The sequence below is a fragment of the Pseudopipra pipra genome, chromosome Z (genome assembly GCF_036250125.1).
Source record: "Pseudopipra pipra isolate bDixPip1 chromosome Z, bDixPip1.hap1, whole genome shotgun sequence".
Taxonomy (NCBI): Eukaryota; Metazoa; Chordata; class Aves; order Passeriformes; family Pipridae; genus Pseudopipra; species Pseudopipra pipra.
In genome coordinates this window covers 49,712,410-49,778,640 of record NC_087581.1, presented here as the reverse complement: position 1 = coordinate 49,778,640, position 66,231 = coordinate 49,712,410, and the positions used below count along the sequence as shown (strand labels likewise).

The following is a 66,231-nucleotide window of genomic DNA, read 5'->3' as shown; positions in this document are numbered from 1 at the left end:
AGAGAAAAGACAGAATGGGCTGGGTTATCAAAGACATGAGGACCCTCCCTGCAGAGTTGGTGGGGTTGGGTGTGTAGGAGGGAATGGAAAACTTTGTGCCAATGACTGCCTTAAATCCCGGGTACACCACCCTACCTCTCAGCTAGTCACAAAAAAAATTCAGACCTGTACAAGACAAGAGGGAAAAAGAGATGCTAGAAGATATAACTGGTTTGGGAACGTTACTATCTTCAGCATTTATAATTCCACCTTTATTCTGGGTATCAACCGCAGTTTGAAAGCACAGCCATGATCCTTACACATTCACACCACTATCTTGCTGTTCCAGGAGATAGTTTTATTATCTTGAATCGATCCTATTTGAACACTAAAATACCTTAGCTGAAGTTTATATAAAACCTGGAAAATTATCATATAATAACTGTAACATTATCATAATTTTAAAAATGCCAACTCTGACCATTAAGGCAATACACAGGATAGTCTGTGGTAAACAAAAATTATCAATTCTTGCTATGAAGGAGCAACGTGTCAAATCAGAGCCAACAAAACAATTTCATTTTCCATTATTTTCTGATTTTTTGCTCTTCACTGCACAGACAACTTGCTAGTATTTAAAGGAACATGGGAGGGTGGAGCTGGTTGTAGCATATTTACTCATGTAAGTACTTGAGTGTAGTAATGTGTTTGTTTTAAAATATTAATATTATAAAAATGTTAGTTGAAGTTGACAGTAAATATTGAATAGACATATCAAAAGGACAGCATGTCATCTTCACTTCTGTATTATGTAACATTCAGGCAGCTGCTTGCTCTGATTGTATCCATTTTTTTACAGAAAATTAATTTTTAAAAGTTACACCACAATGATGATTGAGTATGACAGATAAAGAAAGAAGGAGGGAATTTAAAGAGTTTAAAGGAGGGAGTTTAAAGATTGAGCCACTTACAAGAGATTATGACCAAATTCCCAGGACTACTGTTTGATTTGTATTAATAATTAGTATTTAGTTATTAGGTCTCTCAGTACATTAGAGTGAAAGACACATGGAAGAGCAGGGTCTAAAGTTATGGTAATTTGTCAACACAAGGGAAGCATTAGGAAAGTGCTGTTATTAAAAACAAACAAACAAACAAACAAACAAAACCCAAAAAAACTTCTATCAGTTTTTTTCCTAAGTGATGCACAACAAATAAGTCTTTCATATGCATTCATGCAGACATAGCAAAGATCAAAAATGCTCCTGCGACAGGGACAGAAAGAGGAAAATAGGACTAAAAGGGGTGTGAGAGAATTACTCAGCTATATGTTTCCCACAGTGTCTAAAGGTGATACACTCCAATTCCCTCCTGACTTTTACAATACGATTTCTAAATATGGCATTAGTTGCCATACTTACCAATACTGTTTAACTCCTTTTTAAGCTAAAAGAATTCTCCCACAGCCAACAGATCTCAGTGTAAATGTCTCCCCAACACTTATGCTATGTATAGGAGTCAGAAATGAAGGATGGGTGTACTGGACTCAAAATACAGCTTATGATGTGAACAGACACTTGAGAAGGGAAGAGATAGTGCCATCTAATTTTCTCCTAATTTAATATTGGCATAATTCTGTCTGCTACTAGAGGGCTACTGGGGATGGAGTTCACATTCCTCATATCCTCATACAATCCCTCAGAATTTATATGTGTGGATTGCATTGAGCATGTGTAAATGCAAGTATATATATGATTACCTCTGTTTACTTTCCTGACTAAGATATTTCTTATTTATCTTTTGGGTTTTTACACACTTGTACATAACAGTTGTTACTATTTGCAAAGCAGTTCTGAACTAATATCCCATTATGAATGCTTCCTTGTTCTGTAGACTGGCTGAATTCAACCATTTTTGTAGAAAACTTCATTTTTGTGTTTTTTTTTTTTTCCTTTTTTGCCTTCCATAGGCAAGCAAACCAAAATGCTTTGAAATATTTATAAAACACTCACTATGGGGGAAAAAGTATCATATGGTTTGCAGTGAATAGAGAAGTATTTCAAAAACCAAGGGGCTATTTAAGCATTGTCTTACCTCTTCTTTTTCCCCTCATAGTCTGCAAAGTCTTTCTGCAGAAAAACTCTATCAGAATCCGTCACTACTAAAATGCCATGAACAGTTTTGTTTAGAGAACTGCTATTAACCTATTGCTTTCTAACAGTCTTACACCAACAGTGGATGTAGAGGCATAAACATGCCAGGAAATCAAGACATGTGAACCAAAATTTATTTGTCTTGGGAGGCTTTTGTCAGCAGCAATTTCATGACTTTCAAGTGTCAGATTTAACCTATTTCTCATTTCATACAGAAGGTTGTATTCTTTGGGCTATAACTGAGAAAACACGCATTCTTCTGTAAATGTTATTGTGCCAGAAGCAGGCTGGACTTTTCTCTCCCACCTTACATAAAGGTCCACTTCTCTGCTTACCTGGAACAAAGGTGGGGGAAGGGGTGGGGGAAGGGGAAGGGGAAGGGGAAGGGGAAGGGGAAGGGGAAGGGGAAGGGGAAGGGAAAGGGGAAGGGGAAGGGGAAGGGGAAGGGGAAGGGGAAGGGGAAGGGGAAGGGGAAGGGGAAGGGGAAGGGAGGGAGGGGAAGGGAGGGGAGCGAGCAGTAGCCTGAGGCAGTCCCTCTGTCTGAAGATGAATATTTGCACAAGAGGTACATAAAATCATTTTCATAAATCCATTTTTTGAATTTTTGGTCACCTAAGTGGCTAAATTTTCAAAGATTCAACTCAGCAGTATTCACTGGAGCCTAAATGTAAAGTCCTCAGCTGAGGATGATTCTCAGAATGTTGACTAAGAATGTGACAACAGCATTCTGTCTAGTTTTCTGTAAAGCTTTCCATATATACACGCCTATATACACAAACACACACAAACACACACACACAAACATATATATACATTGTCTCTCTCTGTACTTCAGAGTATCTACAAGGGCAGGTGCAGACATGCCTCTAACATTTGTGAAGAACACTTTACAGATTATGGCCCAAAAGACAGTGCATATATTCTCAAAAAGACTTTGAAACAGTCAACTTTCTTATTCAGGGTGCTGTTAAACAACAGACTCAAACTTGACTGAATACAAATCTCACATCAGCAGCAGAGCTAATGAAGCCTAATCTCCTTTGTGCTTGCGTCTTGTTTTCCTAATGTTGGAATAAAATATGAAGGCCAGCTGATGCTTTACCTGCATATAGTGTGCTATTCCATGGAGATTTTAATAAGGGGTGAGTTCACACTGTAGTGCTGCCTGTACTGGGAGCAATAATGAGGGTCTTCCTTGACATTGGCGTCACACTTTCATCAGACTTGTAAGAACTTTCAGGCTGGTTTGGTAGGAATTGGACAAGAAGCTCTGCAGTATCAAGGTGAAACGTCTCATTGATGCACATGCTCATGCAAACATAGAGCAATTACAGTTGAATTCCTTAGGAAAACAGACTGAAATGTTTAAGGATGTAAAAACATGTTTACTTCTGGTATGTTTGAGATTTCCTGTTGTCCACAGTATTGCAGGTTGTTAGAGAACCACTTCAGAGCACTATAGCAGAGAGTTTGCCAGCAGAACTATTTTTATTATTTGTAAATATTTTTCAATTTTTAATTATTCCCTTTTAATCTCAGAGAAATAAAAGGGCATGATTGAAAACATTCAGCTTTTTCAAACATGTCCCAAAACTCAAGGATCCTGGCATTCAGAACTATGTACCCTCTGCTCCCACTGAAACACTGATTGTTTCAGCATCATTTACCTGAAGCCAGTTTATAAAATTCATTGATCTCTCCTCTGCCTACCAGAGAACTAATACTAACTTTGCCGCTGTGAAACTCCACGTTACAGAAGAAGGGCAGAGGTTCTCACATTTTTACCTCCAGGTTACATTGGAATCACAATAAGGCACACAAGGGCACAGTTAAAAACACCCAACAGATGTGTTGTTCTGTTCTACTTTTAAATTTGAGCCTTACATCTTGACTACATCTATTTTAGACATTTTTGACCCAGATTCATCCCTAGTGTGACTGGGATAAAATAAATGGATTTGCATCGGAAATTAATTTGGTCCACTATGCTAAAATCCCTATGTCTTCATAATAAGCCCGTGTCGAGATGTTTTTAAGATTTCCTTTACTTTAAACTGAGTGAAGAATTGCTCTTATAAATAACACTCTGATAGGGAGGACATTTAAGAGAGAAAAAAAATGCAGAGATAAATAAGTACAGGCAACAAAACTCAACAGTTTTATGTTGTGATCACAGAGCACCACTTCCAGATAACGCCACTGAAGCAATGTAAGACTTTATTATTGGATATAAACAACATATAATGAGCATCCATGGGATGCTGGATAACTCTCATTAGTGAGGGAAGATCTTCATAACTCACGTATGGGTTTACCACTTCATTTTATTAACTCTCACTCATTAGAGAGCAGCAGTGCATTTCAATATGACAACAGCCAACTTCTTCATGGCCCACTGCATGACAGGTTTCCTGGCGCTGGTCTTTTGGGGATTTTTCTGAAGAAAGGATTGCACATATGATTTGTTTGTGTGTTGTTGGGAACGTAGACAGGGACAAAAAATAAAAATGAGGGGCTGCTTGGTTTTTCATGCATGAAGCCCTCTGTACATACTTGACTGAGTCAGACCTGTCCCCTTTCCAGACAGCACAGCAAAGTAAAAAATTCATCACTGACTTTGATGAATAGCAGAGGAACCGAGATGGGGAAAACCTGTCCCCTGATCATTATCTCCCCTTTGACAGCATGGGACTAGAACAAGTCATTACCTGATCCCCACTCACTCACGGTCAGTCTTCTTGGGGCCCCTTTCATGGTTTAAAGTTATACAAATCACCATTCTTGCGAGGAATGCAGAGGCATCAACAGGGGCTGAGGGATTCCTAGTCCTGAGCCTTACAAACACTGCTTCTGATTTGTAGAAGAATAAGAATATTCTTGGAGTGTCAAGGTTTAGTTTGCTTCCCTCACCCTCATCCTTCCCCCACCCCCAAACACTTGTAATACTTACAAGTGCTTGGGACACATTTCTGGATGCCCAAGGAACTGTGACACTGAGTAGAGAGGCCTGTGGCACTGTCGCTGAGCACAGAGGAATGCTTCTGTCAGGTTGTTAGCTTGTTCCCAAACCTCCAAACACATCAGAGTTACTTTGCTCATTATACTGCTCCCCTGTGAAGCAGAGGATTCATTTTAAAATTCTCTTTCTGATCTGCAAGACCTTCAGTGGTCCAGCTCCTGCCAACTGGCTCAAGCTCTTTTCTGCACTTGCACTGCAGATTCCAGCCCACTGATCATCATCTACTGTTTGCCTTAATGCCAAAATGTCAAAATACCAGAGACCTTCACCTTTTTTTTTTTTTTTTTTGCATCACACATCTGGAATGCTTTGCCAGTTTGCAGCCCGCTCACTCGTGACAAGAATTTTTTGCACATGAATGCCATTGTGGGATACTGCGGCATGTACTGGCCCATTGCTGATATACCCACATTTTGATGATGCCGTTATGGCTTCATTTTTCAAGTACTTCAGTGTATATTCAAATAATGTAGATGAAGCCTTAAGGTACAGTAGAGAGAAAAAACCATCAAAACCACTGAGTGCTTTTTAAAAGGAAATACTACTGTCTGAGCCATCTATTTTTAAATTCTTTTAACACATAGTGCTTAAATAAAGTCACAACACACCACAGGCCTTTCTAGCACTACTGAACTGCTCAGCAAGAAGGCACTTGCTGCTCAGTAGCTTGATATTTTAGGGGAAAAAAGTGTGCTCACTACCAGAAAGCACATTTCCAATTGGGTTACTTGTGTTAATTGAACAGAAGAGTAATCACTTCAGAAGTGACACACAGTTGATAAAATGAGGAGTACCTAGTTTTGGCAGTGGTAAATTTGGTTTGATTACTCTGATGTATGTTGTGTACCATTTTAAAGAACACATTTTAGACAACATGAGTTTTCTACACATACAGACATATATATGTGTGGGAACGTGTGTATGCATGGCACAGTTGTGTGAACCAATATATAGTAAATAAATACTTTTGTACATAGTTAAAATAGTTTGGTCATAATATTAAAATACAATAGAGAGGCTGGGTGTGGGGATTAAGATCTAGAAAACCCAGGCCAGACCCGGATTTCACGAGGCAACTTATTAAGCACAGACACATACCCATGCACATAAAAATGAACCCACTGCCTTCGTAGTCATAATACTCTAGAAATGTATTTTTTAGGAGCTTTTGCCTGTTTTCTGAAGAATGAGGCACATGTGCCTAGCTTAAACCAGCCTTGCATCCAGGTGTCCCAGGCAGCAAAGCCATGTCTGATCTAAGGAGTTTCTTAAAACTTGCCCACTATGTGAGACAACAGGGCTCAGGGGAATGACTTCACAGGTGAGATGGTGTTTGTGACAGTAACACATGGGACAATCTTCTTTAGCTTGCTGCTTGAAAGGCTCCACTCAACTCCTACAAATCCATTCAAAAAAATCCATTTTTGTATAGTGGTTACAGGAGCTTTGGCCTTGTTTTGTGTGCATATTGTTTTTGTTAAGCACCCATTTAAACAAGACCGCAATTAAAATACTAGGTCTCTAAACTCATGATTGCTGGAGTTCAAGCTGACCAATTGGTAATTCTTGTTTAGGTTAATGAAATAGCTCTGCTCATTAGCAATTTTGATTGTTTATTTTTCACAAAATGCCACCAAATCCACATCAGTGATGAAATCTTATGCAAAGAATTCCACAGGTAAGAATTTCCTTTAGAAGACATACTTTTGAGACTCTTACACCCAAAAATGTTAAATGTGTCTAAATCTGTTGCTCTCCAAATGCATCTCATCTCTTACCATTTCTACATCAAGATGGATGCTTTTCAGTTTTAACATTGCTTTTTTAAGAACCTCCTAATTTTCTTTAATATTCTATCTGCCAGGAACACATGGTGTAAACCAAATGCCTTTAGAATTTGTTTTTTTCTTGACAGTGCTCTTCTCTACCATGCTACATTTGCCACAAATGCCACCAAATTAGCATTCATAAATAGGGAAGCCAAAGACTTGTTGACTAAAATTAAAGGGTTTGAATAAGTCAAAATCATCTTCTCTTTGTCTTTGGTACTATAATCTCTGGTGTCTGAGAGGATTTTCTTTGAAGTCTGTTTGCTCTACTGTTTTATAACTGTGATGTTGCATGGGTTTTGTTGAGTTTTTCTTTCAGCTGCCACATATTTCAAAGTAACAATTAAAAATGTCAGAACGACAGAGTTTATAGGTCTTCATGACAGTTGTTACGATGTGACTAAATTATCTTTTCCTAGTGGTTTGTGTGCAGAGTGAGATTTGGATTCACTCTGAGCAGCCCTGCAGGGAAGGTGGACGGAAAACTGAACAGGAGCCTACAATGTGCATTTGGAAGCCAGAAAGCCACGTGTGTCCTGGGTTTATAAAAGAGTTTAGATTAGATGTTAGGAAGAAATGCTTTACTGTGAGGGTGGTGACACACAGCCACAGGTTGCCCAGAGCAGCTGTGGATGCCCCACCCCTAGAAGTGTTCAGGGCCAGGTTGGACGGGGCTCTGAGCATGGTCTAGTGGAAAGTGTCCCTGTCCATGGCAGGGGAGTTGGAACAAAACGATCCTCAAAATTGTGGACCAAAATCATGCTTTGATTCTATAAATCGCTCTCCTGGGTTTCTCAAAAGGTAGCAAAGCTTGTCAAAACACCACCAGATGTAGGTATTTTCTACAGAAATACCATTTATCCATTCAACCAGAATGCTTCAGTTTCCAGATCACAGCTGACAGACCGCAGTGGCGCATTTAAAGTGGTACGATTTACGAGAAAGCCATTTTATTATTCCACTTGAGAGACGCGGCTGTTTCCCAGCACTCCTCTGGGACCGGCTATCCAGTCGCGTCCCTCAGGGCAGACCTAGGCGGCCAGCGGAGCTGGGACCAAAGGCCGAGCACCGTTCTACCCCCGTTGTGCCACTCCAGGGCGGATACGCGAGGCACTTCCCCGAGGCCCCGCCCCGCTCCCTCAGCACCGCCTGCGACGCCCGCGAACCCTCCGCCATGTCGAGGCCGAACGGGGCTGGCGTCGCTTCCGCCCTCACAGCGCACCGCCGCGCATGCGCGGCGGCACCGCCGGCACAGGGAGCGCTCAGTGACCTCTGCGCATGCACAACAGAGCCGCCGCTCTCCTGCCCTTTCCCTTCCCCCGGCCCGTTCCTTTAGCGCTGCCGCCCCCCCCACATCACCCCTCCCTCCCTCCCTTCCCAGTGGCACCGGCGGTGCCCGGGACGTAGCGGGGGAGTCCACGCTCCGGGCGACCACCTGCGTCACGTGGCTGAGGTCGCGCCGGCGCCCTACCCGAGGCCGTCTGCCCACGCCTGTGCCTGACAGGGCTGGCGCCGAGCGGCCCGCGGAGGGTGCTCCCTGGTGGGCGCCTTCGCTCTCCCTGGTTCTCCCCATCCCTTAGGCACGGAGCGGAGGGGGCAGCGGTGTCGCCGAGACGCGGTGTCAGCGCGGTGCGGCCCCGCCCGCGCAGGCAGCTCTTCGGGCAGCCCAGGCGGGCCTGGCAGCGGAGGGGCCGCGGCGTGACCTCGGCGCGGTGCGGGCGGGAGCGGCGGGCGGGGGATTTATGTGCCGGGAGCGGGGCCGGGCGGGGCCGGCGCGGGCTCGGGCACCGGCACCGGCACCATGGTGAGCGCGGGGAGCGGGGCCAAGGGGCAGTGGGGAGAGGCTCTGCTCGCGGCCTGGGGTGCGGGGCCACGCTTCCGCAGGGCCCGGCCCCGGCTGTGGGAGGGCCGAGGCCGCCGAGTGGGTCTCTTCATTAGCTCTCATTGAGGGAATGATCGTGTTGGCTGTACTTCGCCGCGACCTCACGCCGGCACCTTTGCACTGCTCGGGGGTTCGGTCCCTCTGTGCCGCTTTTCCGCGGGGAAGGAGAGTGAGGCACCGTGCTCTGGGTTCTGTGACAGGGTTGGGATGTCTGACCATAAATACCCGGAGCCCTCATCACCCTCCTCAGCTCCCCGGACGGAGGCTGTGGTGAGGTGGGAGCCGGTCTCTCCTGCCTGCAGTGAGGGGACCGGAGGGAATGGCCTCCAGCTGAGACAAGGGAGGTTCAGATAAGATATTAAATTTTCACTGTCAGGGTGGTCGGATATTCGAATAGGCTGCCCCGGGAGGTGGTGGAGTCAGCATCCCGGGAGGTGTGTAGGAGGTGTCTGAATCTGGCGCTGGGTGATGTGGTTCGGTGGCTTAGTGATTGCACTGGCAGCACTGGGCTGACGTTAGACTTGATGATCTCAAAGGTCTCTTCCAACCACGATTCCTTGATTCTGACTGTTTACTCACATCTTCTGTAAACTCCCTATAAATAGGGTGTGTAAGTGGTCTTGGATATATGTAGAAACCTTTGTTGTTCATTAATGCCAGTTCATTTTCAGTGCTCTGGGCCATGTCACAGTGTGTGCTGTGGCAGCATGGCAGTGTCACACAATCTTAGAGTGGTTTGAGTTGGAAGGGACCTAAAGAAAAAAGAATCCCGCTTTAAATTGCTTTTCACAACAGGTATTTCAGCACAGCCAGAATTTATTGCTCTGAACATAATGCACAATGAATGACCTTGTAATGTTGTAGGGGAAGAACAAAGTTTGACTGATGTAATTGTTAATGGTATAAACTTGTTGGATATACGTCGCTTAAATAGAGGAGGCTAAGTAATGAATATCAAATAAATAAAGATGTTGAATTTTGTATTTAGGTCTTAGTTACCATTGAAAACACTGGAGTTGATCAGCTCAGCTTTTAATGTACTTATAGATAAAAGGAGCAAGGATATGTGGGTGCAGGTATAAAAACGTATTTTATATGTGCCATTACACATATAATATAGAGTATGTTTTATGTATTTTATATCTATTATATTATATTTTTCTTCCATATGACTATATGACTAAGTTTCAATGTCATTTTAAATATGGCAGAAGTGTCTGTTTGTTGAAGCAGATTGCTAAGAAATGCACTTTACAGTTACATTTTTAATAAAATTGCCTTTTAACTGTTCTCATACTTACAGATTTAATCACATGATTCTACTAAAGCTCTTTTTAATAGTATGTATTATGAAAGGCTTATGAAAGGAGCTGTATTTCTTTTCCTTATGAAGTATTTTTCTTCCTTTTTTTCTTTTTCTAGAGGTTAGAATATTTAATCAAAAGGTCGTGAAATACTCATTTATAGGATTCCATGGGTGCTGTGGCCAATATCCATTTTGGAAGCTACTTTTTGAAAATTGTGAGCTTTTCCTCTCAGTGTAGGTCCTTAATTAAATAAATTGAGTGGTTGCTTGTGCTGCCTGATGAGATTGAAAGATCAAGTCCAGTTTCCTTTGCTGGCAGTGTGGACAAATAATCTTTGTGTGTGGTTCCATGACGTCAGCAAAGTGAAAAGATGGTTGTCTACTTTTACAGTGTTTGGAAGCTGCATTCTCTAGTTCCAAAGCAACAGGAGAATGAAATGTTCATCAGTTTCTTTTGGACCAGGAGGCTTTTAAATCAAGTCTTAAAAATCAAGATCTGCCAAGCTGGGACTGCCAAGACTCATCTATGCTGTTGCAGTGCGAGTTAGGCCATGACTTTACACTCTGCACAAGTGTCTTAATACTGTGCAAGGCCACAGTGTTTTAGACTGTTCAGCAGAGGCATCAAAGACTTTTCACTTTTTATGCTTGGAATTATTCCTTTAATGGCAGAGCCTGCTCTTTAAAAAGCAAGTGTTCTAGAGAGTGGGAGCTTCCATAGTTCCTACTTGTGGTCGTTGGGGAAGTATTGGTAAACTTCCCCAACTACTTTTTTGGTAAAAAAGTATTTGAATAGTAATAGTGGAGTATAACCTTGTTTTTTCCTGTGTAGTAGATCAGTTCTCTGAACTAGTTTTACTTGTAATCTAATAATACATTGCATATCTACTTGTGTTCAGTACAACAAATATTCAGTATTGGCCTCTTCAGTAATAAAAATAAATGTGTCTTTTTATAAATGCCCTTGTTCCAGCCATGGAATTTCTGTAGCAATAACTTGATTTGCCTAATGATCACTAGTTCTGTAATCTTTGTGCTTAGAGAGCCTCAGTAGAAAAAGACAAAAGACTGTTGGGTAAAATGCAAGTTTATTGTCTGTCTGTTTAATCTGTGGAAAGACACTGGTCAGGAGAGGAGTGACCTGTGGGTGGGAAAGACCCGGGAAGGTGAGTGGTTGGGTCTTGAACTTCTTGTATATTCATCATACCACTTCATGCATCTTTTGTTCATCTCTGCTGTCTTGTAAACAGTGGTAAGTGCATGAAAATTCTGATTCAGGGAAAACTTGGTCATGAAAAAAGAAAAAAAAAAAAAAGTAAAAATCTGAACTTTGAAGAGGTCTCTTGGCATAGATGTCTTTCCCAAGATTAACTTTATGAATGTCTGATTTTTACATATAGTAAGATTTGAACTGCCTCAGATTGCTGACTATCATTCTGACTACAGGTCTTTTGTGAAAGTGGTCTTTTTCACAGGAAGCATTCATTTTAAGATGCTGCACAGTAAGCTCAATTTTCTTTGGCCATCCCATATAATATTTTCGACTGTTTAGGAAACAATTCTGAATTGCATTTATGTTTTGGAAGAACACTGTCATGCTTTTGCAAGCTGCAGCTTGAGCATGGGCATATACATGCAGAGAAAAATTTGCATGTGGGGGAAAATTGACCTATGGAAAAGTGTCATTTAATAGCAAAAGCAATAATGTGTCAGCTATTAAAAGGCATTTTGAAAAATTTATACCAATTTAGCTTCCAGGCTCCACAAATACCATTGCACATTTGGAATTGCAGGAGATGAAAATGTTTGTTATATTCTGTTAGGGATCTTGCTTGTCACCACTAATACAATACCTTTTCCATTTCTTACCTGGAAATTCACAGCCTTGTTAGCATGTTTGCATGCTACCATTGAAAGAGATTTATGCCGAGTTAACATCTGCAGAATGCTCCAGTCCAGTTGTGTAAAAATCTTGTTTTTACAAGACTTGCCACTTCAGAAAGAAAGCAGCTTTCTGAAGGTGAAATTGTAGACCAGCTGTTTTTTCAGGCATGCAGTTGTATCCCTGCTGCAGTCCTGGTGCACACAGTAGTTGGCTTCAGCTCAAGATTCTCGTCTTGCAGTGGAGGAGGTGATTATTGTCAGAGAACAGGTAGTTTCAAAGTCCTGTGTAAAGCAAGGTGTTTGAATTATTTGTAATATATACATATGTAGTAAGGAAAAGAAAGATGGAAAAATCTGTTACTACAAGTAAGGAAGAATAACCTTGGGCAAGGTCAAAATGAGGAGACTGGAGTGGTGTCTTTGAATAAAACAGCCTTGGCTGACTTTGTGCTTCATGTTCTGTAAGTCAATTATTGATGAAAAGAAAAATGTCCTTTAGGCAGAAGTACTTTTAATTTTGTTGGGTTTTCTTTTTTTCATTGCTCTGAGATAGCTGTTGGTGTTTTATAAGTACACTTAACTTGTAGATAGGAGTATTGTAACTCTATCTTAGTTGCTTATTCTTAGTTTTTGTTCTCCTCACTATCAGCAACTGTGTCACCAGGTATGTAATATAAGACTGTGAAGGTTTAGGTTGTACTTTATTCAACCTTGTGCTGTTCCCTTTTGGACGTGTCATCTTTTTATTCCCCAATTTTAAGAAATCTGGCCAGCTTTCCTTTAATGTAACTGCTAATACTACTCTTGTGGACCACTTATGTGTTCTCTGTTATGATTTAAAGCTTTCATGTGAAGTGTGCTGTGTTAGGCAAGTAAAGGTCAAACTGCCATACTTACTGAAGGATCTGGAAGAGAGCACAATGCTCCAGACTTCTGAGGCACCTCTAACCAAAGGCCTTCTATGACAGAAACACAGCTAGACTGCAGTTTATTTGACAGTGTTGTCGCTGCGTGGCTGTACTATTTCAGTCTCGGTTTTGGCCAGGAGGTTTCTTTCCAGCTTATGTTTCACAGAGAAACTGACTTACCATGTTACATAGTCCTCTTTCTTTGGTCCCAGTGCTTCCTGGCATTAGAGATTGACAGAAATGTCTCTGACCAATGGAATACTGACCTCTCTCTCTAGAGTCTTGAACTTGGATTTCAAATTCCATGCTGCAAAGCTGAAGCATGATAGGGACATGGATATGTGTGGAATCAGTGCACCGAAGGTCTTATGAAATGGGTTCAGTTAACATGATTTTTCACAAACTGTTCTGTATCTGCAGACATTTTATTTAGTCTGTGCAGCAGTTCCTCATCTCTTAACAGGTGAGTAGTGCTTCTATGAGTTTTGGGTCAGCGTGGTCAGTGATTGTTTGCTTAATTACGTTATCACAGGTCAGGTGATGGGTTCCAGGTTTTGTTCACTGGAGGCCCTCAAAACCCCCATATGATGTGGGCTTTGCCCTTGTGCATTATCTCTCTCAAATATGTCATACGTTATTTTTTATACTCTCGATTTTTAAAATTGTGGATTTATGACTAAAATCTAAACTCTGTCCTCTAATTTAGAGTGTGCAAATAGAGGATGCAAGATATTGATGGGAACCAACACCCAATTTTCATTCATGTTCCTGAAATGAGTGGTTTTAAATTTAAACTGGTATTAGTGGTAAAGTGAAGACTTAGAAATATGTGGGAGGCTGGATGCAGACAGAGCCTGAACTGTATTTCAGGGGGAGGGGAAAGATGTGTTCTAGTGTCATAATATGGGGTAATTTGGGATGTTGCATGTATTTCTGGTATGTGTTTATAAAACACACAAGCGGAGTGTAACCACATCCAGGCAAAAGGGTAGAGTTGGCAAAAAGTTGTGCTGTGCACATAGCGTGTTGAGTGACCACATCACCTCCTGTATTCCTGTTCCATGTGTTCTTGGCAGATTGCAGGAAGATTAATGCAGTGGACTTTTTTAAATTTCATGTCACAGCTTTACGCTATTAACATATTACTTGTGGTTGTTTACTAACCTTCAGGAATCAAGAGAAAATGCCTATATCAAGTGACCTCATATATCCATTTTTTAATTGTAGGAAAGTAAGTGCAGGAAAATATGAGAAAGATATTTCCACCACAAAGTCAGATTTAAAGTTAAGATTAGTGATATCTTTGGGATTTGGTTATTTTTTCCCTGTGGCTTAAAACTTGCTGAGTTGTTTTCATTTGTATGCTGAAATGTTTGTAGGTATTTCTGTTTTTAACGAATGCAGCAAAAACCTCTATGGGAATTAGTGAATTTCTGCTGGAAGGGGGTAGAGAGGATACAGGAGACATTCAGTGGTTAAAGACAAATTGTTCCTAATGGGTTCTGTTAACAACTTGCAGCCTTCACTTGAGTAAGGAAATGAGTTTCTGTTGGTGAACTTTTAAGTAGTCTTTTGATTTGTAAGTGTTTTAGCTCAGGTAGTGGTCCTGCTGCCCTGTAAAAAAATAACTGCCCTGATTTGTATAATTTTCTCTCCTGTCGTCTTGAGTTGAAAAGGCATTTTCTTTCCCTTGCTGATAGGAACCTCTAGGAGTAATTGAAGAGACACGCCGAGAGAGTGAATTCTGAGGATCATGGCTTAGTGGGCAGGCAGCATAAAGGGACAGTGATTTCTCTCTTACATTGGGTGGGAGTGGTCAGGCTTAGTGTGAGGTGGTCAGAATAAACACTTGATTTTTAAAATGCGTGGTTTGTTTTGTATACAAATTATAGAGTATATACTTCCTTAGCAAGTTAGTAATTTAAAAATCAAATATATTATGCAGGCAGCTTGTTTTAGCAACACTTCCTTTCACTGGAAGAGAAATTAGCCAGGGAATTGGTTTGAGTAATCTGTGCGTGGAACTATGCACAATCCTCAATAAAGGTAGAGTAGTAATACATACACCTCTCAGTCCCGATCTTGATCCCTGATCTCAGTGACATAGAACATAAACAAAAGTGAGTTCTTAATTTTTGACATACATCAGGGAATTGATGGCACCAATGTGTAGGAGCAGTAGAAATTCCAAGGAGGGAGGAGGCAAGGAGGGGCTTGAGCACTAAAGGGATTTGAACCTCTCCAAAGGTGTTATTTCAAAGTATAAAAAGGTAACAAGTACTTCTAACTGATGTTTGGCACTTATTAATGAGATGTGTGGTAATATATTGAAAATGTTTACAAATACTGCAAGATAATTTAGGCTATCTTAATCTCCCTCAATCATGTTAGCTTAAGGATGATACTGCACATCATGCAAAAACATTTCATTTACACAGTATTGACACAATTTCTGATTTATTTAAGGGGGGGGGGGGAAGAAACAGCATTGAAGGAAGGTAGGAACTTTCCTTAGTGCAATATTTAAGACCAAAGAAGTTATTGTTGGTAGGGAAGGGGAAAGTTGGCGAGGAGTTGTAGGTTAACAGCTTGTTGCATAGGAGGAACTTGGCTTGTATGACCATGGGACCCCCTCTGAGGTGCAAGGACTGCTGGAGAGGGACAGCAATCCTTCTGGCCAAGTGGGGCAAAAGCATCTTTGCCAACAGTCTGGCCAAACTGGTATGGGCAGCTTTAGACTAGGACTGAGAGAGGAAGGAGGTGATGACTCACAAATCAAGAGGAGAAAGTGGTGGACTGAGCTGGTAAGCAAAGGATGCAAGGTTATGTTGAGAGGAGTCCTTAAAAACAACTAATTAGGGGAGAAAGGAACTCACACATGTAGGTAAATACAAATAGGAAATATCTGTATATACAATGAGGCCAACATTATGAGGGAGAAGCTCTTAGACCTCTTCAGGGAAATGAACATCTTTGACCTGCCAGTACATTGATGCATGCAGCATGGGGAAAAATGGGGAAGTAGGGGGCTGTATGAAGTTGCAGAGCTATGATTTCATTTGGATAACAAAGATGTGATAGGATAGGCAGTACAGTGCCACCATGGATGGATGCAAGCCCTTCAGTGGGGATGGGCTGGGAAACAGAGGAGTGGGACTTACTCTCTACTGAGAGAACAGTAGGGATGCATGGAAGTCTGCCATGGCATTAAAAAAAAATTGTGGAAACAACAACAAACAGTCAGAATTAAAGCTTGCTGAGTGACTGGGAATGAGGTGGCTGCTGACACTACTGAAGTGCCAAATGGTTTTCAAGAGTTGGATGTTGAAGCTATGCTGATTCCTATGTGGTCTTCTTTCCCCACCTCTGCCTGGAGTTCAGTGTGGGGCAAATACTCTACACTAATCAAAGACTGCAATTTCACAACGTGGATGTTGTTAATTTTGAAGTTATTGTTAACTCCAGGGGGTTTGTGATGTCAGCTGTTTAATCGTGTCAGAGCTGAAGAGATCACAAAATCCAAATTTGTAATCAGGGATGTAGGTTTAAGGCATAATGTCTTGTGAAATGCCATGTCTATGGGTGGCCTTTCAGGATGTGAAGCAGGGGACATATATTACGGCCATCATGACCTGGGAATGCATTTTCCCTCTGATGAAACATGTAAGTGATTGTAGCAAGTTTCAGGGGATTTTTTATTTTGAAAACTGCGACCGTATCCTGCCCTCTGTTCCTTTCCAGTTTAAAATTAACCAAAAAATTAACCTATCATACAGAGCATTTTTTTTTTTTTTAAGATACTTTATGACTTTTCTAAAACACATACTGACTTATTATTAACTTATTTCTCTACAGAGTGTGATAGGTGTACAGCTGGTGGTTACCATGGTAATGGCTAGTGTCATACAGAAGATCATACCTCACTATTCTCTTGCTCGTTGGCTTCTCTGTAGTGGCAGGTAAGATAAGAAACAGTTGCTATACAATGTGTGACTATGACAATGCAGTTATGCATTAGAGTAGTAACAGTAATTCTTGAAAAGTAATTGACAGCTGTTCTTAATACTGTAGCATTGTGCCACCTGATTTGCAGGCTCAAGGTAAAACCACAGTGTTGCTGTAAAAGAACAGAATTGTTTGTTGCTGCTAATGGTATCAGTCATTAAGTTAATTGTTCTTCAACTCTTATATTAAAGCTACAAGGTACATCCTTTAATATTAAAAAGCTAAACTGAATACAAGATACTGAAGAATGGAAGGATTTTTTTTCCTCTGCACTGCCTCTGTGGTGTTGTTAATCCACCTCCTGATTAGCTTTTCATATAAACAGTACTTAGGTATTTGTTAAAAATTCTGGTTTTTTAATACTTCATAGGACAGGATTAGCATAAATTCAATATACTACTTCCTTGTAACAATAGATCAAATAGACATAGTGAGTTTCAGGGGGAGCATTCCCTGTGTGTCTGCGTCCATAATAACAATGAAAAACAACAGCTGTTTTGAATATAAATCAGTATGCTAAATATTAAAAGGAATCATAGACACTGTTTTTTTCATTTGGTAAGAAAAATACTTAGTTTGATTAGAAGGTAGAGTGCTGTCTTTTGTAATTGTTAAAATTTTGAGAATACGTGTAGTATTCAAGGAGTATCCCCTGAATAATAATATACTCCATAAGAGTATTAATGAGTCTTGTATAATTTTCCATTGCCTTTTTTCCATTGCCTTTTTTGATACATCTCATAATTACCAACTTTCTTTTTAATTTTCCACATTTCATCACCCAGCAAGTTGCTAGTGAGAATTGACTGTAAATGTTGTTTAGAGGTGTGTTATGTATAACAGAAAACAGTAGTTGTTAGGTGAATAACACGAACAGGAATCATACTCTTAATGAAGTTTCATTGTTGACCACATCTGCAGGGTGATGATCACCTTTTTTGTGCCCTAAAAAGAGTATTACATTAATAAATATGAAACTACCTACCATTTGCCTTTCAAGTGTATTACCACTAGAGTGTATCACCAAAGGGCATGTTATACTTTTTATGTCCTATTTAGACTTTTATTTCAAAATTTAAATATCTAATTGCTCTTTCAAAAGAATTGCTCAGTATTATGTCTGTGATCTTCGTTCTTTCAAAGTTTTCACTCTCTGTATCCTTGTTCTAAGGCATGTACCAATGATAGGGAGAGGTTTGCTGTTAAAATATTTTTTCCTAATCCTTTTCTTCATTTATCTTTGCACACCTGCAGATTGATAAATACATGAAGCAAGATTTCAGCACTTGTGCTTAGGTAATTCTGCTCCTACTGAAGTCAATGGGAGTCCTGATATTGCCTTTACTATGTTAGTAGCCTGGAAATCTCATGGTTGCTTTTCAGTGTTCTTTTATTTACCTGGTAACTTATTTTACTTCATTGTAATTTCAGACACTATGAATAATTCCCTGAATACAGGAATTGTATGAAGAGTCAGAAATAATTCTATGTACCAGAAATGAAAACAAGTTAGAAGCTTTGCGACAACAAGAATCTGAGTTGTAATGGCAGAAAGAAAACCAGTTATTTTGATGGTTTAGTTGAGAAACTGTCTATTATTTTTATCCTATTTTTCTTTTGTTTTGTATTTTTGCCAGTGGTATTTGGTTTGGCAGACCTGGGCAGGTGGAGTGGTAGGGTGTTTTATACACAAAAGTGTACAGGTACAAATAAGCACACTCCTAAGCAGTCCAGCTGGCCTAGGAGAAGTTACTACCTGCTCCTCCTTTCCTTTGTCAATAGACTCCAACTCATCTTTGGTTCCCAACAGTGGTTTTTAAGTGATTTGAGCTAAATGTCTTGCTTCCAAAGGGTTGGCAGGCTTTCCTAAGCAAGATAGACCGAAATGTCTATAGATAGTTCTTGCCAAATGGGAGAGAGGATAAATGTGTTACCAGACAAGATGGAAACACTTAAGTGACCAGTTGATTTCAAGATGCCTATATGTGTACAAGCAAAGTCCATTAAAAGGAAGCACAGACATTTCAAAATTTAAAAGAATTGTTAGAATAGACAGACATAAGATACTTACATCATTGACTGTCAAAAAGCTATTTACTTAAATTTGTAAAGAAATACAAACTTTTTCAATCAATGCTGTTTTCAGAGCTTGAATGGAATTTAAATATATTTATTGGAAGAAGTGGCAGCCTAAGTATCTGTATATGCCTTTGCATTTTTAACTAATAAAACTTACTCTACCGAAATGTTGCTTTTAAGTTGCTCAGCTGTTTCAGTTTTTCTGTTTTGAGGCCACTTCAGGAAGACGGGAGAAAATAGATGTTTTGTCGTGCATTCATTAATGATCTTCATTCAGATTAACTGGGGCATATCTGTGTGGCTGTTGCTATTCAAACTAACTTGGATATGTCAAAGCCACAGTTGTGGGATTTCAGATTTAAGCATATGTAAGCTAAAACAGGTATAAATTACTTTTTTATTGTCTCCCTCTTTATGAAAACGTTGGTTCAGATCTCTTGGTTTTAAGATTTTAAATGCTAAGTGTATAGGGTTTATGAACTGAAAAATCTCCAAACTCTTGTATACTATTGTAATTAGGTATCACTTGCAACATAATATTCTGTATTAGGTGCAAATTGTAACTTAAGTATTTGATTTGGGTTAGCATACTACACAGAACAAGAATTTTGTCTGTTCTGCTGCATTAGGTACTATTTCTCTGTGCAGGAAAGATTTCAAAAAACTTCTTCACAGCTTAGGTAGCTTTCATCATTACAGAACTACTTATGGTAATCCCAGCATGCCAAATTCAGATCCGGGAAATTGTGAATAACAAAGCAGAAGAATATTTCTCTGCTTTCTCACACTTTCTTTGGGTCATGTGAAAGATAGGAAGAAGTCAGCATCTCCAACGTAGTTTGTCTTCCTGGATGAAAAGGTTGTTTCTCTAGTTTCTGCGTGTCTCAGTCTTAACAAAGTCTCTTTTGCAGCAAAGTTTACAAACCACAGATTTTTCAGCTAGGACCACACATGATGAAAATAAGTTAATTAAACAACATTCACTCTTAGTTACACTGAAAAAAAAACCTGAACAAAAGTCAGCTCCTCTTTTCTCCCCCCAAAACTCTGTTTGTGCAAAGTCTGTAATATTTGCCATTTTCAGTTTTGGAACTGGCAGTGAATTCCTTCAAGGGAAATTTGTGGTGTTTGATGTTTTATTGACTGGTATTGGAGTTCTTTTCTCTCGAAAAGATCCTAAGCTGAAGGAAGCCTTTCCAAAACAGAGCTGGGAGTCAAGTGTTATCAAGTGGCTTGAGGTTGTTTGGGTTTTGATGCTTACTTTCCAAATTTGCCCTGCTATCTCATTGAACTTGGATGTGACATCATCTCTAATTCACCAACATAGATTTGAATGATCCTACTTGGTGCAGTGTACTTTTAATATGAGCAGATGGTTGTGGATTCCATTATTGCCTCTAACTATTACCAGTGTAAACCCATGTCGCTATGGGTGACAATTAGTGCCCTCCTACTTCCACATACATTTCCCAAGTCTGTTTCGGTTAATAATTGGTCTCCTTTACCTCAGCATTTGAGAGTGGAGACCACAGTGACATCCTTCCTGCATGTGGACGATAATCTTCCCTTGTTGAATGTGGAAAAGGCCTTGTTTCAGCTACTGAGGTTTTTGATGTACTTAGAGATTTAAGTAAAATATACCATCCTAGCACTTAACCATCTCTATTTTTCTTCTTCAGGATTTCCTTCCCACTTCTTGCCTTTTAAGTGAATGAGCAATGGATGATGCATTGATTTGTGAAAGTGGAAAAAGTTGTAGGTCAACTGCATGTAAATTAGTGATTTTTTTATATCACTTTTTCTAGTAGGATTTGAAGCTAGCAGTGAGGAGGCTTTTAGGAAAGGAGTGTTGATGTTATGATCTGCTCTGCTTAAGAAAAAGACTGGTAATGATTATTAGATAATAGCTATTTCAGATTCTGAAAAATTGCTGGGTTTTTGAGGGTATAATTATGTTTTATAAAATTGTTTAGAATATGGTTCTGATGGGTAATTTTAATGGTATAGTTATTCTAATGAACCTTTTCTACAAGCCCTGTATTTGGTGATATCTTTAAAATTTGGTGTTGTGAGAACTGGAGGGCTTTCATATGAATGACAAATGTCAAAGCTTTCTAATCATAAATAAACATCTCACGCTGAAGAGAACTGAAGTTTAACTGTGGTTCAGTTCAGGCACGATTGGTACGGGCACATAAGGGTGTCCTGCTTAGGAGTGGCAAATGACTGGTGTCTTGATAGGCATATAGGTCTGCACTGACATACAGTTTTTAAAAGCCCCACTCTACATTGCAAATACAGGTATTGTTATACTTAAAATTTTCTTTTTCTTCAGTTTACGGTGGTATCAACATCCCACTGAAGAAGAACTACGGATTCTTGCAGGGAAGCAAAGAGGGAAGAGCAAAAAAGACAGGTAAATACTTGTTTCAAGCTTTTCTTCCCCTCTCTTCTGGTTTTTTTCGGCATGTTCATGTAATAACTTTGCCAGCCAACTTTTGTCTTTGTGTGAGTTAAAAACTGCTAGTTGCATATGACTACCCCACTTGCATTAATTGTTCCAGTTCTTTACCAAAATGTGTTCTTTCAGTTTAACAAAGGGTTGAACATTACCAAGTTGTGCAGAACGGGTTAATTTCCAGTTCACAAAATGGTCTGTGAAGCTGCTAATTTGGTGGCAAAGCTTTTTTTTTCAGTGGATGTATTAATTTAGATAAAAATTGAGGAAAGCAAATCTTAGAATTGAACCTCTTCTCTTGAATCAAGGGAAGAAAGATTTGAGTATATTAGTTCAACGTAGATTATTAGGATCTGCCACTCTTACACAGCTGTGAAAAAGGTAAATGTGCTCCTAGGATGTATTACATGAGGTGTTTCTAGTAAAGAGAGAGGGTAATATTAATCCTCTTGGACAAGACACCAGTGTAGAACTCTGTCTGCATTACTGTATACAGTTCTGATCACTCATGGTAAAGAAAAATTAATTTTCTATGTGAACAGGTGAACAGAGCTGCTAGGATCATCCAGGAAACAGAAAGTGTCTTACAAGAGGGGCCTAAAAGAACTGGGCTAGTTCAACCTATCAAAAAGGCAACTGAGGAGGTGGGATAGCTGTCTGTCAGCTTAAGCTGGAAACAGATTTCTGGTGTTCAGATCTGAGGTTCTGAACAGAAGAACATGTACTTCTGAACAAAAATACAGCTGTGTCAAGAGCCGAGACACCTGAGGTGGTGGAGCTTGCCTTGTTGATGTGATATTTCTGAATTGGCTATGTTTAAAACAACCAATGCCCTCTGGCTTTCTTTTGGCAACACAGGAGGTTTCTTTTAGCCCTGTTTCTTCTATCCCAGTATGAACTCTCTTATAAATAAATCTTAAGACTTAATTTACACATTTCTCATATAATCTGTTAATTGTAATGTGATTTTTTTCCCTGTTTCCTCGCTCTTAAGATGCATGGTTGGGAACATTATTTGTTTCTGTGATTCACAGAATCACAGAATCATTTAGGTTGGAAAAGACCTCTGAACTCACCTAGTACAACCTTTGACTGATCACCACCTTGTAAACTAGACCATGGTACCAAGTGTCACATCCAGTCATTTCTTGAACACCTCCAGGGATGGTTAGTCCACTACCTCCCTGAGCAGTCCATTCCAGTTCCGTGAAGAAATTCCTCCCGATGTTCATCCTGAACCTCCCCTGGCTCAGCTTGAGAGTACATCCTCTTGTCCATTCACTGGTTACCTGGGAGAAGAGACCAACCCCCACCTGGCTACAACCTGCTTTCAGGTAGTCGAAGAGAGCAATAAGGTCACCCCTGAGCCTGCTTTTCTCCAGGGTAAACAATCTCAGTTCCCTCAGCCTCTCCTCATCAGACATAACCCCCACATCCTTCCCCAGCTCTGTTGCCTGTCTCTGGGTTCACTCCAGCATCTCAATGTCTTTCCTGAATCGAAGGACCCAGAACTGGACACAGTACTCAAGGTGTGGCCTCACTGGTGCTGAATACAGCGAGACAATGACTGCCCTTGTCCTGCTGGCCACACTATTGCTGATTCAGGCCAGGATGCCCTTGGCCTTAGTCAACCTGGGCACACATAGGCTCGTGTTCATCTCTTCTGTCAACCAGCACTCCCGGATCTTTTTCCAATGGGCCACTTTCCAGCCACTCTTCCCCCAGCCCGTCGCATTGGGTTGTTGTGACCCAAGTGCAGGACTCAGCACCTGGCCTTGTTGAACCTCATACCTTTGGCACCAGCTCACTGATCCAGCCTATCCAGATCCCTCTGCATAACCTTTCTGCCCTCCAGTAGATGAACACTTCCACCCAACTTGGTGTCATCTTCAAATTGACTGAGGGGGTACTTGATCCCTTTGTCCAGATCATTGATAAGGATATTGAGCAGGACTGGCCCCAACACTGATCCCTGGGGGACACCACTAGTGACCAGCTGCCAGCTGAATGCAGCACGATTCACCACCACTCTCTGGGTTAAGTTGTTCCTTGTAAAATTAAAACTATATAATAGTAATTTTTTTGCAATATTCTTTAAAATTCAGAAACTCATTTTATCTAACAATTTCCTGTGACAAATTAAGGCAAAATAATTGTGAATAGCATTACAATTTGTAGCAATCCATTTAACCAGTGATATTTATTTATGTGTAAAATAACTTTGTTATGTAATTATAACTTTATGTTCACTCATAGGAGCCTTAAACAGAAAAACACAATCACACTGCGAAGTAATAATTGTACTTTGCTCTTATTGCCTTTCCTCAGCCTTGCCAGTCTTTTCCCGCAGTTGTAGTAGGTGCTCGTTCGAGGGTGAATGTTAATCACCAGGGATATAAAACTTCAAAGAAACCAAAGCGATAATGTGGAGGCTTAAATGATGTTTGCTTTGCTTTTTTTAACAGCTGAATAATATGGTTATTTTTTAGTGAATAAATGTACCTCTGTGTCCTTTAAAGAAGTGACTGTTCTTGAGGGAGAACCATAGTTAAGGAGGAATTGTTCCTGTTGATCAGTTTGGATGTACTGATTTAGATTGCACAGAATGGAATGCACATCTCCTTGTGAATCATCTCAACAAGGAGATGTGAAACAGATGGTGTAGGAGAAATAAGGATGCATCTGTTTGATACTCCCCATGTCTTTTCAAAATAAAGAATCTGCTTTGTCCAGCCTATAGTCTTTAAAAATATAATATCTGCTCCTTAAATACTTTGCCCATCTGAACTAATTAAAAGAGAAATGATGAAAGGAGATACAAGGAACTTGCTTGAAAATTAGCCTTGGAAACAGCTGTAGTGTGAACTTCTAGTCCGTTTTATTCAGTGCATATTATACTTCAGTATATTCTGCTGTAGGTTATAATAGCACCTGAATATTAGGCAAATTTTCTACTTCAGAATAAATTGTGTTTATATTAAATTCCTAGGTTAATGAAAAGGTCCATAGCTGCTATCAGTTAGTTTGAATTAAAGCTTCCAATGATCCCAGGTGTGTTCTGTCTGTGTCTCTTGGATTGTGGGTGCCTTGGGATAATTACAGTGTAGGAACACCAAATTTTGTTGAACTGAAATAGCTTCAGTCATCAAAATGCTGATCTCACTCAAGATGATGGTACTCCTGGGTGCATGGACTAGGAAAATAATCAGGAGTGCAGCTGTGGGCAGGGAACTGAGTTTTTTGAGAAATGCCTTAGATTCCTATCCACAGTTTGTCTGTTAAAATTGTTTGGATGATACTAAGAATTAATATAACTTGAAAAAATTCTATTAATGCTTTCAGCATGTATTCTCATTTCACATATGAGCTGAGATTGATTGAATTTCTTTTTAATGCTTATATATGACCCAATAATTTTCTATGTCTTTCTATGAAAACTCTAACTCTCCTTTTCTAATTTCAGAGGTGGTATTCTAGAATGTGGCAGAGTTTACTGTTTCCTTCTAGCCATTTAAAGATTTTAAGTTGGGGTTTGATTTTTTTAATCTAACAAAACATTTTCGATCTGCTTAAATGATTTTTTTTAATAGTGTTGAGATAAATTTTACCTTAGTAATAGTAATCTGTCAGACCAATTTCATCTAACTTTGTTAATTTTCTTTTAAGAATAATGTTTTTTTTTCAATTTGAAGTCTACCGGTATGACTTATTTTCGGGGAAGTGAAGATCGTGATGTTGGCAGAGTTTCAGAGTTCCAGATGAAAAGCACCCTGTGTTCTAAATACACATCTTTTTAGATTAGAAAGCTGTCTTGAAGTTGTCTTTGCCTGATGGCTGGTAGGATGGATCTTTCAAGGACCTAGGTTAATCGAGATCATGTGATGTACTTGCTAAGCACCTTGTTGTGATAAGAGGGACTGATGCTTTTTTTGTGATTTTTTTTTTTTGTTTTTTTTTTTTGACTGTGGGAACACCCTGAACAGAGAAAATCAATGGGCTGAAGTAAATACTGGGCATTGGATCTTGACCCAATACTTTCTCAGGATGCAGCATATAGAAGCCATTTAAACCCATAACACAGCAGTATGTTGAAATATGTGAAGATAAAGCTAGGAACCGTTGACATACCTGGCTGCTTCTCAGGATTTCAACTTGAAATTTTACTTTAAGCCAGATACATAAAAATATTTGCATTTGAGGAAAAAAAAAAGTAATCTGCATTTTTCTTAAATTTGAAATGTCATTATATATTGAAAAAGTTTATTTTGTCATACTCTTGTTTGTATTATCTACTTATTTCTTTATTTTAACAGAAAATATAATGGTCATATTGAAAACAAGCCCTTAACCATTCCAAAAGATATCGATCTTCATCTGGAAACAAAATCGGTGACAGAAAGGGACACTATTGGTAAGAATAACTCTATTCAAACAGTAATATTTCAGATATATACTTATTGTTTCTATGAAATGTTTATTTGCAATTAAAGGTAGAATATGTCTTTTATAGACAATTAATGAATAGGAGTAAAACTGATCATAAATGAGAAAGCAAATATTCAGGCTAAGTCTCCTTTCATGTTCCATGGGTAGCATTTTAATAGCAGTGTTGTGGAAAAGGATGAATATAACGGTCTTAAGCTCTGCCAGGGGATGTTTAGGCTGGATATTAGGAAAAAATATTTTACAGAGAGAGTAATCAGACATTGGGGGTTCCCTGGTGGTCTTGCGGTTAGGATGCGGCGCTCTCACTGCCGTGGCCCGGGTTCGATTCCCGGTCAGGGAAGTCCTCCGGGCAGATGGAGCTCGTCAGCCCTGTAAGGCCATCCATCTAAGAGAAGGTCACTCTAAACAAACCTACGTCCTGAGGACCTCACTGCCACTGTCCGAGCTTGCTCGGCCCCGGCAGATGAACCTTAGGATTAAAGGGTGGGCTCAGTTCAGCGCACACTGTGTCTCACCTAAAAAATCCACTGCGCAGGCTGGAAGGGTAATGACCTTTCCCAAATCTTCGTTCGTGAAGACTGGCCATGATGTTAATCAGACACTGAAATGGGCTGCCCAGGGAGGTGGTGGATTCACTGTGTCTGGAGGTTTTTAAGATAAGACTGGATGTGGCACGCAATGCCATGGTCTAGTAACCACAGTGGTAGTGGATCAAGGGTTGGACTTGATCTTAGAAGTCTTTTCCAACCCGGTTGATTCTGTGATCCTATGATAAAGCACAACTGTTATATCAGACTTCCATAGCAATGTGAGACAACACCAAAAGAATCACTTCATAGTCTATTCAAAATAGAGTTTGTAGCTTTGTACAAGAAAATAACAATTGACAGATGTCAAAACATATAGTTTCTGCTTATCTAAAATAAGAAATGTGCTGTAGCATTGAAACCTAGACCTTTCAACCACACACTGGAAACATTAAGGTAAAATGTTTAAAAACACGAAGTGACACAAGTACAGAAATATGCAGCATTAAGTGTTTTGGAACTTGCTGGTTTTTAAATGATGATTTTCGATTCCTTAGTCATAATCAGTCATTCTGTTACAGAAAATTCATGTATGGATATGTATGTGTGATACATATTTTCTTCCTATCTACATTTTTACATGAGTGTGTTCTCTGGATAAATATAGAAAGAATGGAAGCATAGTCCTCTGCAGGAGACTTCTCAAATTATAGGAGACGGTGTTTCTTTAACACCACAGAGTTTTTTGTAGCTACTATGTAAATAAACAAAGCCTTCCCAAGTTTCAATCAGTGCTATTTCCTTGAAATTGTAGCATTTAATTGTCTACCTGAGTGATACAAGATAGGGTTTAACTGTCTTTGAGAAGTTATATATACAAGTTTTTCTGGTGAATCTAACCAGATTGTTATTTCAAAATAAGTACAGGACTTGGAAATATCCAAGTTTGGCCAATTTCATGTGCTTGCCAACAGTTAGCTTGTAGTCAAGTCAAACGTTCAGTAATGTTTTCTGACTTTCAAATTGTGAAGGTGTAGGGAAGGTGTTTGTGTGGGACAGACCACACTTTGCTGTCAAAAATTGTTCTTTGTGGTTTCCAGCACCTCTGGGACCTCTCTATTCATATCATCCAGCCTGTATGTAACACAGTACGATCCCCAGAATTTTTACAGTTAAATTTACCCAATGACTATTGCTGTACAGGATGTATTAACAAAATCTGGAAGAATAAGCCATCAGTATCTTAGATGTTTGGATTTTTTTAAATCAAAAGAAGTGATCATATGTAGTATATTAAATGATTGCCAATGAGCTTTAACAGAAAGCCAAAAAAACTCTGAACTGGAATTGCAGCTAGACTCAGCTGAAGAACTGACCTGTTTTCCTTCTGTAGTGTGAAATCTACATTATGTATGCCTTTTCAATTCAGGATGTTAATGTATAAAACTGGGGTGATAAAATAGTAAAATCTTGTAACCTTTTAAATGTGAGTAGGTTCCAATGACCACAAGTATTGAATTACAGAAGTGAAGAGTGAACTTTACATTGTTGAGTAAGAATATGTGGCTTTTTTACTGTTGTTGCACTTGCTTGATCTGGGTCTACCTAGAGTTCACTTAACTGAAAACTTTTTTTAGTTGCTACTCCATTGTATATATGTTAAAGAATACCTTTAGCATTCACAAATTTTTATTTTTCAGCACTGCATTATTTTCCGGAGTATCAGTGGTTGGTGGATTTCACTGTTGCAGCTACAGTTGTGTATGTGGTGACAGAAGCCTATTACAGCATTGTGAAGCCCTCACAGGAAATGAATATCAGCGTAGTGTGGTGTCTGCTTGTCTTGGCTTTTGCAGTGTATCCTTTGCTGTTTTCTTGAATCACTCTACTTGTTCCAAATAGTTTACATAATAGTGTAATTCATATAAATCTCTGTGTTGCTAATGGGCAGGATACACAAATATTTAGCATTTGGGAATCATGTAAGCTAGTACCATTGTTTGATAATGTGTATGCTGCACCTGCTCTTTGTAAATGCTGGTATCAATAGCTTGTTAACATTAATACCAAATCATTTATGGGAAAAATATATGTGTGCAAATCCTAGTGCTCATCTGTAGTATCCAGTGGTTCTAAACTAATTTGGTTTTGCTCAGTTTGGCAATCACAAATAGACTTCTGTACAGAAGATACAGCTTTTGGAGAAGTTTGGAAATCTATTCCACACTTTTTGTTTTCAGTATGCTTAATACTTCTTGAACAAAAAAGCCCTACTTGCTTCATTTTTCAAATGTCAGGAATAACCAATTTAAATAACACTACAATTAATTGCAATTCTAGGTGAAACAGAGTTGTGAATTATATATTGTAGGAAAATCCACTGCAATAGCCCTTTCTTACCATGGTTTTGAATACAGTCCTATTACTGCTTTCACTTGTTCATCAGTTCAGGGCAAAACCTTAAAAAAGATTTAAGCTGCCTGTCAGTGCAAGTTTTCTGTCTCAGTAGGGTGAATGGGCAAGTGGCTGTTAGAGTCTGTATGGTTTCTGGGCTGATGGGATGAAGTAGTGTGATCCTGTACAGTGTGGCAATGCAGAAGGCTGCAGTACCAGGAAGCACAGTCTAAATTTTATATCAGCATTAACATCTCCATAAATGTGTCAACATAACTTATTCCAGGCATTACAGCTTTCAGAGTGAAGGAGAGCGATGCAGAGAGTGATGATATACAGAGGCATTGGTAACAATCCCTGTGGTCATTGGAACCTAGTCAGATGAGATTTCAGAAGAAAAGCGGTTCATTCACGTGTTGTGACATCAGGCCTCTGGGATGCTGAGAATACTTAAAACTTACTCAACTAATTACTAATTTGGTATGTCAAGACCAGAATGATTCTATGATAATTGACATGCTAGAGAAATTTGGTTACCTCCATATTTTCGATTGACATCAGTCAGTGTGATATGTCAAAAATTAAATATAGAACAGTTTTGTGTTTTGTTGACAAGTGTTTCTTCTGTTTTGTGGGTGTATGGTAAGAGGTGATAGTTTATAATAAGGATTTGACTGACTGAATGACCAAAAAAGTTTAGAGAATTTGGAAATTATAATTAGACATTTTTCAGCTGTGTCTTCCAGAAATGGATGTTTTGATTCAGTGCAGTAACCCACTGTTAGCAACTTTTAATGTTCATAGTGTAGATAATCAGAAAAGTCCAAGAAGCTAATTTAGTCTACACATCTATGTATTAGCAGAAATTTAGTCTAAAAGCAGTAGTACTTGTGTTCCTGGTAATGTGGATAAATAGTTCCAGGATAGGGATCTCTCTTACTTGTAGTGGAATAGAAAAATAAATCTTTAAATGGCTAGATAGTTTCAGGAAGACTAAAAGGTGTTTCTTGGAGACACTATTTAGAAGACCTGCTGTACCAGCTGCTCAATGTTTAATATTTTTGAAAGGCTGTGGTATATGGTGTTGGACCATCAGTTTTTTTTTTTCATCACTCACTGTTTCATCACACACTCAGTTTCCAGTGCCTGAAATGGACTAACAGAAGAACTAGCAAAACAAAGATGTTAAGGGAGTTTTTAAGACAGGTTATTGTCATAACCTTCTGATTGTGAATTTTGCCTTAAAAATTACTTTTGCAGTGTTACTGAGAACTCATTTTGGTGTAGATTATAATGTTTCAATTACAATTTTTTTTAATTATTCTTTAGTTACAGTTTATTGCAGATAGTAACTCTTCACAGATTGATTTCTCTTATTCTGAAATTTGAAAAGCTGAGTGCTTTTCAAATATTCAAACTGAGTTATTGATCACAATTTTCAGTGTAGCAGTTGCAGCCAAATTACTAGCAAAAGACTGCCTTTGTAAAATAACAAAATGCTTACCAGATGATATAGTCACCTCAAAAACAGGGACAGAGACCAGGCAGAGGTGTTTAATGCGTTCTTTGCCTCTGTCATCAACACCGATGAATGACTAAGGGTGTCCCAGTGCCCGGGCTGAAGGACCATAGCTGTGAGGATGATAAACTCCCAGCTGACTCTAAACCTGTGCTGGATTTGCAGGGCTCCATCTTAATGCCCAGTTCTCTTAAACATCTTCCTAAACAACTTGGACACGGGACTTGAAGGGATGCAAAGTAAGTTTGCAGATGATACAAATTTAGGAGTTGTTGGCTCCCTGTAAGGCAGGGAGTCCTTTCAGAAAGACCTTGACAAATTCGTTGGTTGGGTAGTCATGAGCTGTATGAAGTTTGACAAGGACAAGTGCTCTTCTCTCTGGTGACCAGTGACAGGACCCAAGGAAATGGCATGAAGCTGAGTCATGGGAGGTTTAGGTTAGATATCAGGAAATGGTGTCTTACCCAGGGGGTGGTTGGGCACTGGAACAGGCTCCCCAGGGAAGTGTGTCTGTCTGAGTTCAAGAAGTGTTTGGACAAGGCTCTCAGGCACATGGTGTGATTCTTGGCGTGTCCTGTGCAGGGCCCGGAATTGGACTTTTAATGATTCTTGTGGGTCTCAGCCAACTCAGAATATTGTGTGATTCTGTGAATTGACAGATTTCATGTGTTTTAGTAGGAACAGAAGATGGATCTTTTTCTCTTCAACCATGTGGACTGTATAATTAAAAAATTACATAATTACAGCAGTTTAAAAAATAAAATTATTTTTGTAAAGGGATGTACCATAAATTCTACAGGCATATCACCTCTTGTGGCCAAAACAAAATAAATGAAAGTGGGAGATGAGGAATCTATTAACTTAGCACTGAATACTCCCAGATTATTCCTTTAGTAGGTACTGAATAGTAGATCAGGCAGTGAAAGGAAGTGATGAAGCAAGCCACAATGCTTCAATTTTCTCCATCCCTAAAATAAGAGCAGTGGTGATTATTCAGCTAACAGAGGGTTTCAATCACGTGTAGTTTGCATAATCATTAATCTATTTATTGAGTTCTGAATCTGCACTATAATTGGAGTTTATTGTCAGTATTCTTTCTTTTTCCTGGTTGAATTTTCTGTATCTTTTATGCACAATCCATAGTTGAAAACATGATGTATCTAGGGGGTTATAAATCTAATTATAGGTTAGGACTGTAGATCACAAACTGTTATTAAGTCCTTTGTATAACTTCAAGGTGTTTTCAATTTCTGATTGATGTCCCTAGCTGTAAAAAGACATTTGGTTTAAGGATGTATTATTAGAGAAATAAAGCTTTCCAGAACACAGTCTGTATGATCTATTATGTACCTCTTTTTGGGATGAGGTAAGTCTTCCTTTAGATATATAAATTTTTTCTGTAAAGTATGAAGGGATCTTAAGTTGATTACTACGAGCTTAGAATTTTTGGATGCTGTGCTTAGGCCACTCTACTCTGTGCATTTGAAAACCTCTCTGCATACACATGAAATGCAGCAATGCCTATGTAAAATATGTGCTGCCTGATGAAGTGTGGCATTGCATAATCGTGTTTTCTTGAGAGGTTAACTGATGGCTGGTCAAATGTTTTACTGAATAGATACACTAAAACTTGTTTTCTTATAATCTACATCTTAAAATTCTTCGGTATTAAAAAAATACAAATATGAATATTATTGCATTGTGGGGAAAAAAAAAAGGTGTACACTTTACATTTAAAATCGAGTTTTTCCTTGGTCTCTTTGCCTTTTCAAAGCATGTAGTGCCTGGAATGATCTCCAAATACTTTATTTAAATCTGCGCTGGATATTGCCTGTCATTTGAAAATAAAATAAATTATGATGGGCTGCAGTTCACAGTAATCAGAGTTGACAGCATATCATGAAAAATTTGTCGTAATCTGTTTAAATTTAGAGCTAATTATATTTAGAAATGTGTAAAAGAGGAGAATACTCAAAAAATATTTTTAAAACATCCTGATAAGAGAGGCAGTGATGTCTTAAATAATTGTCTTTGTGGCACTGGGGTTAGATAAAAGAACTTGATATATCATACCAGACCGTATAGGGTTTTGAAGGCTGATTTTGTGTTTCCAAGGTGAGCATGGGATAGATTTTTGTTTTCTAGATAGTACTGAATGTGCTGTTGTCTTACTTTCTTTGATAGCTAAAAATCTCAAACATGCACAGATCAGATCCTTAGGGACATGGTTTAATGATGTGTGTTAGGTTAATGGTTGGACTCAATGATCTAAAAGGTGTTTTCTAATCAAAATAATTCTAGAATTCTGTCTGAAAGGAGAGAAATACAAGTTCCATCTTTTCATGTGTTTTATGTTTTCTTACTCTAAGTAAGCCTAGATCAAAACTGTGCCAGAGTAGTGTATTCCTGGCTACCGATTATGTGATTATTAGGCTTTATTGCGTTCTCTAATTTAACCTGAAATTGACTGAACACATATTACTTTAAGAAAAAAAAAAAAAAAGCATATTGTAGAACATCCCTAGTGTTGATGACCAAAATGCAACTCTATAATTCTTAGTTATTTTAGTTGTTACAAGTTATTATAGTTATTACAAGTTTTTATTATATACAAATGGATATTTAGTTCCTTTATAAACTTAATTTTCCTTGACCTTTTTCTTGTGTAGTAAGGTACTATTTTCATTGACTACCCATTATTTCAAAGTTGAGGATGGAGGTGAAAGATCAGTCTGTGTCACCTTTGGTTTTTTCTTCTTTGTGAAAGCAATGGCAATTCTCATTGTGACAGAAAACTACCTAGAGTTTGGACTGGAATCAGGTAACTCCTTTCTTTAGTGTTTGAAGCAGCTCTAGTGATTGCATGATCTGAAAAAAATTATTTCCAGCGTTTTTGCAAATATCTGTGTTAAAATGAGTGGTATGTGTCATATACTTCTAAAAAATTTTGTTTTGGAATGCAGATTCTAAAGAATATCCCAAATGGTTTCCTTGTTTTCTTTTAAGTAGTGTAATCTTTGCCTGGTTATTTGTTTTGTTAATGATATTTGCCTTCCAGTTTTAGATTTAACCCTTTTTGATTTTCATAGCAAAGTGAAATTCCTTTACTGGAACAGACCAAAAAAAAGTTATATTTTTTCATCTTCCTGAAATGTACAAGTATTAGAGATGTTAATAATCAAGTTTTATTGTATTATGGCTAACTAATTAGTACATGAAAAGCTATGCTAGACATGTGAAAACTTGTTTGAAAGATCTGTTACCTAGTATTTTATTTACAAAAAGGCATTCTGCATTTGTACTGTAATAAAATAAATATAATATATGTGTCTCTACAGGTTTCTCAAATTTCTCTGAAAGTGCTATGCAGTTTCTTGAAAAACAAGGTTTGGAATCCCAGTAAGTTTCTGGAAATACATTTGTCTGTTTTATATATGCATTTACAACTGAATCACTTGGATTTTCTTAGCAAGCATTTGACTTGCATGTTTTGCTCTTGTACATGGTTATAATATCTACAATAATGGGAAGAGGTGGGTTAATGAAAAGAATCTGTCAGTACCCACAAGTAACTGAAGTTGCATTAGCGTTTTCTTTTTAATACAGAGGTGGTTTCTGACATTGTGATTGTAGCTCGTAAGATTCAAAACTGTAAACGATTTTTCATGATCTTTCCCTTCAGCTTTGCAAGGATTGTTTAAAATAGGTGATAGGTTTTTTTTGTAATTCCTATGGCATGCAAGAGGGTGAGTGTGCAAAAGCTACAGATGGAGTTTGAGGAAATTGGCATTAGGAATAAATTTTGGTGCTCAGTCCTGTTTTTGGGTTGTAATAGCATGCTCCTATCATGCAAAACCATCTGCTTGCTACAGGACATCCAAGTTTTGTATAGACTGTTGGAGGAACATGCTTGTGATGTTACATAAATATACAACTACTGTCTCAGACAGCCTTTGTATATTGCAAAATGGATTTCTGTCACATTTCTTTATACATGTGCTCTAAAATTTATGGGGCATTTCATTACTGGGAGCACACCTTTGAATTTCTTGCTTATTAGGTCTCAAGTATCATGCAGAAGCCATGGGATATCTTTATTTTTGAGGAACAGAAGTTTCCTCAACCTAGATTAGCGTCATTTATGAATAAACTCATGGGAAATCTGTGATGGAATCCCATGTGTTTCTTAGCATTTCTTTACTCTGCTTTCCTAAGCTATTTCCTTTTAAGTGTTTGTTTAAACTTTTGCAGTGCTTTGGCTGTTTATAGTAGCAACTGAGTGGATGGTGATTCTTGGTAGTTTAGATGACATAGATTAAGAAAGAATTTGAAACATATGATTTGGTTTTGTTCCTCTTGAATCTATTAGTTACATGTCACTTGGTTTTTTTTGTTGTTTGGAGGTTTTTGCTTTGTTTGTGTTTTTTTTCTTTGTGTGATCCAGTGTTTGTTAATTCTGTAATTAATTCTGTAATTTGGTTAATCTTGGAAATTTTTTCTGTAATTTTTTTATATAGTATACTAATCACTTGGAAGAGACATGTAAATGGCCACATGTATGTTTTGGATAAATCTGTGAAAAGCTGTAGGAATAACAATTTGATAGAGCTTTTTAATGGATAATGGTAGAATGAAGTATCCATTTTGTCTTTGACCAATTAAGCTGGTGTCTGTTCGTCTCTTAAAAACATAGTTCTTAAAATCATTCTATTAGCTATTTCTGTTATATGATTTGTTGTTAATTACAATATAAAATTACTCTCTTTTTTTTTCTTTTCTGCTAACAAATTAACATCTTACGGGCAGTAGCTTAGGTTTTTCTCTTTTACTAGGATAAAAATAGGTGACTTGGTTGGGTATGACATTATTTTTTTAAATTTTAGCTTCTGATTGGTTTGTAATAATGCTGGTATTCCAGAGTAAGACTATAGAATACTGTTGGCTTTTTTTAATTAAATGTTAGATACTGTTGAGTTGAAAGTAGTCTCTGATACCCCCATCCCCCCAACTTCTTCCCCAAGAAAATGCTTATTTCCTTTCTTTTCTTTTAGGGGTCCTGTGTCTAAACTAACCTTCAAATTGTTCCTGGCTGTTCTGTGTTCACTTATTGGTGCTTTTTTGACATTCCCTGGCTTGCGACTGGCTCAAATGCATCTGGATGCTCTGAATTTAGCAACAGAAAAAATAACACAGTAAGAGAAAATATATGCAAATAGGTATATGCTACTCAGTCTTAAATCTTTTGTGTCTGAAAAGAAACAAAGCAAACTATTCCAACAAGAAGGTAGTGACTAAGACTTCTGTTGCTGCGTGCTTTTCATATCTCGAGCAGACTTGCCACCTACCTCTTTCTGCTCAACCTGTGCTCTGCCAGTCTGTTACAGTCTTTGCCTTGTAATTAGAGCCCAATTAAAGGAGCCTTCCTTTCCTGCTGCAAGAGCTCCACCATGACTGTCTCTGTGTTCTGCTTTCATTCACCCATCATTTCCTTCTGGAAGTAAGATAACCTTCAGGAAGCAGAAGTGCAACCACAGACTTTTTTTTCCACCCCCACCTCCAGGTGGGCATTGTGCCTTTAATCAATCTAGTGTAGGATACAGTGAAAAAATGACCCAGAATATTTAATAAGGGTAAGATATTAATATCAGTTTAAAGGAATATTTTCATTTTCGGTCATTCTTGAGTTTGGCAGTAAAGTGTTTTATCCAATTTCACTATTTCTCTTGAGCATTCTCTGGTTGAGGGTGAAACTCCAGTCTTTCACAGATCTTGATGTTTTATACATGGTAATGACAGATTCTGCAACATTGGCCATTGTGGCTACTTAGTCTGGTGAATTTCCTAAGAGAACCATTATGTTTTCTGATACAAAAATTATTTTTGTTCAGACTGCATTTTTGTTCTTTTCCCTCATAAATGCCCAGCTTAAAATTAATCTGTTTGATGTGGGTCCTTCGCTCCTGGTAAATTTATAAGCAAGTACGCTGTGTTATATACTTGCACTCTGTGTAGTTGTCCAGCTACAGCTGCAAGCTGTTGGCTTGTTGTATGTGCTGTTAAGTTTCTTTCTGTGTGTAGACTTGAGTGACTTGAATCACTTCCTAATCTGTTCTTTTCACCTAGACAAAGTTCTTAGTTTTTAGTTTTTATGATTCTCAGTATTTTAAAATTTCTTATGCCTTTTCTAAAGTATTCTTTAGTTTTCTAACATCTTTCTTGACCTGTGGACATTACATCCTAGGCAGAAATGTAAACTTTCTGAAACAAAAGTCCATTAATCAATAGCTAAAAGCTAATTAATATTCACTAGAATGTGATTATGAAAAATAAAACTTCTCTGGCTTCATGTTTAGAGGATATTGGAACTGATTGCTAAAGCTAACTTCGTGCAACACAAAGCAAATTATTTTCAAAAGTACCTGTACTTTGACTATTCAACTGAAAAAATGTAAAAATTATCATAAGTGGATTAAAACTTGGTCAGATCAACATAGTTAGGTAATGAAATTATAAGCAAACAATCATTGTCAAGTGATAGGTTCTAATAGGCCTGAGAACATTACTTGCCCTTATGACATGTTTCTATTAATGAGTACATCATTTATTGACAGTGACGAAAAGGATGCTGTAAATGGGAATGACATGTCACTGATACAAAGCTCTCTAATTTGGTTACAGGAAAACTGTTTATCTTTGCAGTCACATGCATAGCCTACTTAAAAAAGCAACCAACCAAACAAAACCAAAACAAAACCAACAAACCAACCAACCCCTGAAACAAACAAAAAAACTAAGCAAGTTCCCAAAGCTGCCCAAAAAACCCACCAGCTACCAATGTCCCCCAAAACCCAAGCAAAAACCCCCAAAACTAAACAACCCAAAAAAGCCCAACACGAAATCATATTTCTTTACCAAATGAATCACCTAACATACAGGGAACATGGACCAAATAAAGCCCAAAAACTTGAAAATTAATGATTAAGTTCCACTTTGCTAATACTTACGAAAATTATTACTGTGATTCTTTTATATGTGTAGGAATTAAGTTTATTGTTTTGGGTAAACAGAATAAAAATCATCTGGTGTCCCTTTTGGTTTTGATAGCTGTTTGATTTTTTTTTTTCCCCTTTAGAAGCAGTATTCTTTCCTGCATATATTTGGAGTCTTCTTAACCAACTTGTATCATTTTCGTATACATTCCCTCCTCTACCAGGGTCTGCTTCAGGACTCTTTCAGCCTTTCTGCCTATACTTGAAAAAAACAAACAACCAAAACAAACAAACAAACAAACAAAAAAACCCACAAAACCCCAAACCAAATAAAATAAAAAAAAAAAATCCAAAAAGGTGATTTTAAGCACCCTTTGTCACATTCCAGTCCATTAACTCAGTAGGATCTCTTAAATAAGTAGAAGTTCAGCTAAAAGGCTTCCACAGTTTAGTGAAATGCTTTGAACTGTTGTTTGATGATGTTGTGTTCCCTAGCAACACTAAATAGCTATCAGGGCTTATTTCTTCATCTGAAATCAATTATTTAAATGTGTGTGATGACATCTTCTGAAACTTGCAAACATTTTAATGGTTTCAGGAAGTTTGACAGTTTTCAATCAGTGAGGTCTTGTGTTCTTTAGAACAACTTTTGATTACGTCATTTTCTAGAGTGTAGAAGCACTGTGGTGGAGGTGGAAGTATAGACAACCTGATTCTGTTAGTTAGGAGGCATTGCACTAACAAAACCACCAGATCTCTTCAACTGTTTTAATTTCATTTAAGTAATGAAAAACGATTGGGGTATGGCGTTTATAAATAAAGAAGTATATTAATTTCAGGGAAAAGTCCAGAAAACTATATCCCCTCTTAAAATTCTGCTGGTTTGTACTCAAAGATCACAAAAGAGTACTACTTTTACTTCAACTCTGCAGTTTCATACTTTTAAAAGGAAAAAACTGTGCTGGCTTTTTTTGGCTTTTTTTTTTTTTTTTCGATCTGAGTATCTTTCATTGAATGTAAGTACCAAGTTTGGTTTAGTCAGGATTCCTAAATAAAAATCTTTGTTAAACTGGGAAATGTGATCTCTGAGAGCTGTTTCTCCTGGTCTGTATAGATAATGGAAATTAATCTGAGTAGATTTTTAATAAAGCAAAAAATAGTAATATAGCAGCATATTCACCATAATTATCTGAGATGCCGAGTTTCTAAATTAAAACTGTAATAGCTAGTGCAGTTTGGTGTTAGTCCATCATATAAAAATTTTCAACAACAGTCTTTTAGTCTAGTGTGGCATAGTGTGTGGAACTCCTTTGGTTGGATTGTTTGCAATAAATATTCTAAGAGCACTTTTAAAAAGCCAGATCTGGTGTGATTTCGCAATACATAGTATTACTGTTTTGTCGAAATGTAAGTCACGCCTATTTTCTTATTTATCTTTCTTTTTAATTTTAAAATTAAGATTTCTCCTTTTGAATCCATACACTCTGTTCAACAGTATGGTGATTGTTCAATAACTTCCACTTTTTTTTTCTGCTTTCAGAACATTGCTACACATAAACTTCTTGGCACCTTTATTTATGGTTCTTCTGTGGGTAAAACCAATCACTAAGGACTACATTATGAACCCACCTTTGGGCAAAGAGAACATTCCTTTGTAAGATTCCCTTTAAAAATTTTTTCTGGGGTATTGAGAACAAAATCGTGTCTATGTTCTTTGAAAGTCATAGGAACATGAAAGACTCAAAATTTAATTGCACCTGCTATAAAAGGCATTGTGGAAGGTGCTACTGAGTTCTGAAGAGCTTCTGTTATTTCAGAAGAATGAGGATTAGTTGCAGAATGTTGAATGTTAAGGTGGTGGTTCCCAAAAAGCTGCTGTCTTCTGACATCTGCTTGGCAGTATTGGGATGATCTTCGTAGGGGTGGAATACCACCTCATTACTACCTTCTGGAACCTTGTATCTTATATATTGATGTAGGAGAGAGGAGTGATTTCACAGAAGACAGTCAAGAAATGTTGGCATGAGAACAGAGCTAGGCAATTTGTTTTAAGATCTACATGTTGATGAAGTGCATATGGAATTGGTAGCTAAAATATTCAAAACATAAAAGGGGAAAGAATTTTCAAGAAGAGTGGTATCTGAAATTCAGATTGTATAATTAGCATAGGTGATTGTCATTGTCACAATTAGTCTAAATAGTTCAAAATTGTGGTATTCAAATAAACTTGAACAGATATGATTAGCTGACACATCTTGCTTTCTAGGGCTGAGATACACTTCTAAGGTGGTTCTGTGACCACTGATCTATTAAAAAAACACCATAAATGTACATATTTTGTGCATCTGTTTTGTTCCTTAGTTTGTTTTAAAATGAGGCTATAACTGGCTATCTCAGGCAGCTGAAGTACCCATTTACTATCTACTACTGTGTGTCTGAAAACCTGTATTATCTGAGTGAGCTTGGGTTTTAGCATCCTGCCTTCATTACTCAGAATTTAAGTACTTAAGAACTGTTCTTATTTACAGACAAATGTATACTAATTTGGATCTAATGCTATGATAGGGTTACTGAGAAGTAGCAGGAAGGAGAAGCAGAAGCCAAAAGTGAATATTACTTGCAAGTGAGCTTCATAACTGTAGATTGTGTGTTAACTATTTTTTGACAATATGCCTCAAGATTTCTTTACAGATGATACAAACAAAAAATTGTGGCCTTTAATAAGAGTAGGTGGCCTTTGGAATACAACATCACCCTTTTTTTTTATCTACAGAATGTCAGAAGATACGTTTGACACTGTCAGGTTGTGGATTATAATCCTGCTGTGTGCTTTACGGTTGGCTATGATGCGCCATCATTTGCAGGCCTATCTGAATTTAGCCCAGAAAAGTGTGGATCAGATGAAAAAGGAAGCTGGCAGAATAAGTATGGTTGATTTACAGAAAATGGTAAGTATGGTGGCACTGAAGTTATATATTTGGAGTACTCTGCTGTGCAAATGTTTTTTTTCCAGTTGGTTACGTGTTCTGTGGCAGAAAAGCTGGAATCCAAATGAAGCTTCCTAGACTATATGTCCTATAAAAATAGCACCATTACAGAGAAGTTCTGCAAACCAAAATATGGAGAGATGTATCGTCTGTATTATGCACATGGCTTTCTCCCTGGTTATTTGGAAGTTGTTGTAAAAGATCCCTTCAGATATGTGATGATGTGTAACTAAAACATGGGAAAGAAAAGATTCAATTTAGATAGAAGAGTAAAATACTGTTACTAACTATTATTTTTAAGTTGAGGGAAAATTTGTGATAAGGAGGTTATATTTTGGAATAAAATGAGAGATGTTTAATTCTGTCAAACCACTCTCAAGCGCACTAGCCTAGTTAAAAAATATCCTATCTTATTGTGGACAAGGCAAGATTTCTTAGATTTTTTTTTTTATTATTTAAAAAGAAGAGTTATAAAGTATATCACAAACAAATGAAGGAGTAGAATAGTGTTGCGTGTTACCTGCAAAATAAACTTAAATTTCTAGCATTGCGTGATAGTGCTGCCTGTTGATCCTACTGAGTTGGGGTGTGTTGCAGGAGGAATATTAAAGTATGGGTAAGACTCTCTCCTAGGATTGTCATTGTTACTTTTGGTTATACTAAGTGTCTGAAGGTCCTAAGTGGATTGCGCAGTAGTGACTTACAAATAAAATGGCTAGGAATTTGCTTCAGAAAAAAAATTAGGAAATACAAGTAACAGCAACTGATTAGGACAGAACTATGCCAATTGCTGTAAATTCACTATCTTATTTCTGGGAATTTTAATCCTATCCATAAAACAGTAATGTCTTCTCTATGTGGCATTTCCAAAATCCATTTATCCAGTATCTTCATATCTTCTCTTTGAGGAGGCCACAGTCGCTAGATCTAGTCTTGTTTAACTAATCATGTTTGCTTTAACTTTTTCTGGAATTTCTGCCAGTAAATTATTTTCTGTCATTCTACAGCGATCATTATTTTTAATTTGCTATTTTTGTTGTCTTCCATCAATTTTCTGACAATAATTTTTGTCTCATACTTTTTCTTCTGTCACTGTCATACTACTTTTTCTTCTCATGTTAGTGTTTTAATGCCTGCTCATTATGAAGCCTTTTGAGGTTTTAGAGGTGTTCCCAAAAATGTCATGTCTGCCTTCATCATTTTTGCCACCCTGCATTCTGTTCTTTTCTAAAACCCACTTAGGTTTATTTCATTGCTTGCTTGCTGTTGATTTCAATAGTTTTTTCATTCTTTATTTAGTCTAGTCTTTTAGGTCAATAGAGTATATAAAATATGCAATGTAACAATCTTGAAAAAAATGGAACAGATTGAGAGCAGAGGGAGGGATTTCCATGAACCATAGTGTATATCTAAAATAAAGATCATTTAAATGCTGTTGATCAACTGCTAATGAAAAATCATCTTGTCATTGTTTTTAACATAATGGTATTTCACAGTTGAAAATTTAAAAAATACCTTGCTTTTGGAAAGAGGCTGCAGTATTAATCAAACTTCCATTTACTTTTTATGAGGCCTTGGGCTGTGACTACTACTTCATTTCTGAGATGGGATTTAGTTTGTAAATCATTGGAAACTTTAAAAATTAAACATTTAGTTTTGTTTCTGGTGTATTGAAATAGGAATCTTTGATGGCATGCAATTTGCAGAAGCAAAATTGATTCTCTTTGTTTTAACAGAACGGATACTTTTAATTATTTCCCTTCAACTCTTCCTCTCAGATTTGTAAATGTCCTGAAACTAGAGTTCATTGTAGGGATTTCTTCTTGAGATCTTTTGAAGACGGTAGGTCACGTGACAAGAGGTGTTAGAAAACTCTTAGAACAACTTTAATGCATAAGTACTGGGGTTTTTTTAATAAATTCTTTTTAGTCGACATGTTCATAAGGATTTGCTTTGCTCAGCTAGGACTCATGAATTTTACTCTCTTCTGTTTTTCCCAGGTGGCTCGGGTATTCTATTATCTTTGTGTAATTGCACTGCAGTATGTTGCACCATTGGTAATGCTCCTTCACACAACTCTGCTCTTGAAAACACTAGGTAGGCAAAACTCGATCAAAAAAAATACGTTTTACACCAGGCTTTTATATTTTCACCTTACTAAAGAGAGTAAGAATGTATGGGTAGAATTTGCAATACAGAAACACATTGCAGTTTCCTACTCTTTAAAACATTCGTGTGTGGCTTTAAAACAGTTTTTTTCATTGCTGCTTTTGATATCTTTCAATCATATACTAATTTGTTTAATTTGTTTCTGAGAAATTGTGTAATACAACCAACTAAGCTATTTACTTCTGTTGAAATATTTATCTTTCAAGAAGTATTCTATAAGTGAGCTGTATAAAGCATTGTTGATTTACCTTCATGAACATACCTTAAAGGATTTTTTTCAGCTTTTTTATCTTTAGTAGGCTTTTTGAATGGGAATTATAAAATATGGTGTTCATGTAATTATTGGGAGATCTGAAGTCACTCCAGTTTGATTTTTTTTTTTTCCTTTTTTCTTGTGAGAGATAACTTTCACAGCCTGCCATGCAGTCATGGCATTCTTTTTTGCAAAAAGACAATGGAATGATATAGGCTTTATTAGGCTGTGATTCATTCTGTTCTAGAGTAGACATCTACATCTGGTGAGATGAATTGTACCCAGAACTGACAGGGGTCCCAAGGCAGCTATATTGCATGTAGAGGTCAGGATGCGAAAAGGAAAGGTGAATCCTACCCCAGTAGCTTCTGGTATGATCAGGAAACCATGCAGATGAATACAGTTAGTATTTACTAAGTTATAAAAAGTTAACATTTTTATTTGTGTGTTCAAAATATATCTGAAATGATCTGTGGAGTAGTAGATAGAAGTAGTAGAACTTAATTTTACAAAAATCTGTTACTTGTTTGTTTTTGACAGGTAATTATTCTTGGGGCATCTACTCAGAGCTGAATTCTGACACTCCAGTAGAAAAGAGTCTGCTTCCCAGTTCTGTTTCTTCTGAGTTTCCACCTGCTGATGGAAAGATGAAAGTAACAGTAGTACAAATAACCACGGCTTTGGGAAGTCTAAAGAATATTTTCACTCCTCTCCTGTTCCGGGGACTCCTGTCTTTCCTCACCTGGTGGATTGCTGCTTGCCTTTTTTCTACAAGCCTTTTTGGGCTCTTCTATCACCAGTACCTGACTGTGGCATGAACAAGTCAACTGACAAAGCAAGTGTGAGGTCAATACAAACCCAGGTACCCAAGAGGAGATGAAGAGAAAACTATATATGAAGAGAAAACATATCATAATTATTTTTAAGCACTTCCTCTGTGTTCTCAGGGTGAATAATCTTAAAATGTTTAAAATCACAACTGGGTTTGTTATTTTTGTTACCCAAATGGTAGGTAACTAATTGAATTATAGCATTGGGACTGACTGACATTATTGTGTGATAGATGGTGGTAAGCATGCTGAAAAAATGCGACCTCTGAGTATCTTGGTTTCCATAAACAGCAAGCCAGCCTCAAAAATTTGTGTTTTACACATCAAAGTCAGTGACTGAACTGCGTTCAAAGGGTACTGGTTATAGTGATGGTGGCTGCCTATCGTTTTAAGTCTTGAAACTGAGCCATACTATGAAAGGAGAGAGAGGGGATTTAAAAAAAATAATTCTGTTGGATAGCTATTGATCACTTTTCTCCATGGAAAATGAAATAATCCAACAGGACAGGAGAGTTACTGTATATTACAGTAAGGAAAGTTGTATAAAATTTAAATTTAACAGGAGTTATGTACGTACCTGGCAGGTATTGCTGCCTACATATTTTGCAGGAGTGCTTGTGCAGTAAGAAGAGAGTTATAACAAATATATTATTTCAGTCCCTGCAGTCATTTTGGAGTAATGGCCATCTGTATTGGTGCTAATACTGATCCACAGATTCCATCTGGATCTTTTAAATTTCTTCTTTTGAGGTAGTAAATAAATTCTATTGAATGCACAAAATAATAGAAAATAATTAGTGACAACAATCAAACATTTCAAAACAAAACAGTTTAATCCTGCTGACTGAGAGTGTATGTATATGTGTTATGTGCATATAAATATATATTATATATTAAATATATAATATATATGAAGTTATAAAATATGGAATCTTATTTTAAATTACTGAATGTATCTTACAGGGCCGTGGGAGAGGGATGTATGTGTATCTAGTAATTTCAAGATCCCTTTTGAAATGAAAATTAAATTTTTTTTTGAAAGTTGAGTTGAAAGGGCTATTTGTTTTTGATGCCTCTTCAGAGGTACTCAGCTATACTAAAGAACTTACACTGTCTTGGAAGAAAAGATTGCTTAAACTGTTAATCTTGAAGTTTCTGCTCTGTCAGATCATCATCTTTTGCCACTTTAATCTGTCTTAACTTGGCCATATAATAAGAGTTAATAGATCTTGGCTCCAGAAATAGATTTTCTGTATAATAAAACAGCTATATAGTAAGGAGAAGAAAAGCATCAACTTTACAAGTTTTGCTTAAGTGGAGGGATAAATTCCAAGTATAAAACCATTGACAGTTTTTCAGATGTTTTGTGTAATTGCAAAACAGAATGGGGATTTATATGCAGTAGCTTTTTTAAACAGTTAATATTACACTTTGCAGAGGTCAGTGGGTTTTTTAACTAATACTAGCTGTTTTCATGTTACTGTTCTTTTTCTCTTGAATTTGTGTACAGCTTTTGCATATAATAATCATTTATAAATGGAAAAGCTTAACTAAATATTTAATATGTAGCAAACCTACCATATGGGAAAACAAACTCAATGAATGCAGAAAATCAAGAATTTAAGCTGGTGATAAACTATCTTACTGTGTTGAATGCCTTTTAAGTTATTTATTAGTTTATTAAATTGCATTTAGTGATACTGGGGGAAGATTTGTGCACACCAGCCAATACCTACCGCATGCGTTGGGGATGTCTGAGAACACCTTGCATGATGCTACTGGTTTTAGTTCAGTGTAGTATTTCAATGTGACTGGTGCTGCAAGCTTTGTTGTTTTCACACCAGCTTTTCGTAACTAACGAGGACAAAGGCTTAACTGTGAATTGGCCTAAAGAATAATATTTGACTTTATAGATTCAGATCTTAAAACATTCTTAGGAAGTGTCTTTCAGATGAACAATAGAATTACAAAATATGACAGGTCCAGCAATCCTGGACTTTCTTATTAGTTCAAGATATATCATTACTAATAGAATTAACAAGACCAGCTTTTAAGTTAGAGTTAGGTGTTCAATGCAAATCCTTTTTTCAGGAAGATAAAACAATATAGTGCAGTTTGATTGGGATAGTAAACTTGGCTGAAGACTCTCACTATGTAGATGTAACCTGTTGTTGCAATCTGAAGGAGTAAATTCTGGATAATGGAGAATACTCTAAAATAATGTTAAACATCAGAATTTCTGTTGGCATAGTTATTTATTCTTCAAGCTTATAAGCACAAGTGAACTGTAGTTATATAGTATTGAATTCAGCAAAGGCAATGAGTGGATCATGTAGCTGAGCTTCACAGAGCTTTTGCTAAGAGCTCATGCTGTCTTGCTATTCAGACGTCACACTAATCACAATGAAAAATAGGCACCTGGATGTTGCTAACATTAAGATCAATGCTTCTAGCCATTGCTGTTCCATTGTTCTGCAGAACTGAGTGGTTGACCTTCTGGTTAGCAGTCTGATCTGAGTGGGAGATAGTTTCTCATTGGATCCATTTAATCCTTAGATGAGTCCAGGAGGCTTATGAAAAACTAAAATATGGCAGTAAAATGTGAAGTGACAGTGAAACTAGAGGGCCTGTATTGCCAAGGTTTTGAGCAATTATGATATATACACAAAAATGTCTTTTGGGGTTGTTACTTTAATAGTCCTGACTTCCATGTATATTATGTAAGGTTCAAAGGAGTATCTGCCCACTTCTTTAGTAAGTTCTTTTAAAAGAGCAGCTAACAAATACTTTCTTTTTTTTTTCATGGAGACCTTTACCAGCACCTGGGAGTGAAGGGAAAGCATCTTGCAAAAGTGGAAAAACAAGTAAAGCAGTACTGAAAGTTTGGTAGTTTTTATTCAGGTTTCTTACACATTTTATCTTGCTTTTTGGCCAATGCTTAATCATAGAATTCTAGAATGGTTTGGGTTGGAATAGACCTTAAGGGTCATCTCATTCCAAATCCCCTGCCATGAGCAATGGCACCAGACCAGGTTGCTCCAAGCCTCATCGAACTTGGTCTTGAACACTTCCAAGGATGGGGCATCCACAGCTTCTCTGGTGAACCTGTGCCAGTACCTCACCACCATCACAGGGAAGAGCTTCTACCTAATATCTAATCTAAATCTCCCATCTTTTAGTTTAAAACTATTCCCCCTTTTCCTATCACACTCTGCCTGTGTAAAAAGTTGTTCTCCCTGTTTTTTTATAAGCCCTGTTTAGTACTGGAAGGTTGCAGCAAGGTCTCCCTTAATTTCTGAGAGATTTAAGGCTGAAATGTGCCTTTGGCAAATAATCCGTATTTGTCTCTTTCTTCAGGTCACGCCTCCCTCTCTCAGTGATGTGACTTGTTAGCTTGACTTCTGTTTCTGATCTACAGTGCTTTCCCCATGTCCCTGCTCAGAACAAACTAGGTTAAATTTAGTTTGGTATTGTATTTTGACTTCTGTTGTTTTGGTTTAAATTAAGCTATTTTTGAAGGATTAGTTCCTTTAAATAGGTTATATAACTTTGAATTCCAGGTGAAATATGAACAAACTCGTTAGCGATTATTTAAGCACTGCACTTTTTTAAAGTAGGTCCCTGTAGACAAAGTGTTAAGATAGTGATAAATCCAAGTCTTCCGGCAAGCTCAAGGAGGTCCAGATCTAACACTTGGGCTATTTCTGAGCTAAAAGAATTTGATAAGAAAAAGGAGAATAAATTATAGCAAGTCTATTCTTCCACTTTGTAGGTGAGGTTTTTAGGCAGCACTTGTACTCTTTTGATACCTTCTCAAGCTGTAGGATTTGCCACTTTTTGAGGTCTCTTTAGCTGCACAGTTTTTTCCTCTTCCAGAATTCTCTTGCATAAGAATCAGCAGATTAAGTAACAGGAAAAAACAGGTTTTATCAGTACAAGAGAACATCGTTGTACAGAGCAATGTACTTAGAGAAAATTAATTTCTGTGGCAGTTGTTCTCCTCCTTTGAGTCACAAGTACTGCAAGATGGTGGATTCTTCCTTGGGTTGTGAAGTCAAATTTGCCTGTGGACAAAAATGCCACGAAGATACATCAGCACAACAATTACGTAGCATAACCACTCTGTGTAAAGGTTAGCAAGTACAGAAATTTCAACTAACTTCAAAGGAACAATTAAAAGTGTTGTACTTGGTTACAGTAACTACAGCTAAGTGGTAATAGGGGTCTTGGATGTATCACATAAAAAATTTAACATGTGATCTTAAAGCTGTCAGAAGACTCTACAAGGTAAAAGGCCTTATGCCTCTTTGTTCTCAAAAATCTGTGCTTTCCACAGAGAAGATTTTGATCAGTTTTTAAATACTATGCTTCATGCTTTATCACGTGACACAATGTGCATGATAGACACAACCCCTCCCCTCCCAGACTTAACCCAACAGTTAATTTTGTCAATATAAAGTTACTATATAGTTTTAGTTAAGGTTTAAGTGCACAGAGAAAACAGAAACCTTGAATGAGAATGAGGCCAAAGAAAATTATATGTTCTCTTGGGGATATCTTTCTATAATGGCTTAGCAAAATCTAATGGAGGAAGGCAACAGCAGGTTACTTGTATCCTAAATCAAATATTAAATGTGAATCTTTACCATTATGAGTAAGACTGTTATTTTTAGCATCTGCAGCCTAAGTCCCAAATGGCAAGCTAAGAACAATATTTTGACCTCACTGATATTTACTCTAAAGAGCATCTAGGCAACAAGTTTCTGAGGTCAAATGTCTGATCTTGTTAAGCAGGCTGATGCAGCATGGTGAGTCTGTGCTTTGAAGTGATTTTTGTGCAAGTGCTTTTTTTGGAAAGTCTGCCATGCTTTGTGACTTGTGCAGCACATGCAGTGAGGTGGATGGTATGTCTTTTCTCCACTCCTGAATATTAAACTGAGAGGTTTTTCTCCTCTAGGTGAGATCGTGAGGCCAAGATATTATTTCCAGGCTGCTTTTACTGACATCTGTATATGCTGCACTTAACTTTTTTCAGTCTCTCACTGTGGACTGCCAGGAGAATAATACTGCACTGGATGTTATTTTGCATGCCAGTGTGTAAGTATTTTTATAACTTTGATTTCAATGGCGTTTTTAATGAAAATTATTTTTAATCCTAATACCATGGATCATACTTTCATTTTTTAAATTAATATCAGTGCCTGCAACTAGAAGTCAAACACTTCTACACTAATTTTTTTTTAAACTTGATGTCCGGACTGAAGTATTCACAAGTATGCAGTTTTATATCGAAGTGCAAAATCCACCTGTAAATACCAAACTTCTCCATATGATCACACATCAGTCAAAAACCCTGATTTATATTTGCAGCATTTCTGTCATCAGCATACTATCCATATGACTGCTGTTTATAAAATACACATCTCAGTAGAGTTTTGAGTAGCTTTTTACAAACTCCTTAATGGTAGGTCATTACTATTTTGTAATGCTGCAAAGTAATTTTAAAACCTGGCTTAAAATTCTTGTTGTTAAAGTCAACCTTGTTCTCTTTTCCTCTGTTCATAGTAACTCTCCCTCCCATATATGTTCTAAGCTTCAAGAATGCATATTTATAGTCTTTTTATAAAATCCTGGGATGAAGAAAAATGCACCAAAAATTGTATTTCATAACTACCCAGGTAGTTCATACCCATGTCATGATGTGCCAACAAACAGTTTTTATTTTCTCTGTCTTTGGTCATTCCTTTTCCCATTGTTAACAATCGTGCACATTTTCAGTATGTAAGGTTTTCTAGGAGGAATATACATGGAGAAATACTCTGTAAAAGCAATTACAAGAAACTGTCTAATGTTTCAGTCTTCCCATTTATGTGAGCAAATATTAATGTAAAGATTTCTCATAAGGTAGACTTGTTATAAATTGCACAGGGAACATCCTCCAAGTTGTAAATATTTTACTTTAAATATGTCTCTTTGTTGCTGGGAACACACAAATTAAGTGTTATTGTTCTGTTAATAGTATTAATTTTTTTTGTCTTTAAGTGAAAAGCTCATAATACTTTCTACTCTACAACAAACCTAAGATGAAAAGACTCCCCTCCCTTCATTTCAACATTTGACAAATGGGAAAGACTCTGATGTTATTTATGTAAATTCTAGCTTCCTCTTATTGCTACATTACTGTTAAAACATGATTTTTATAGTTACAGCTTTAGAAGTACTAAGACTGTCATGCTTCACAGTGAAGATGGTGTCAAGTGGCATTTGCTTTGTGTTGATCTGGTGTTGCATTACCTGCTGTTTCAAAACAACTTGCCTCCTATGCTTTTAGAGGTTTATCAGGATCTGCAAACAGGAGAGTGCAGCACATGTTGGAAAAGCTCACTTTTCACTTGAGGTTTTTTGGTTTTGTTTTTTGTGGCATGGATAATACTTAGGTACAATTACTACAAATAATAAACAACCTCCAGTAACATTGCATTCTTTTTGTACACTGTAAAGTGCCTAATCATGGGTGATTCTGCTAGCCCTCAAAATGTGGTTTGCTGTGAAATTATTGTTTTCATACAGTTTTTGGCATATGTAATGTCCATGTGTGGTTTTGAGTTATTATACATTGGAGGCAAAGAAGATTTTGAAGAAATCTTTTCCATTCCTGTTACTTAAATGGTAATCTAACAGCTGTGCCCGTACCTAACTGGTAATTTAACACCCTGCTGCCACCTCTGCATTGTGTTTCTGGTTTTATGATTGAGAGAGGATTTACAAGATTCTGAAAGGTTGATTTACCAAGTTTTTTAGTGACACCCTGGGTGTTAATTATAATTATACCCCAGTTGTGCAGGCACATGGGTGACTTCCTCCAGGTAAGTTGTTCTGCTTGAGCTCAGGAAGGTTACACTGAAGTTCACTGAGTCCCTATGGATTCAGAGCACAAAGAGTACTGAATGTAGTATGGCTGGCTGACACCAAGCAAATCAGCTCCAGAAAGTTACACCTTGTACCTTTTTCTTTTTGTAGAATGCTGTTAGGATATTGAATAGGGAAACCATACTTTCCACTGCTTCTCCATCTCCAACAGCGCAAGACCTGTAGGTGAAACCTGCCTGCTCTGGTGCAGCAGGAAAAATTAAACAAGTGAGGAAACAGCAGGTACCTGCTCCTGAGTTAATTATGCATTTTAGATGTGAAGTGCTTGTAAGTTGAGATGGTGTTGCCGATTCAAATCTACCAAAGGAAGCCTTTTTCCAAGAAAGGCTTAAAACAGCATGTTGAGCTTTTAGCTCTAAAATGTGGCTGTAGCAATCCATACTGTATGTAGTACACTCTTGGGGAAAACTTGCTCTAGTAAGCTTGCTAAACATTTCCTTACACTATTTATAAAAAGTTACATTACTTTTTTTACTGTAGAGCATTTAAGAAGCTGATTTTGTCTTGCTCAGGCAGCATTTTGTATAAATGTGAAAATAGTAAGGATAGGTTTGTTGTCTAAATGCCTAAATTCCTTTAACAACAGTCAGTTTTGCAAAGTTGAAGCAAGCTTATACTTTCTTACTCCCTACTAATTGTGCCGAAATGTTATAGTTTAACTTTGCTTTTATAATGCACACATTATTAAAATTAATTTTATATCTATTAGTTGTTAATGTTAATACCACAGCAAATCTACAAGAAACTGTGATATCTGCTGTATATCAACTGGCCCCATCAACTTGCTTGCCTTTGCAAAGCATTGATCCATGTTGGACATTTAATGTCTACTGCAGCGATGCTCATATAGTGTTTTAGTATCCCTACATGTACTCTGCATGCCTTGCACTTGTGCACTGTAAAAGACTGTTTTACAGTACTTTAGGTTGAAAAAAACCCTTCCTTTATTTTATATAGTATTTCCCATATCCAAAATAGGACAATTTCTAAAGCCAAAGATCAATAAATGTTTATTGTCTATCAGTGTGATTTTTTTTCCTATTTTGTGTGATATATGCTACTTTTTATCAACTTTTGCAAAATCTCCAAAGAGCATGTGATAACAGGCTTTTTATCAGTTTCTCTACTAGTCAAAGTTGTTTGCTTCTTTTAGAAATAATTGAGTAGACCATTTATCCTCTTCATGTTTGGGGTGCAGCAGAATAAACAATTTTCTAGTATCATGTGAACAGCAGTCTACCCTCAAGGAACCACTTACAGATTTCATATGAATGTTTTCATTTTTGAGTGTTTCACAGTCTAAATTTGGGAACAGTTTCTGGGGAAAAGATTGACTATACACCATGGTGAGTGGAAGAAATTCTGAGTTTCCCAGTACACTCAACAGATTTGTCACTTTTCTTCTTGACTGTCACCCTTCCTAACAGATCACTTAGAAAGGGATTGTATTTGCTTCTTACAAAAAGAAATGTGTTTAAAACATTACATGGTCTCTTCTATGTGTTTCATCCTAACAATACTAAGAAGGACTATGTTTAATAACATAACTTATGTGTTTGTTTGTTTGGGTTTTTTTTGGAATATGACATTTGATTATGCATGCATTTTCTTTCCATGTGTGCAGCACATGCAGATGAATGATGCCGACATTGCTCAGATAGTGCAGCACTAGAAGAAAAATTCCTTGAGAAAACGTCTTCCTTTAACCTAAAACCAAAGACCCTTTCAGTTACAGGCATCAGTCCTGTTGCTGAGATTCTAAGTGTCCCACAGTCCTCAGAAGAGCTAGTCTTAATTGTTTGGGTGGGGATTTGAAAGTGTTCAATGCATTTGAGCTGTGGGTCCCCCTCCTGAAAGTGATCAGCCTCAGATAACAGGGTAAGTTTATAATCATGGTTAAGAAGAAGGTAACAGCTCTGGTGGGAGATCTATGTCTCAGAAACCAGCTAAGACTTCTGTTTTCTCTGTGCATCCTGAAGCTTAAGGCTGCCCTTAGGCTCTACAGTCCCCAGGACTTTACAGTAGAATGGTTGTTTCGCTCAAAAAGAAATGGTGAAAACCTTGGCAGTGTGCTCCTGGAATGAAAGCAAGCCTTGGATTTCAAGGGTTGTAATGATTTAAAAGGTCTTCAGCAAGGAAAACCAAGAAAACTGATCTCAGCTGTCAAGTACAAGCATGCATGATTCACTGCAATAACCTAGGAACTACCCAATTTTTTGAAATGTTTGTTTTATCAGAGTATGTTCGTGGTAGAGGAAGGCCTGGAAGTGTACTCCAGCTAAGAGGGCAAGCATCTTGTACCTGTCCCGTGCTGGCTGGTCTAGTCAGGGCTGAGAAAATGTTGAAGTTGTTACTGGTTTGATTTGGATTTTATGAAGAATTTTCACAGGTACAACACAGTTATTTTTTCTTGCCTCCTTAACAGGCTATTACCTGGGGGACTGGAAAATGGATGGAGGAGAGACTTGGTGATCTTTGGAGGAGTATTCATTCTAAATCTGCATTAAGAAATAGAAAGTAATTTGTTATACTTATTTTAGAACTGAGGGTTAGTGTTTTGCAATCCTGTTGGGTCCTGGGGAAGGTCAACTTTTTAGTTTGTGAAATGAGAGCCACTTTACAATCTGTCTCTCTTTAAAGCAGTCAAGAAAATAAAGCATCCTTCTCTGAATTATGAGGTTCACAAGCTGCTTTCAGTGGTTCTGAATAACCAAGCCCTGTCATGTTCCTCTCATCTGTCAAATCTGAAAGCAGCTTTTCAACAAGTGTAGAACTTTTGTGATTTCCTGAAATGCTCATTTTTATAGAATTAGGGGTTATAGTATGTAGCAGTTGTGCATATGTCAGAAACTAAAAGAATTCAGGCTCTTAGTTGGATTTAGGCTGGTCTTTTAGCATCAGAGATGTCCAGTTGCTTCCCATTCATTTGGATTATATTGTGAATAGGAAAAACTTGCAAGTTTTGGTTATAAAATCTAGTTTTCTTCTTTGAGTGAGCACACATTTTGGTATCAGCCTGACAAGAAGAGTGAAATACAAAAATCTTCAGCCCAAACATCTGTATCTTGTCCCAGTTGCCGGTTTCCCTCTCCTGGTGTTCTTGGAGTGGGATTAAGCTGTTGTTGCCATTTCACAGACAGCATGAGCTCACAGAATTGGGAAAGGGGGCACAGGGAGGGACAACAGCTGAATAAAATGTCAAGGAATTTGGGCTACGATTTACAGAATGAATGATACAGAAAGCAGTTCCAGACAGAGATTTGTTGGCCACAGGAAAGCACAACGTGATTCTCTGTTAGTTCAGTGCACACTGCTGGAATGCATCTGGGATATGAGGAGTGAATGTCGCTCATTAAAAAATAAAGGGGGAGATTGGAGATGATGTGTAGTGCAGGACATGCAGGACCAATGCCATAAAACTATGTGGTGGTGTGTGTTCTTTTTCATGTGAAAACCTGGGAAAACTGTGGAGCACTTAAGGACTAGAAAAAATTACTTTTAATTTGAAATGTAAAAAAAACCTCTGCAAAGTTATCAAGGGAAAATTCAGAGGTTAAAGTACCTTAACATGGAAAAAAAACCTGCATTGAGGAGGACTCTAATCTTAGAGGAAGACAGAACAGGAACCAGAGATTGGAACCTGATATTAGATAAATTACAATAGTAGAAAGTATTGTTTTAATAGAGCCATCACTATTTGCATTTCAGCTTGAAGCAGTGAATTCTCCAGAGGGTAGTCTTCATGCATCCTCTGTGTAAGGTGTGGTGGGTGAGCAAGTTGTTGCTCTCAATACAAGGGCAATTAACAAAAACTAAAGGAACCAGGGGACCAACAACTAGACTACTGTTTAATTCAGTTTTATTCTAGGGACTGGAATTTTGGAACTTTTGGATTGGGAGTGCTGTGACTGGTTTCCCACATGAAAAATTTGACACAAACTATGCGTAGACATTTTTTTTATTTGCATTGGTTTTAATGATTTAAGAAAATTGTAGTGGTAAAAGATTTTAAAATACAAAAAATTGTAGATTTGAAAATAACAAAATATAAACTGAGGAAATGGGAATGTTTTATCTGTCTAGAGGCATAATGATATTTTAGAAAGGAAAACTTTCTCTTAAAATTCTTTTTCTAAATGCTGCTGAATTGAACTCCATTGAACACAGTTTTTAGCTGCAGAGAGTTGTTTTCATTGGGTCACCCTCCACAGGTGGTTCCTATGTCCCCCCTGGATGCATCAGTCCAACCAGCCCAGGAAGGTGTACCATCTCTCTCTGCATCCTATACTCGTGTCCTCCTCCCCCACAAAGAGGGACACCAGGCACATATGCTCCCACATCTATCTGTAATTACAGATTTACACAATTATTACTCACTCTTTGTATACTTAGACAGACTACTACTGTGTGCTCCCCTCCCAGATGATCATCTCCCACATTTTAATTGGACAGCCCTGTTAATGTATATCACAATTAACTTTGCTTATTGTTTTGCAACAGCTTTGTAACCCTGGCTCTTATGTAGCTGTTGTGGTTTCACCTCAACTGGCAGCGAGGCCCCACGCAGCCACTCGCTCACTGCCCCACCAGCAGGATCGGGGAGAGAATCAGATGGATAAAAACTACAAAACTCGTGGGTTGAGATGAAGACAGTTTAATATAGAAAGCAAAAGCCACGCAGACAAGCAAAGCCAAACAAGGAATTAATTCTCTGATTCTCATGGGCAGGCAGGCACTCAGCCAGAGTCAGGAGAGCAGGGCCGCATCATGTGTAATGGTTACTTGGGAAGACAAACACCATCACTCTAATGCACCCCTCTGCTCTTACACCTTCTTTCCCCCATTTTATGTACTGAGCATGATGTCATAACGGTCTGGAATATCCCTTTGGTCAGTTTGGGTCACCTGTCCTGCCTGGGTCTCCTCCCAACCTCCCATGTGCTCCTAATTTTCTTGCCAGCATGACAGTATGAGAAGCAGAGAAGGCCTTGGCTCTGTGTAAGCCCTGCTCAGCAATAACAAAAACATCTCTATATTATCATCACTGTGTTCAGCACAAATCCAAAACATCGCCCCATACTAGCCACTGAAGAAAATTAACTCTACCCCAGCTGAAAACTGCACTTCTGGATATTTGATAATTCTCAGATCCTTTTAGGCAGTACTGTTGCAAGACAATTATTTCCTTTTCTGTTTGTTTTTTTTTATATATATATCTGTTTTTTTCATTTTTTTTAAGTGTATTACTTGGCATTTTGTTGTGTTTCTTTTTAAAAAAAATATTAATTTCTGACCATTTCTCCAGTGCATCAAAGTTAACTTCAAATTCAAATGAATTGTAACTTGGGTACATTAGGCTTAACATGTTTTCTACACAAACATATGAGGATCATACAATCATAGAATAGTTTGGGCTAGAATGGACCTTTAAAAATTATCTAGTCCATCGCCCCAGATGTTAAGAAAGATATCGAAGTGTATTGTTCTCATAAGAGTGTGCACACATGCGTTATACATATGTTTACATCTATGTGGTTTTAGATATAAACACCACTCCCATGCTGATCAGTGGCCTTCCTCAAAGACTCCTGAATGAATACATTTAACTTTTCTTAATATTCCTTAGTCTTTTTTTTCTATAGCCTGGCCTGCCACTATGAAAAACAAACAAAAGAGCATTCCAGCAGCTTATTTGTTTAATTTCACTTGTAAGAACCAGCTATTAATTTTTATTCTTATTTCTATTGTCCCTTAGACATTCTTAGGTTTCTTGGTTTTATCCCTGTCTGCCTGTTCTAGATTTTCTTATGCTTCCTCTTATTTGTTTGCTGTTGTCTGCTTTTGTTCTGAGTTTGGTTATGAAAGAAATCCAGCTTTCTTCTTGCTCTGATTCCATTTCTCCGTCCATGTTATTATTTCTCCTATCCATTGTTATTTATCATCTCTCTTATCTCCCACTAGAAAAGTCACTTTTCTTATACATTTTGTAGAAAGAGCTGTTGAAAGATTTAAAACACAGTTAGGTCACCCCACAGCATAAATTTATCATTTTGAGAAACCTTGTAAAGTCCAGCTTTGCTGCCTTTTGTAAAAATCTCCAATGTCTGGCAGCTCCAGGAGTTCCTGATGTTTGCATCTTTACAAAACAGTTATTCTAAACTCACAGAAAAAGGATTTTATTACAGAATAGTTACTTTCAGTTATACTTTATGATTTTTGACAGATTTTGATTAACACAGTGCTTTCAATCCATGTTCTCTTAACTTCCCAAGGAACTCAAGAAGCTTGTAGGTGTTTTCTGTCCATTGCAGAGCTGTATCAAGAAAGGCAGCAGCCTTCTGTGGAAGGCATTATATAGAAATAAATATGCCCAAAGTCATCTGTTGATGCCTGTGATGCAGAGCTGTGCTAAACAGAGCAGCTCTTCAGGCCAGGAAATAGTGCCCTGAAAGTTAACCTATTTGCATAAGTGAATTTAGTAGTATTTCTGCTTTTTAACAAACAAATTAGGTTATGTTAACATCAGTCTGAAATACAGAGAAATAAGTTTTGAAGTGATCAGGGCACATGTTACTTAAATAAAATGTATTTTTTCAATATATGTTTAGTCTCTACAATCCTGTTTTTACTTCCATCTTCTGTTTCCTTTGATGCTACTACATAAAATAATATGAGGTTTATTTTTTGCAAGCTCTTTACTGGGAGAGGGATATTACATCTGAGAAAATGACTGTGCTAAGCTTTTCACATACAAATGGGTCTTAGACTTTAAAACTAACTTTTAAGATATATTTTAAACAATTTTAAAATTACTTGACTAGATTTCATGGTTGCAGTGTCTCTTTAGCCTGTCTGCTATCTAGTGAAAAATTAAATGTAAGATGGGAAGAGAGGGGTAGAATCTGGATGCTGGAAAATAGCCACTGTTGGTGCATCTGAAAAATGATCACTATGCAAATGACCTTTCCTTTAGGAAATTTTAAAATAATGAATATATAGCAATGAATCTGAATTAGCAATGTAAATAGTTTGTTTGGTAGGTAAATGTTAGACCGCTACATGGTTAGGGGGCCCCCTGGTGGTCTAGTGGTTAGGGTGCAGCACTCTCACTGCCGCGGCCCGGGTTCGATTCCCGGTCAGGGAACTCCTCCGGGCAGATGGAGCTCGTCAGCCCTGTAAGGCCATCCATCTAAGAGAAGGTCACTCTAAACAAACCTACGTCCTGAGGACCTCGCTGCCACTGTCCGAGCTCGCTCGGCCCTGGCAGATGAACCTCAGGGTTAAAGGGTGGGCTCAGTTCAGCGCACACTGTGTCTCACCTAAAAAATCCACTGCGCAGGCTGGAAGGGTAAAGACCTTTCCCAAATGTTCGCTCGTGAAGACTGGCCATACTATACTACATGGTTAGAAACATGGTGAGAGAGTTTTACAGGGTGAAGTGTTCAAACCTGTCTACCTCAGGATGAGGAGAGGGTCCCTTGTGTGGAGACCCTGGTCTTTTTTTGCTAAGACTTTTTAAAACTTGAGCATATGTCTAACTGGCTAAGCAGAAGCATATTAATACTGGGTTAGATGGAGCAGTGTTGAGCCCAGTGTGAATCACAATTGAATTCTCCTTTATTTTCCCCCATAAAAAGTCACCCTTCAGGTAAGGGCTGGACATTGCCCAAAGGATGAGGAGCTATCCAGGACACACCAGGTTCCCCTCCTATGTCCTGCGGAGAGATGATTATGAGATCCATCACTGTCATCTGAGAGTTATTTCAGTTCTATTTCATGTAGCATATGTGGTTCCTTTTCACAGGACTAGTTTTGAACTCCTAAGATACCTGAGAACTGTTACGTGCTTACTTTTGCCAGCATTTTCTTTTTTATGCAATGTTTTGCAAGATACCTGTTCTGATCCTCCTGCAACCCATGCTTTTTGTTATTCTTTGAGTGAATTAGCATGTTCTGATAGCAGTTTCTTTTTAACCTGTATTTCACTGATAAATGTATATGTGTCTCACAGACTGCATGCACGGATGGTTTTTAAGGGAATCTGGGCAGTGAGGCTTAGTCCCTGCTGAATCAAAAGGGATGAATTTTGATTAATTTGAAAAAGGAAAGAAACTTCAGTCGAAGTTTTTGCAATTTAGTGACTGGTTTATTGTGTTGTGTGATGCAAAATATATTTCACAAATTAGCATGAAATACTGGTTTTAAACTCACTTGTAAAAACCAAGAGTAAGCACATTTAAAAACTGATTAGAGCTGCATGGAGCTCTTCCCCAGAGATTTGAACTCTGGGGCATATGCCCTCCCACTCCCGGCTGTCTCCATCGTTGCTGTTTTGCCCATTTAGTTTGCAGCAGGCTCACCTTGTTCATTTGTGCTGACTTAGTTTAACTGCTTACTTCAGTTGGCCATGGCAGAGAAGGGGAGGAAAAAAAAATAAGGGAAAAAATAAAATAAAATATTGCTGCTGCCAGTTCTGTCAGTGCACTTGTTTTTCTCCCTTGCAGCTTTCTCTGTTGTTTCACATTGATGGCAAAAAGGCTTTTTTTTTAGACAAGAAATTGAACTATCCCATTCCCATCCTTCTTTAAATAAGACTTTGGGATATTTTTTTTTGTAATTGATTTCTTAATTGAATTTGAATAAATTTTCATGTTCTTTTTCAGTTTTTCTGAAATTTTTCCTCCCACGCACCAATACTCTTTTGCTTTAGTGGTGAGACTGAGATATCCATTATTCACAAAACTTTCTAGTTAAGAATGTCTTATCTAGACAATTCAATACTACTCTCTGCTGTGTGTTGTGAGTTATAGGGAAAAAAAACAATGTTAAGCCTAATATATTTGTTAACATATTTTCAGTACCCAGCACAACATGCTTCAGGTGTAAATATTCTCCTGACCATAAAACGCTTTCACTACTAAAGGAATATCTCTGAAGACTGTCCAACCCCTTCATGGTCTGGTTTTTTGGGGATTTTTTTTGCTCATGAAGTGGACATTAACCAAAAAAGTAAATTTATGATGGCTTGGCCGATGCTGCATAAGACAACTGTGTTTTTATTTTTTTTAAACCACAAAGTTTTTTGAATTTGTTACATAGGAAACCAGACAAAAGATTTTTTTTCTTGCGTCCTTATGACCACTATTTTCTTTTTCTTTTTTTTTCACTCTGTGAATAACAAAAATGACAAGGGAAAAGTACAGAACCATTTCATACCTGAGATTGAAGGAGTTGAATTACCATCATTTTGAAGATGTGCCTTTTATATGTCTGCAGTGGTTAAGAAAGATTTTATGGAGCACGAGCATTTGGAGCATGAGCGTTTTAGAGCAATTCAAAATTATTGAAGAGCTACAGATTTTGTTAAGTGCTTCAATTCATTAGTGACTCAAGCAGCATTGTAGTGAGCTTTTTAGGGCTCTTAGTATGGTCGTATGCACAACCTATAAATGGTCTTTTAATTTCTCCTGGCTTTTTTTCCCCTCTGCATGTTTGTAATGTTGCTGTAAGTGTCCCTCTGCTAATACAAACTTCTGCTAGTACAAATTTCTGTTGAGCAGCAGCATCCTGCACACAGACTCAGCCTGGCCTAGGTTAAAAAAAGGGTGATTATTGCAACTCTGCCATCACATCCTGATGCTGGTAGTGACATGAGTAATGTTAAAGGTGTATCACCCCCTCACTGTGGAAACAAGACAGTACATTTCACTCTCACATGTCTAGAGACTAAACAGGTTGCAAATCTAAGATAAAGAAAGACTTTCTATTAAAAAAAAAAACAAAAACAAAAAAACAAAACCAAAAACAAACAAAAAAAAAATCAAAAAGTAATTCTGGCACACTTAAAAAAAAAAAGTACTTTTTTCACATTCTTACTAACTATTCTGGACATGGAATCACTTTCCTATTCAAAGTGGTCTTAGAAATTGTAGAGAAACTGTCCCCTCGTGGTGGCATGATTTGGTTATTTTGAGTGTAAATCACATCTTTCCCTCGATTTTTCTCCTCATTTTGAAAAGCAACATGAGAATAGTTCAATTTACTTAGAAATTTCAATTGTCTGTCCTAGTCAGGCAGGAGTGCTGAAAGTTGTGGGTTTATAATACAAACATTCTACCTCAAAATAACGAGCATCCACATATCCTATCAATAGTGCATTTCCTACTCAATATTACACAGAGCAAAGTAAAATTTCCTAACAAATTTACAGTAAGTTTACTGCAAAAGCATGATTTTTTTTTTTCACCATTAGACATTTGGGATGATCTGCGCCATTTTTTCATGGGTTGCTTTTAACTTTCAAATCCAACATCTTCTTAGCTGTGCTTCAAATTGTATTTTGTCTTCTGAATGAGTATAAACCCAAGAGCATAAACAGAATCAGAGTGGGTAGGATTGGAAGGGACTGCTACTGGAGTTATACTGTCCAACCTCCCTAACCTTATGGATTTATGTTTGCCTGTTTGGGGATGGGTATTTGTTTTCTTGCGGATTGGCTGGAAACAAGTGGCAGCAATTTGCTTCCTTCAAAGTTGATGGGAACATTCACCCAAGAGAAAAAAAAAAAAGACAATATCACCAGTATTCACATAAAATTTGTATTATTATTCACCCAGGCCTACCCGTAATAATGAATCTAGAGACTTTCCTATTTAGAGCACTTTTATTAAGGACACATTTGTGAATTAACACATCATTACAGATATGCCTGGTATGTAGGCCCATATGCTGTTTTCAGGGCCTCATAGAATCCTTTGTGATCACCCATATCTGCGCATAGTTGAGTTTTTTCAGCTAGATCGATCCACCACTTGTTCTGGATGTCACGGAATTTCTGTTGGAGCTTGCTGCATGCAAAGCCCTCTACTCAGCGTTGATGGTCAAACGCTTCTAACAGATAAAACTTCTGTTCTGAATCGTTGGTCTGAACACTTTCAGACTCTTTTCAGTACCAACCATGTAGTCCAACACTCAGCAATTCAGTCCATCACACAACAACCGGTGAAGTATGAATTGGATACTGCCCCCACTTTAGGAGAAACCCTCAAGGCCATACAGCAGGTGCAAATCGACAAGGCAGCTGGGGTTGATGGAATTCCACCTGAAGTCTGAAAACATGGGGGCCTTGCACTCCATGACAAATTTCACGAGTTTGTGGTGCGCTGTTGGGAACTAGGTGAACTACCTTCAGATCTTCGTGATGCAGTCGTTATCACCTTGTATAAGAAGAAAGGAATTAAATCTGATTGCTCAAATTGCTGGCAAAATCCTGGCAAGAATACTCTTGAACAGACTAATACCGGCTATTGCAGAAGGAATTCTACCTTAAAGTCAGTGCACTTTCAGAGCCAACAGGAGTACCACAGACATGGTATTTGTTCTCAGACAACTGCAAGAGAAGTGTAGGGGATAGAACAAAGGACTCTATGTAACCTTTGTAGACCTCACCAAGATTTTCGATACTGTGAGCAGAAAAGGTCTATGGCAGATTTTGGAACGTTTAGGTTGTCCCCCTAAATTCCTTAAAATGACCATCTCACTCCATGAGGATCAGCACGGCCAAGTCAGATATGGCAATGCACTTTCTGAACCCTTTCTAATAACCAATGGTGTGAAACAAGGCTGTGTTCTTGCTCCAACCCTATTCGAAATCTTTTTCAGCATGATGCTCCAAAGGGCCACGGCAGACCTCGATGATCAGGACGGTATCTACATTCGATATTGTACTGATGGAAGCCTATTCAATCTAAGGCGACTGAAGGCCCACACCAAGACCCTAAACCATCTTGTCCAGGAGCTGCTTTATGCTGATGACGCCGCCCTTGTTGCACACACAGAAGCAGCTCTGCAGCGTTTAACATCCTGCTTTGCAGATGCTGCTGAGCTCTTTGGGCTGGAAGTCCGCTTAAAGAAGACGGAAGTTCTCCACCAACCTGCTCCTCAGGAAGTCTTCCATCATCTCCATATCACCATTGGCCAGTCAGAGCTCAAATCCAGCAGTTTAATTACCTAGGTAGCCTCATCTCCTCAGATGGTAAGATTGATGGGGAGATAGAGAACAGATTAGCTAAGGCATATGTAGCTTTTGGAAAACTCCACAAAAGAGTTTGGCATAATAAACACTTGAAGAAAAGTACCAAGATCAGTGTTTACAGAGCCATAGTGCTGTCTACTCTCTTGTATGGTTCCGAATCATGGGTCATCTACTACCACCACCTGCATCTCCTAGAACGCTTCCATCAACGCTGCCTCTGTACAATCCTAAACATCCACTGGTCAGATTATGTGACCAATACATCTATTTTCAAACAAGCAACAGTCACAAGTATTGAAGCCATGTTGCTGAGAACACAGCTGCAACGAGCAGGGCATGTCTCCAGGATGAAGGACCACTGCCTCCCTAAGATCTTGCTCTATGGTGAACTTGCCACCGGCTGCTTCAAGAGAGGAGCCCCAAAGAAAAGATACAAGGACTCCCTGAAATAACATCTCAGCCTTGGCCACATTGATCAACATAACTGGTCTACTCTGGCCTCCAATTGGGAGGCCTGGAGACACACCATCTATAACGCTGCTGCTTCCTTTGAGAACACATGCAGGATCACTCTCGAGGAGAAAAGACAACACAGAAAGAACCGTGTTCTGCAGAATACACCATCTAAGGAGTCTTTCTGCTGTGCCTTTTGCAATCAGATATGTCTGTCTTGTATTGGCCTCATTAGCCACCAGCGTGCCTTTAATAAATGTGGATAGAGCCTTCCTTAATCTTCGTTCACGAAGCCTAGCCATGATGACAGATATGCCATACCCTGTATAGTTATAATTTTGAAATACTGTCAGTAAGGGCCTGGCAGTCTGTGTTTTATTTGTAGTCTTGGAGGCATCTGACCTTTTTAGGACTAACTACAAGAAGCATTCAAAAGTGGCATTAAGTCAAACACAGTTACACACAGTCTTACACACACACAAGAGAAAAAAAGTTTTAGTCATAGAGCTGCAAATTGAAGACGTCTGAGGTGTTACAGCTGGTTTACTGTCAGTTTGGTGGTGAGGAAGGCCTGCTAAAAGCCCCACTCACAGTGCTCTCAGACCCCATGTGCAGGAGTGAGAGATTTGGCAGGTGGAAGGTAATAAAGGCTCATTTTCCTTTACTTTTGTTTGACCCATCATTCAGTCAACAAATGCCCACCCTCTGCTCTGGCTGCACCCATAGCACTGGGAACTTGCATCCCAAGGAAGCACAGTAGAGTGCAAGTCCTGGTGAGAGAAGGAAGAAATGATGTCAGGACAGATGAAAATTCTTGCGGTATGGCAATAAGGATGAAAAAATAGGGCTGAAAGTGCTGGCAGAGCAAAATGGAATAGTATCAGACATGCTGCAGTTATTTTTCCCCCAAAATCTGTGCTGTTTCTCTGCAGAGGGTGCTAGACAGATGCATTCATTGCAAAGTCCTGCTCTGGCTGTGCTGGGCTCTGTCTCAAAGCTTCTTCCAACAAGTCAGAGCAATTCCTCTTCTTTAGGACCACTTTGGAGCCTCCAACAACACGATTTTACAGCTTGTACAAATTACAACCTGAAGGGACCTTCTTCAGTCACTTTTCCTCTACTCTGTCAAAATTACTTTCTATACTCTTTGTCTCCTCTAGGTTGACCAGGTCAGTCTACATCACAAGGGGTATTCCTTGCCCTTTCATCATATTCTCCTTTTTGAGAATTTAGCAGCACCATTAGTTTTTGGGAGACACCTGGCTGCTCCAGGGATGTTTGCCTCAAACCTTTTTCCTCCCTTTGCTGCAGTTGCTAGCATCTTCAGGCACTACAGCAAGTCACTCCTCTGCAGGTTATAATTTATTCATTCCACCTGCTGTTGATTCTTGATCCCTTCCTATAAATATATATATATATATATATATAAAAACCAAAAAAATTACTCTCTCTTCCCATCTAACACCCACCTCTTCCTCCCTGAAAGGATTATAGTTACAGCAACTAACATAAACCACTGTGTGTTTTTACACAATCAGGCTGCAATTAAACTGTTTTTTTAAACAATTTATTCAAAAAAGTATTGCTCTGGCTGAAGGAAGGAAAGTTTCTAGCAGGTGTGCAGACTGCTGACATCCACAAGGACACATGTCGCACAGTCCTTGATTGCCTAATTGATAAAATGAAGCCTTCATTCTCAAGGGAAAATTACAGAATAATGAAATGTATTAGTGTGTTCTACTCCAGCAGCCACGCATCCCCCAGCTGAATACTTTCAAGCATTGCCAGGAGCGGGCAATTCTGACATGACAGACCTTTCCCATGAACTTCCACAAGCTGCACTTTTACCAAAACAAAAAGTGTCCTATGGCCTGGAGATGCCAGCACAGTTCCTTTTAGTTCACACAGTGTTTGGTGCTCAGCCAGGCAGCTCTCCATGAGCTCACTCCTCTCTGTGGAAAGGAGTTGCCATACCTGCAAAATAGCCTGTTTTTTCCCAGGAAAGCTCATTATATCTGTCTTGACAAACACAGCAAAAGAGGACTGACTGGGAAGCTACAGGTGCTCCAATTGATGCACGAGAATAAAGCAACAGTTAGCAACAGTTGAAAAACCCCTGCAGAAATATATTGATTTAAATGCAGTGTGTTTTGGATTAACAATTGAAACTTCATCATATCAAATGACCTGGTGCTCTGGGTTATAATAAGCCAGTAGTCTGTGTCATTTTGCAAACAAATCTCGTGCTAGCAAAAAAAAAAAAAAGGAAGGGGGGGCAGAAAGAAAAATTATGCACACCCATCCTTACCTTATTCATTTAATAGTTGTAGTTTTATGAATAGGCTTTTGACTAAATCACAAAAAAGTGGGAAATTTTTTAAAACAGGATTTGGATTTTTGCAGTTCCCTTCGGAATCTTATAGTCTGTGCTATTTATTTTTATGATATTGATTAGAAATGTCTACACTTCTGTTATGAATCTAAACTTAAATGTATCTGTACTTGTTATTATAAAACAATGTATATTTTTTTTAAAAAAAGAAGTGTTTATTTTGCATTTTAAAAAGCTAAGCATCTTCCTGGCATCTTTGCAAGAGGGCTTTGAAGCTCTCAGTTTCAAAATGCTGCAAAAGTTTTAATTAGAAATAAAGAGAAAGCAAATTTGAAATATTTTTTTAAAGTATGATTTTATGATATTAATCTCCCATGATTGAAGTGGATTATGGAAAGAAAGAAATAGGTCTGTTTATGTGTTTATAATTATTTAGAGGAAAACCAATATGAAGTGTCTTTTACATCTGTATTTCATATTGAATTTAGAAAAAAAAATCACTGTGGGAGAAAAATGCAGGAGTTTATGTCACAATTTTTCTCATTGAAGTAACTCATTTTTACAAGGCATCCATGGAGTAGCAGGTCCACTTTTAACAACAAAGGAAATACTGGAATAATTGTGATCCATAAATCATCCTAGATTTCTAAACAGAATTATGAAAAACAAAGAAGTAACTCAAACATGATTTAGTACAGATATGCAATACGTGCAACTAAGCGGATCTCTGTGCTGGATGGGGCTCATAGCTATTACTATTAAATTATTCAGGTACTGTAGTACCTGATTTAAAAGAGCATTTTATTCTTCAAACTATTTTAACCTGCTTGAGTAAAAAGCTTTCTGTAGAGCAAACTAGAAATTAC

General features: G+C 37.9%; 1 protein-coding gene across 2 annotated transcripts; it reads left to right on the top strand.

Moving 5' to 3' along the window:
• The first annotated feature begins 8,324 nt into the window (after positions 1-8,324).
• On the top strand, positions 8,325-51,569 carry TMEM161B (transmembrane protein 161B). Of its 2 annotated transcripts, XM_064642911.1 has the most exons (12): positions 8,329-8,784; positions 16,816-16,919; positions 21,380-21,460; positions 25,816-25,913; positions 28,176-28,332; positions 33,058-33,209; positions 33,727-33,787; positions 35,440-35,580; positions 38,918-39,031; positions 40,151-40,325; positions 42,365-42,461; positions 43,327-51,569. In XM_064642911.1, the coding sequence occupies exons 1-12, from the start codon at positions 8,782-8,784 to the stop codon at positions 43,602-43,604; spliced, it is 1,461 nt and encodes a 486-aa protein (XP_064498981.1). In that variant the 5' UTR covers positions 8,329-8,781; the 3' UTR covers positions 43,605-51,569. The 2 variants fall into 2 exon arrangements, with proteins under 2 accessions (XP_064498982.1, XP_064498981.1); XM_064642912.1 differs by lacking the exon at positions 35,440-35,580 and having other exon boundaries at positions 8,325-8,784.
• The last annotated feature ends 14,662 nt before the right edge of the window (positions 51,570-66,231 follow it).

Bases quoted from the DNA above. Each gene is read 5' to 3' on its own strand.
- TMEM161B (XM_064642911.1), top strand. The intron at 25,914-28,175 runs GTAAGAATAACT...TTTATTTTTCAG, and splicing joins GACAGAAAGGGACACTATTG to CACTGCATTATTTTCCGGAG. The intron at 39,032-40,150 runs GTAAGATTCCCT...TTTTATCTACAG, and splicing joins GGCAAAGAGAACATTCCTTT to AATGTCAGAAGATACGTTTG.